The sequence below is a fragment of the Triticum urartu genome, chromosome 5A, assembly GCF_056163025.1.
Source record: "Triticum urartu cultivar PI428250 chromosome 5A, HENAU_Tu73, whole genome shotgun sequence".
In the NCBI taxonomy this organism is placed as follows: domain Eukaryota; kingdom Viridiplantae; phylum Streptophyta; class Magnoliopsida; order Poales; family Poaceae; genus Triticum; species Triticum urartu.
The window spans coordinates 370,937,716-371,009,804 of NC_141877.1; the positions used below are offsets into that span (position 1 = coordinate 370,937,716).

Consider the following 72,089-nt stretch of genomic DNA (forward strand, 5'->3'; position numbering starts at 1 on the left):
TCCATCACATCATTCTCCTAATGATGTGATCCTATTATCAAATGACAACTCATGTCCATGGTTAGGAAACCTTAACCATCTTTGATCAACGAGCTAGTCAAGTAGAGGCTCACTAGGGACACAATGTTTGTCTATGTATTCACACATGTATTTGGGTTTCCGATCAATACAATTCTAGCATGAATAATAAATTTTTATCATGAATAAGAAAATATAAAACAACAACTTACCGAAGAAGCACGAGGGGTGGTGGCAACTGATCGTTTGCATGAAGAAGCATGAGGGACACTTACCGAACAGGAGGTAAGGAGCCCTGGTCGGTCAAGAAGGAGCGCCTCTTGATAAAAGATCCCATCCATGAGAATTAGGGATAGTTTGGGGTCCTCGCTAAAGCTTGGGTCGTCATCGCAGGCGTAAGTTGTCGGTTGTGGAGGCGGGAAACTTACCATTTCGACCCAATGTTTCCATCTCTGCTCGAATATGTTGAACAACTGGTCAGAAGTATAAGAACCCTGCTCGGATTGACCAAGCTATCAGATGAAGTGGCTTACGCTTGGACAGGTTTATGGCAGCAAAAGCCATCGAACTTTTGTCAGCTAGTAAAATCCTCTTTCCCCCCTTGTAGATCGCTTCCAACGCTGCCGCTATTGTCGCCTGGTTTTAAAACCCTTTCTTATGGCCCGGGTGGCATCGTCGGATCCATTATATTGCCATAATGGATGTGTGCGTTGTTGAAGCTGTTGGGTTTCGTAGTAATTTCAAAAAATTTCCTACGCACACGCAAGATCATGTGATGCACAGCAACGAGGGGGAGAGTGTTGTCTACGTACCCAACGCAGACCGACTGCGGAAGCGATGACACGACGTAGAGGAAGTAGTCATACGTCTTCACGATCCAACCGATCAAGCACCGAAACTACGACACCTCCGAGTTCGAGCACACGTTCAGCTCGATGACGATCCCCGGACTCCGATCCAGCAAAGTGTCGGGGAAGAGTTCCGTCAGCACGACGGCGTGGTGACGATCTTGATGTACTACAGCAGCAGGGCTTCTCCTAAACTCCGCTACAGTATTATCGAGGAATATGGTGGCAGGGGGCACCGCACACGGCTAAGGAATAGATCACGTGGATCAACTTGTGTGTTCTAGGGTGCCTCTACCTCAGTATATAAAGGAGCCAAGGGGGGAGGGGGGCGCCGGCCAGGGAGAGAGGCGCAGGAGGAGTCCTACTCCTTTCGGGAGTAGGACTCCCCCCCCCAATCCTATTCCAACTAGGATTCCCAAGGGGGGAAAGAGAGAGAGGGGGGCCGGCCACCTTCTCCTAGTCCTAATAGGACTAGGGGAGGGGGAAGTGGCGCAGCCACCTTGGGCTGCCCCTTTCTCCTTTCCACTAAGGCCCATGAAGGCCCATATGGCTCCCGGGGGGTTCCGGTAACCTCCCGGTAACCCGGTAAAATCCCGATTTCACCCGGAACACTTCCGATGTACAAACATAGGCTTCCAATATATCAATATTTACGTCTCGCCATTTCGAGACTCCTCGTCATGTCCGTGATCACATCCGGGACTACGAACAACCTTCGGTACATCAAAATGCATAAACTCATAATGTAACTGTCATCGTAACCTTAAGCGTGCGGACCCTACGGGTTCGAGAACAATGTAGACATGACCGAGACACGTCTCCGGTCAATAACCAATAGCGGGACCTGGATGCCCATATTGGCTCCTACATATTCTACGAAGATCTTTATCGGTCAGACCGCATAACAACATACGTTGTTCCCTTTGTCATCGGTATGTTACTTGCCCGAGATTCGATCATCGGTATCCAATACCTAGTTCAATCTCGTTACCGGCAAGTCTCTTTACTCGTTCCGTAATACATCATCTCACAACTAACATATTAGTTGTAATGCTTGCAAGGCTTATGTGATGTGTATTACCGAGAGGGCCCAGAGATACCTCTCCGACAATCGGAGTGACAAATCCTAATCTCGAAATACGCCAACCCAACATCTACCTTTGGAGACACCTGTAATGCTCCTTTATAATCACCCAGTTACGTTGTGACGTTTGGTAGCACCCAAAGTGTTCCTCCGGTAAACGGGAGTTGCATAATCTCATAGTCATAGGAACATGTATAAGTCATGAAGAAAGCAATAGCAACATACTAAATGATCGGGTGCTAAGCTAATGGAATGGGTCATGTCAATCAGATCATTCAACTAATGATGTGACCTCGTTAATCAAATAACAACTCATTGTTCATGGTCAGGAAACATAACCATCTTTGATTAACGAGCTAGTCAAGTAGAGGCATACTAGTGACACTTTGTTTGTCTATGTATTCACACATGTATTATGTTTCCGGTTAATACAATTCTAGCATGAATAATAAACATTTATCATGATTATAAGGAAATAAATAATAACTTTATTATTGCCTCTAGGGCATATTTCCTTCAGTCTCCCACTTGCACTAGAGTCAATAATCTAGATTACATTGTAATGATTCTAACACCCATTGAGCCTTGGTGCTGATCATGTTTTGCTCGTGGAAGAGGCTTAGTCAACGGGTCTGCAACATTCAGATCCGTATGTATCTTGCAAATCTCTATGTCTCCCACCTGGACTAGATCCCGGATGGAGTTGAAGCGTCTCTTGATGTGTTTGGTCCTTTTGTGAAATCTGGATTCCTTTGCCAAGGCAATTGCACCAGTATTTTCACAAAAGATTTTCATTGGACCCGATGCATTAGGTATGACACCTAGATCGGATATGAACTCCTTCATCTAGACTCCTTCGTCTGCTGCTTCCGAAGCAGCTATGTACTCCGCTTCACATGTAGATCCCGCTACGACGCTTTGTTTAGAACTGCACCAACTGACAGCTCCACCGTTTAATGTAAACACGTATCCGGTTTGCGATTTAGAATCGTCCGGATCAGTGTCAAAGCTTGCATCAACGTAACCTTTTACGGTGAGCTCTTTGTCACCTCCATATATGAGAAACATATCCTTAGTCCTTTTCAGGTATTTTAGGATGTTCTTGACCGCTGTCCAGTGATCCATTCCTGGATTACTTTGGTACCTCCCTGCTAAACTTATAGCAAGGCACACATCAGGTCTGGTACACAGCATTGCATACATGATAGATCCTATGGCTGATGCATAGGGAACATCTTTCATATTCTCTCTACCTTCTGCAGTGGTCGGGCATTGAGTCTTACTCAATTTCACACCTTGTAACACAGGCAAGAACCCTTTCTTTGCTTGATCCATTTTGAACTTCTTCAAAATTTTGTCAAGGTATGTGCTTTGTGAAAGTCCAATTAAGCGTCTTGATCTATCTCTATAGATCTTAATGCCTAATATGTAAGCAGCTTCACCGAGGTCTTTCATTGAAAAACTTTTATTCAAGTATCCCTTTATGCTATCCAGAAATTCTATATCATTTCCAATTAGCAATATGTCATCCACATATAATATCAGAAATGCTACAGAGCTCCCACTCACTTTCTTGTAAATACAGGCTTCTCCGAAAGTCTGTATAAAACCAAATGCTTTGATCACACTATCAAAACGTTTATTCCAACTCCGAGAGGCTTGCACCAGTCCATAAATGGATCACTGGAGCTTGCACACTTTGTTAGCTCCCTTTGGATCGACAAAACCTTCCGGTTGCATCATATACAACTCTTCTTCCAGAAATCCATTCAGGAATGCAGTTTTGACATCCATCTGCCAAATTTCATAATCATAAAATGCGGCAATTGCTAACATGATTCGGACGGACTTAAGCATCGCTACGGGTGAGAAGGTCTCATCGTAGTCAATCCCTTGAACTTGCCGAAAACCTTTTGCGACAAGTCGAGCTTTGTAGACAGTAACATTACCATCAGCGTCTGTCTTCTTCTTAAAGATCCATTTATTTTCAATTGCTTGCCGATCATCGGGCAAGTCAACCAAAGTCCATACTTTGTTTTCATACATGGATCCCATCTCAGATTTCATGGCTTCAAGCCACTTTGCGGAATCTGGGCTTACCATCGCTTCTTCATAGTTCGTAGGTTCATCATGATCTAGTAGCATGACTTGCAGAACAGGATTACCGAACCACTCTGGTGCGGATCTTACTCTGGTTGATCTACGAGGTTCAGTAGTATCTTGATCTGAAGTTTCATGATCATTATCATTGGCTTCCTCACTAACTGGTGTAGGTGTCACTGAAACAGTTTTCTGTGATGTACTACTTTCCAGTAATGGAGCAGGTACAGTTACCTCATCAAGTTCTACTTTCCTCCCACTCACTTCTTTCGAGAGAAACTCCTTCTCTAGAAAGGATCCATTCTTAGCAACGAATGTCTTGCCTTCGGATCTGTGATAGAAGGTGTACCCAACAGTCTCCTTTGCGTATCCTATGAAGACACATTTCTCTGATTTGGGTTCGAGCTTATCAGGTTGAAGCTTTTTCACATAAGCATCGCAGCCCCAAACATTAAGAAACGACAACTTTGGTTTCTTGCCAAACAACAGTTCATAAGGCGTCGTCTCAACGGATTTTGATGGTGCCCTATTTAACGTGAATGCGGCCGTCTCTAAAGCATAACCCCAAAACGATAGCGGTAAATCAGTAAGAGACATCATAGATCGCACCATATCCAGTAAAGTACGATTACGATGTTCGGACACACCATTACGCTGTGGTGTTCCGGGTGGCGTGAGTTGCGAAACTATTCCACAATTTTTCAAATGTACACCAAACTCGTAACTCAAATATTCTCCTCCACGATCAGATCGTAGAAACTTTATTTTCTTGTTACGATGATTTTCAACTTCACTCTGAAATTCTTTGAACTTTTCAAATGTTTCAGATTTATGTTTCATTAAGTAGATATACCCATATCTGCTTAAATCATCTGTGAAGGTGAGAAAATAACGATATCCGCCACGAGCCTCAATATTCATCGGACCACATACATCGGTATGTATGATTTCCAACAAATCTGCTGCTCTCTCCATAGTACCGGAGAACGGTGTTTTAGTCATCTTGCCCATGAGGCATGGTTCGCAAGTACCAAGTGATTCATAATCAAGTGGTTCCAAAAGTCCATCAGTATGGAGTTTCTTCATGCGCTTTACACCGATATGACCTAAACGACAGTGCCACAAATAAGCTGCACTTTCATTATCAACTCTGCATCTTTTGGCTTCAACATTATGAATATGTGTATTACTACTATCGAGATTCAATAAGAATAGACCACTCTTCAAGGGTGCATGACCATAAAAGATATTACTCATATAAATAGAACAACCATTATTCTCTGATTTAAATGAATAACCGTCTCGCATTAAACAAGATCCAGATATAATGTTCATGCTCAACACTGGCACCAAATAACAATTATTTAGGTCTAATATTAATCCCGAAGGTAGATGTAGAGGTAGCGTGCCGACCGCGATCACATCGACTTTGGAACCGTTTCCCACGCGCATCGTCACCTCGTCCTTTGCCAGTGCTCGCTTATTCCGTAGTCCCTGTTTTGAGTTGCAAATATTAGCAACAGAACCAGTATCAAATACCCAGGTGCTACTGCGAGCTCTAGTAAGGTACACATCAATAACATGTATATCACATATACCTTTGTTCACCTTGCCATCCTTCTTATCCGCCAAATACTTGGGGCAGTTCCGCTTCCAGTGACCAGTCTGCTTGCAGTAGAAGCACTCAGTTTTAGGCTTAGGTCCAGACTTGGGTTTCTTCTCCTGAGCAGCAACTTGCTTGCCGTTCTTCTTGAAGTTCCCCTTCTTCTTCCCTTTGCCCTTTTTCTTGAAACTAGTGGTTTTGTTAACCATCAACACTTGATGCTCCTTTTTGATTTCTACCTCCGCAGCTTACAGCATTGCGAAGAGCTCGGGAATAGTCTTGTTCATCCCTTGCATATTATAGTTCATCACGAAGCTCTTGTAGCTTGGTGGCAGTGATTGGAGAATTCTGTCAATGACGCAATCATCCGGAAGATTAACTCCCAATTGAATCAAGTGATTATTATACCCAGACATTTTGAGTATATGCTCACTGACAAAACTGTTCTCCTCCATCTTGCAGCTATATAACTTATTGGAGACTTCATATCTCTCAATTCGGGCATTTGCTTGAAATATTAACTTCAACTCCTGGAACATCTCATATGCTCCATGACGTTCAAAACGTCGTTGAAGTCCCGATTCTAAGCTGTAAAGCATGGCACACTGAACTATCGAGTAGTCATCAGCTTTGCTCTGCCAGACGTTCATAACATCTGGTGTTGCTCCAGCAGCAGGCCTGGCACCCAGCGGTGCTTCCAGGACGTAATTATTCTGTGCAGCAATGAGGATAATCCTCAAGTTACGGACCCAGTCCGTGTAATTGCTACCATCATCTTTCAACTTTGCTTTCTCAAGGAACGCATTAAAATTCAACGGAACAATAGCACGAGCCATCTATCTACAATCAACATAAACAAGCAAGATACTATCAGGTACTAAGTTCATGATAAATTTAAGTTCAATTAATCATATTACTTAAGAACTCCCACTTAGATAGACATCCCTCTAATCTTCTAAGTGATTACGTGATCCAAATCAACTAAACCATAACCGATCATCACGTGAGATGGAGTAGTTTTCAATGGTGAACATCGTTTATGTTGATCATATCTACTATATGATTCACGCTCGACCTTTCGGTCTCCGTGTTCCGAGGCCATATCTGCATATGCTAGGCTCGTCAAGTTTAACCTGAGTATTCTGCGTGTGCAAAACTGGCTTGCACCCGTTGTAGATGGACGTAGAGCTTATCACACCCGATCATCACGTGGTGTCTGGGCACGACGAACTTTGGCAACGATGCATACTCAGGGAGAACACTTCTTGATAATTTAGTGAGAGATCATCTTATAATGCTACCGTCAATCAAAGCAAGATAAGATGCATAAAAAGATAAACATCACATGCAATCAATATAAGTGATATGATATGACCATCATCATCTTGTGCTTGTGATCTCCATCTCCGAAGCACCATCATGATCACCATCGTCACCGGCGCGCCACCTTGATCTCCATCGTAGCATCGTTGTCGTCTCGCCAATCTTATGCTTCCACGACTATCACTACCGTTTAGTAATAAAGTAAAGCATTACATCGCGATTGCATTGCATACAATAAAGCGACAACCATATGGCTCCTGCCAGTTGCCGATAACTCGGTTACAAAACTTGATCATCTCATACAATAAAATTCAGCATCATGCCTTGACCATATCACATCACAACATGCCCTGCAAAAACAAGTTAGACATCCTCTACTTTGTTGTTGCAAGTTTTACGTGGCTGCTACGGGCTTAAGTAAGAACCAATCTCACCTACGCATCAAAACCACAACGATAGTTTGTCAAATAGACTCCGTTTTAACCTTCTCAAGGACCGGGCGTAGCCATACTCGGTTCAACTAAAGTTGGAGAGACAGTCGCCCGCAAGCCATCTATGTGCAAAGCACGTCGAGGGAACCGGTCTCGCGTAAGCGGACGCGTAAGGTTGGTCCGGGTCGTCTCGTCCAACAATACCGCTGAACCAAAGTATGACATGCTGGTAGGCAGTATGACTTGTATCGTCCACAACTCACTTGTGTTCTACTCGTGCATATAACATCAACATAAATAACCTGGCTCGGATGCCACTGTTGGGTTTCGTAGTAATTTCAAAAAATTTCCTACGCACACGCAAGATCATGTGATGCACAGCAACGAGGGGGAGAGTGTTGTCTACGTACCCAACGCAGACCGACTGCGGAAGCGATGACACGACGTAGAGGAAGTAGTCATACGTCTTCACGATCCAACCGATCAAGCACCGAAACTACGGCACCTCCGAGTTCGAGCACACGTTCAGCTCGATGACGATCCCTGGACTCCGATCCAGCAAAGTGTCGGGGAAGAGTTCCGTCAGCACGACGGCGTGGTGACGATCTTGATGTACTACAGCAGCAGGGCTTCGCCTAAACTCCGCTACAGTATTATCGAGGAATATGGTGGCAGGGGGCACCGCACACGGCTAAGGAATAGATCACGTGGATCAACTTGTGTGTTCTAGGGTGCCTCTACCTCAGTATATAAAGGAGCCAAGGGGGGAGGGGGGCGCCGGCCAGGGAGAGAGGCGCAGGAGGAGTCCTACTCCTTTCGGGAGTAGGACTCCCCCCCCAATCCTATTCCAACTAGGATTCCCAAGGGGGGAAAGAGAGAGAGGGGGGCCGGCCACCTTCTCCTAGTCCTAATAGGACTAGGGGAGGGGGAAGTGGCGCAGCCACCTTGGGCTGCCCCTTTCTCCTTTCCACTAAGGCCCATGAAGGCCCATATGGCTCCCGGGGGGTTCCGGTAACCTCCCGGTAACCCGGTAAAATCCCGATTTCACCCGGAACACTTCCGATGTACAAACATAGGCTTCCAATATATCAATCTTTACGTATCGACCATTTCGAGACTCCTCGTCATGTCCGTGATCACATCCAGGACTCCGAACAACCTTCGGTACATCAAAATGCATAAACTCATAATGTAACTGTCATCGTAACCTTAAGCGTGCGGACCCTACGGGTTCGAGAACAATGTAGACATGACCGAGACACGTCTCCGGTCAATAACCAATAGCGGGACCTGGATGCCCATATTGGCTCCTACATATTCTACGAAGATCTTTATCGGTCAGACCGCATAACAACATACGTTGTTCCCTTTGTCATCGGTATGTTACTTGCCCGAGATTCGATCGTCGGTATCCAATACCTAGTTCAATCTCGTTACCGGCAAGTCTCTTTACTCGTTCCGTAATACATCATCTCACAACTAACATATTAGTTGTAATGCTTGCAAGGCTTATGTGATGTGTATTACCGAGAGGGCCCAGAGATACCTCTCCGACAATCGGAGTGACAAATCCTAATCTCGAAATACGCCAACCCAACATCTACCTTTGAGACACCTGTAATGCTCCTTTATAATCACCCAGTTACGTTGTGACGTTTGGTAGCACCCAAAGTGTTCCTCCGGTAAACGGGAGTTGCATAATCTCATAGTCATAGGAACATGTATAAGTCATGAAGAAAGCAATAGCAACATACTAAACGATCGGGTGCTAAGCTAATGGAATGGGTCATGTCAATCAGATCATTCAACTAATGATGTGACCTCGTTAATCAAATAACAACTCATTGTTCATGGTCAGGAAACATAACCATCTTTGATTAACGAGCTAGTCAAGTAGAGGCATACTAGTGACACTTTGTTTGTCTATGTATTCACACATGTATTATGTTTCCGGTTAATACAATTCTAGCATGAATAATAAACATTTATCATGATTATAAGGAAATAAATAATAACTTTATTATTGCCTCTAGGGCATATTTCCTTCAGAAGCGGCTTAACTACTCGGCCTATGGCCACCGCCATCACATTGATGATGGTAAGCTTGTGGTGGCCAAGGCAGGCGACTTGGGCGGCCAACCGAGCTACCTCGACACCTTCTTCATGGGGGCAGCTCCTCAGTCGTCAGGTGAACTGCTTCTTAGGCGGTGTATGAGAGAAAGGCGGGAGGCCTTGTCGCACGGGATCATCAAGCAGTACATCGGTGATGTAGAACCATTCGGTCTCCCAGGTTCCAACATTCTCTTTAGGAGTGCCGGGCAGATAACCTACCCCGACAATCCTGCACACTTCGGCATCTCTGACCTCGAAGACAGGGCCATCGCAAGAATGAGGGTCAAGGCATAAATATTTTCGCCATAACCCAAAGTGTGCCTTGCAACCAAGGAAGGCATCACAGAGAGCAATGAAGCCCAATATGTGGAGAACAGAGTTGGGAGGAAGATGATGGAGCTAGATCCCGTAAAACTCCATAAGCACCCTAAGGAATGGGTGAATAGGGAATCTAAGGCCTCTTAGAAGGAAGGGAATGAAACAAATTCTCTCCTCCCCATGAGGCATGGGGTAATTATCATTGATGACCCCTATGTCTGTGGCCTGTAGCCCAAGACAGAATGATGTGAAATCTGGATCAGGTTGATACCCCTCGGTGGAGAGTCGATTGAGCTGCGGACTAGTAACCTAACAACTTCTCCAATCCCCCTCGAGAGGACCATTAGGGCGCCTTGAAGAGCCAGGAGTGTTCGCCATTGTTGGAGCTGTAGAGGTGGCGTTGGAAGGAAGAGTTGCGTAAAGGCAAGGATGGAGCGAGCAGGGTGAAAGGTGTTACTTCCCCTGCCGCCTTTTATTTACCGCAATAATACTGGTCAAGGGGGACGCTTGAGTCCCCCAACAGTTACTCTGCGTGTTCCCTAGGCATAACATCTAGTTTGGGATGCAAATCGAGGAGAGGATTAAAAGCACCGTCAAAGGAGGATTTTTGGAACCACCATGCCTCCGTTTAAGCGAAAATACCGAGGTGTGGGGCCACTAGACCATTAAAGGTCATCGAGGAGAATGAAACTACCCTTATAAGGAATCAACCTCGGATGGTTATCCTCGGTTACAACTGAAGCATACTGTTAAAAGACTCATCAACATCCGAAGTATATCGTTGCTCGGATTTTAGCATGGCATCAAGGGTCGAACATCAAACAAAAGATTGACGGATGACATAAAGAATCGAACTCGCCTGCAAAGCCGAAGACCCGTACAATAAAACCACCCAGGAGCCTGTTTCCTTGGTTTGAAGACAAGTTAACGGGCTACTGGCGGTGTCTTGAAATAAGGGGTGCAAATCACGTCGGTCCAGTGCTCTTGGGTCGGGCTCGTATGCTGGCACTCGGTGTAATCAAGATGGAAACCACCAAAGACCTGGCGTACACTTCAAGGCGTGTTTTGAATGATAGGGATGTTTATCGCTAGATTGTAACCCAGGCACCTATAAGCTATGGGGATTTAGTTCATAGGGGAGGTTTTTGGAGATTTAGAGGTTAGAGCCCATTCATACGATCTGGAGGTAGATCATACCGTACCATGTTCCCCATCCACAATCAATTTAACAAAAGCAAGACATAGGGTTTTACCTCTTCGAGAGGGTCCGAACCTGGATAAATATCGTGCCCCTACTCTTATCATCAGTTTGGGACCTCCAACCCGAAATTCGCCAGTTTTAGCACCGACACTAATGAGGTTGAAATCGCCCCCTGTGACGGTCGACTGAAGAATCACTACAATATCTAAGCTCCCTTGAATTCAAGGGTTGTGAGAGCTCTGGGGCTGGGAGGTTCAAGTGACCACGTCACTTATTTCTTTAGAAGAATCACTCAGGTTTTTCAGGAGAACCACGATCTCTTACTAGGTGAGTAGATTTTTTAATACAGTACAATCGAAACCACTCATATACACAAACATACACTCATCCTATGAATGCATGCACGCACACCCTACCCATATGAGCTCCGCCAGGAGATTAAGCCGACACATCATCTTGAGATTGACGAAACCGCCATAGACGCCTTCATAGTCGATGGGAATGTCTCCTCCCACTGAACGCATATCGCCAAAAGAATGTGAGGACCAATGTCAAGTCCGGGACTTAAACTCTGGTGAGCATGGGATACCTATGTCCTCCTAATCATCCAACAGAGGTATTGTTTACTGTTTGGGTCAACCATCCAACTATGTGTGTCCACCACTTGATGGGTTACGTGTCACTTAATCCTTGAACTAAAACCACGACATTTATTTTGGATCAGAGGGGCAACTTTTTTGCGAGAAAAAAAGGGTTACATGTCGCTCATGCACATCTGGTAGATTGGTACGAGGGAAATTAATGGCGCGGCCAACTATATCCATGCCTATCAAAGTGATGTATCATCGCACAACGCACGGTTACCGCCAGCTTGGCCCATCATCGCCTCCTCTGCCTCACATGGCTGCATGGGCGCCGTAAGTCATCACCACGCCTCATGGCCCACCCATGTCTCCATATTCTCCCCTTCCCTCATTTCGGCACGCCCGAGCCATCACCATCTCCACCACACCACACGGTTACACATGCACTCGACCCATCACCTACTCCTCCGTGTCGTATGGTTGCACGGGCGCCGGCAGATCATCACTGCCTCCTCCGCACCACACGGTTGCACAGGCACCTGACCCATCACCTCCTCCTCCCTGTCATATGGTTGCACAGGCGCCGCCAGTCCATCACGGCCTCCTCCATACCACACAGTTGCGCGGGCACCCGGCCCACACCGCCTCCTCTGCACCACAAGGCTGCACGGGCTTTGCATGTCCACCACCACGCCGCACACCCCTCCTAGCACCTCATCTTTCTCCTCTTTTTTGTGTGTGGTAATTTACGTCCAACGACGACGACGCTCGGGGCCTAGAGGAGCAGGTGACAAGGTAGACCGCCACGGCTAGCAACAGTGTTGTACATGGACGACTGTCATCTTCGGAACTTGGTCGCCTTCATCGACACACCATGGTCCACAAGGTCTGCAGTACAACTCTCGATACGTCCTTCCTCTTTCTCTGTCATCCTTTTTTTGGTAGCCTGATTCAAATTCAATCTCGCTCGCTTCAAGGCTAAACAAGCAGCAGATTATCTCACAGTGTAAGGTTTCAATCTGAAAGCCTCATCCTGCACTGCTTGAGTACCATGTCCGTGCTTGTGGATTAACAACCTCAGGTTTTTTATACATGGCAGTGCATATTAGTTTTTTCAAAAGTCAAAAGATGTCCATGTTTGACCAAGTTTCTAGAATAAACTATCAGTATCTGAAGTACTAGATAAATAAACTATAAAAGTACATATGGATGTTGATTTTTAAAACTTGATCAAATATTGATAGGCTTGACTTTTCAAAACAAAGTATGTACTATATTTTAGAACGGAGAGAGTATTAATTAGCATATGGTTCCACGCCTAAGGAGCATAGTCTCTCATTGAACTTAATTAGCACTAAAACAATATAACAAGATGATAACTAGGTTATTTTGTGAAGATAATTTGGTTAATTATCACCGGGTCACTTATGTACACAGCTGATCAGGCCTTATTAATGCATTGATAGTGTTGCATTCAAATGAAAGCTGAGATCAATCACTTGTACTATTATGTCTTGATCCTCCCATTTCCGTCTCTTCCTCTTAGAGGCCGCTATAAATATGCTTCATTCCCTTTCCTATCGTTAGTCAGTGCAAAGCATTGCTTTTATTTCAAATATGTTCTTTCTATTTTGATTTTAACTACGCATCTAAATGATCAATACTGAAAACCAGAAGCCATATACTTTGGTGCAGTGTTGCAACTTCCAAATATTTCTCACTCCTACTATCCTTTTACTGTTATTGGAGACCATTATTGTTGGTGTTTTGTATTATTTGTATCTGACCAAGGTAAGTTATGAAATACCGGTTGGTCAAATCGTAGAGCTGTATGATTGTTGTAGATGTATACTATAATCAGAATCCTCAATTACACATATCATAATCTCTACTCCTAATGGAGCAGTTGGTACTCTCCACCGATCAATTTTTGTCCCACTAGAGATGGTTAGTTTTCGTCCTCGATCGCTATACTACCATGATACCAGTTGTAAAACACTACGGTTCATGGACAGAAAATCGTCTTACAAAATCTACAACGGTTAACCTAAAAAAAAATAGCCAGAAGCTCGCACCCGAATCCTCGTGCCCTCGACGCGGCCTCGGAGACCCGCCATTGCGGAACCCCTCCATCTTTCAGACCACATCGCCGCCGCCGCCGACCTCTCCCAGTCCCTCTCGTACCACGCCGCCGGCCCCCCTCCCCTCCCCTCCCCTCATCATAAAGAAGGAGAGACAGGGATGCTCTTCCTCAGACGGCGGCGGCGGCCAGATCGAGCAGGGCAGGGCACCACACGGCGCTCTCTGATCCGCCACGGTCGCAAGAGGAATCGCGCCGGATGGGAGAGGACCGTCTGCTACGACTGCTTCATGCGTCGTTGTTGGAGATGCTCGCGCGCCGGGAGCTTCCTCCGCTCTCCCCCTGCCCCGACCGTAGGTACTCGATCTCTCGCCCCCCCCCCCCCCCCCCCCCCCCCCCCCCCCCCTTCCCTTCTCCTCTTTGATCTTCTCTTCTATTCTCCCCACCTGATGCGCCATCCCTTTTCCCTTCCACGCACACACGCAGACGCAGCAGCAGCGCACACCGCCATTGGTTGTGGCTGGTTGTACCTCGGAGCTCCTTCCTTCCTGCTTCCTCTGATTGCGCCTCCGGGGACTAGGTAAGCCTGTCCCACCTGCTCTCTCAACATATACACGTTTGGTACTACTTGACTAGCATGAGAAATCTTAACTTTTCCTAGCGATGAACTTGTTTTCTGGATCCCAAATGGAGGATGAAGTTGAATATATATACTACAGCCGGATGATCAAGTCCAAGTATTCGTATGTTGCTATATTGTTAGTCACTAGCATGTGCCCATGGCACCCAAGCTGGCGTAGGCGCTGCAGATTGCCCTCTCGCCAAAGCCTCAACCAGGTGTGAATCCCTCCTCCACTTCTTCTGGTTTGGTTTATCTCTGCATCTGATGCGGGCGGTTGTGTGCAGTTTGCTATGATATATGTAGAAAGGACCACAACTTTTAATTTTCCCTTGTTATAATTTGTACATGAAGTCATGAAGACTTCCTCTGTGTATGAATTTGTTTTCAGTCTCATTCGACACTCTCTATTATGGTTGAATTTGGTACTTTTATTTCTGTGCAAAATGAGGGCAATATAATGTTTCTTTCATACATGATACAGCTGGTGAAATAGCTGCAGAATTACAGTGTACCTCAAATTTCATAATTGGGAACTGCAGTCATGGGTATCTTGTGGCTTCATCAGTTCATCACTATCTTATAAGGCGGGAATTACTCAGGTATGACTCACTAAACTATGGTTGAGGTTTTGAACTTTTTTTCTTTACTGATTATGTTAGAATATTCATTGCAGCACAATATTACTCATGCACTGGAAAAGACCAAATATCCAGATCGAGACATACTGGAGGAAATTTGATGAGAAGTATCATTTTTCTTGTCAGTTTACTTCTGATATAATCGCTATGAACACTGTTGATTTCATAATCAATGCACTTGATGTTTCACGATCTGTACTGCAGATTTTCAGAACACTAAGGGCATATCTTGGCTTGGAATGCTGATGGTTGGGCGAACGTCATGGATCATGGCAAGTGCGATTTTCAGAACACTAAGGGCATATCTTGGCTTGGAATGCTCATGGTTCGACGAACGTCATGGATCATGGCAAGTGCTCCTCTCCACTTCCCCTCCCTGCTAAAAATCAGTTCCAATTGTTGTACAAGTTTCCCGATATGGCTTTCTGAATTTTAATTTGTCGCTTGTTCTGTCGTACTCGGTGGTTATTGTTTGGCCTACATATAGAGGTAAATGTTTTGTATGAGATTATTTATCCGGACCTCACCGATGATTACTTGAACTCAGGTTGGACAACATATGAAATGTTAAATTTAGCAAGATATTGCGATTCGATTTCTCTTTCAATGTCATCATCCTGCAATGGATGTGTATGTCTATTTTGTCATCTAGTTGCGATGCATGGGCACTTTCATTTGATTATACAGTTCTACTGCGGGAAGGGAAATATGGACTCTGGATGTCCATTTCTGAGGTGTCAATCTGGTGCTCGGCTATATAGTACAGGGAAGAGTTCTTCTAGATCCTAATACAGGTAATCTGATTCATAGCTTAGGCGCATTTTTCTTTATTCATAGTTAGCTAATAGCAATAACATCTGCACTTTCCCTACAACCTATATTGAAGGTAAAGTAATGATTTCACATAGGCACTTTCCCTACAACCTATATCGAAGGTACTAACTGCAATATTTTCCATATGAACCTGATAAAGATAGTACTAATACCTTGAATTTCTACAAAGAATAGGTGACACCAAGTTGCCAACCATCTTTGGACCTGTCATCTTTTTCCCCACTAGGGCGCTTCCTTCAAATTTATCAATTTGGAGACATGGGTGCCCTCAAGTTGACACGCTTGTTCTTATTGTTGCTTACGTATGAATTTCCTGAGAGCTGCTTACGTATTTTTTATTCATGAATTACATGACCAATGAGTCAGGTGTGAAAATGCTTTATAAATCAAGACAACCAACATGCTGAAATTTTGGAGCAATTGCTGAAGGAAAGTACCACTTACTCTTGTTTCAAGTAGATTTCATCATTTTATTCTTAGAGTCAGCTACATAGTTAATATTGCAAAACTTATAGTTCATGGTGAAGGAAAGTACCTATTGCAAGTAGACTTCATCATCTTATTCTTAGAGACAGCTACATATGGTTAATATTGCAAAACTTAAAGTTCCGGTTTGTGATATGTACGTCCCCCTCTGCAGAAATGCTTAATACTACTATGAGAAAAGTAGGGAAATGCTCACCCTCTGCAAAATGTATTGGTTCGTCTCGCGGTCTCACCCCCAAAAATAGAGGAGAGGAGCAAGGAGCTCCTCCATCACACTCGTAGGCTCCAAGGAGCCCGTCGCCATGCATGGAGGAGAGGAGCAGGGAGCTCCGCCGCCGCATAAGGTTATATCCATTGTTGCATCTTGTAATTATTAATTTGGAATAAATCATGCAATTGGCATTTATATAAGTTTGTAGGCAAACCAAGTCTGCAACGTTTGAATATTATACTCGGTGAGTTGCTCAACTACTTACAGTCCTATTACTTGAGACTTATACTTGATCAGTTGCCGTGTACATTATTATGACATAGATGAAACCATGTCTATGTTGAAGCCAGATGGAACTGACCATCTAAACATATGTCAAATTATTGTAGTACATGCTTCAGTACTGCAAGTTGGAGTAGCAAGTAAGTATAAATCAAAAGAAAGTATTGCTTCAGTACTGACCATCTAAAAAGTTCAGTTGTTTACTGACATGTGCATCTTGTTCATCCTTTTGTTATTGAATTTGGAAACGCGTGTAAGGTTTCCGTATCTTGAAGTTATGAATACTGAGAAGTGCAAGCCTTTCTCTTCTAGAAAATTACGGAATTGGCTCACACACTATCAAATAATTTGATGCACTCTTTTTTTATTTTAAATGGTTAGGAGGAACAAGTGAAGGCTTCTATTTTGGATCAGTTCTTTTATTGCATAGTTGGATAACAATTTCTTAATGATTATTAGAATGATACTCAAACATATGAACGTTCTCCATAATCAGATTAAATCACTCCTGCAGCCTGCAACTGTAGTAAATAAAATTATTTAGATTCAAGCTAAAAAAGAATTATTCAGATTCTACCATGTATCTACTTACAAACTAAAAGAGAATGTAACCATATAATGATTATTTAGATTCAAGCTAGAAAAGAATTATCCACACGCCAACAATTTAGGTAAGAGATTTACGCCCCGCTTGGAATCGGTGTATCTATATCCTGTATTTATTTTACAAGTGTATTTTACCGGCCACGCTTGATAATCCACCTGGATAAAAAAAGATGGATGGAGGCGTGTAAATTTTACAGGTGTATAGCGCTCTGAAACGAGAATCCAATCAGGCCCTTAGATTATTTGTGTAGGTTATTATAATATATAATGCAGAGATCTCAGGGTATAAGGTGCAGCAATAAGTCTTGGTTTTATTTTGCATTTTGAGTACTGAATTACAAAAGATATGATGCTTGCACGTAATTTCAGTGTCATGATAATTTTCACTTCACAAAAAGATTGAAACATTGCTCCTACAACTGTGGTACCTGTTTGCTGTGATGGAAGGTTACGGGTAAGCTCACTTATCACAGGAAAGAAATGATTGGTTCAGTGTGCTTCACGAAATTAACTTGCCACTGCAACACAATTTACAGTTCATCAGTTTTGAGCCTAAGTTCCATTTTATTGATGCTTCCTTTATACATAGATTTATTGGCTTGCCTCTTCCTCTGCCATTTGATTTCCTTCAGATTACTTGCATCATAAATTTCAAGGTTACAGATCTGGCACTGAATGAGACAATCATTATTAGGATTGAAGGATGCTTCAATGATGCTGTCAGCAGTAAGAAACACTTGCAAATGTATGTCTCGTCTGTTTAAACGTGCGCTCTGTAAATAAATGTAGACAACTGTCACAATATTGATTAGTGCAATATTTGAATAAGTAGTAGTTTTAGATTTTGTGTAGTTGTATAGTATCTCAGTTATGAAATAAATAATAGCCTTCCACGAAATAGTTTTTTTTGCGTTGCTTTTTATAACTCAATTCATTTTCTTATTTTATAGTATTAAAACAAAATGGCCTGCCGAGATCAATATCGGTGACATAGATAGCTTTAATGGGATGATGAAGCATTTGACCTGAGACGAGTGTCGGGAGGGGCTAAGCATGATTGCGACGAGGGCGAGACGTTGCTGCGACCGTGACCGCAACCGGTGGAGCGAGGCGCCGGTGATCGTGTTTTCCGCTGGTGTTTCTGATCTGCCGTGCTCGGTTTTTGGCAGCTTCGATCCAATTGATCCCCTCCAGAAGCATTCAGGTGAGTGAGCAACTTACGCTCCACCAATGCAGGCAGTGGCGGAGCTTAGTGTAGACCAACAGGGGCCATGGCCCCCCCTTATTTTTTGCATCCATTGAAGAATAGGCTACATTATGAGCCTAATTAGTGTTTAAACTACAAATTAGCCCCTCCTTCCCTATTAACTTGGTTCCTTTTCACTAATGGCCCCCTCTTGAATTACTCTCAAGCTCCGCCACTGAATGCAGGCGTCTAGAGGTTCAACTGCGTGGGCAGGAGCTCGGTTGGTTTGCTTATATGCATTTTTTTTCTTCAACATTGGATTATTTTGGTAGTTCATGCATGTCCGTCCTCTTTATATGGTTTTTCTCATAATTCACGCCCCAAAGATAGGTTCTTTTAGTTACTACATATTTTAGTTTTTTCTGCTTACTGTCATGTCCACTTTCTTGTCTGATTAAGCAACTAATATATGAATATCTGTGCACAGTTCTACCATTTTTGCACTCACTTATGGGGCCATCTATGTTGAGTTTGTTCTGCTATTCTCCAACTTAAATCAAGAATGCAGTCTCATGTTATTGTCTTTGCTAATACAGATTGTAATGCAATCCAATTGTAGTGTCATGTTTCAGCTCCTTTTATTTTAATCGTGATGTGCATGGTTGTTCATGTTCTCTTCTTGCCATGCACTAATCGAAGTGTACATGTAGATGCTCAAAATTGCTTATCATCAAATTACTTGACTTATGTACTGCTTGGACTTGTTTAATTAAAGAGACGTCTCTTTAAATTGACTATATTTACTTGTCACACATCATTTGGGTCTTTTGCATTGCCGAGAGTTGTTACCCGAAAGTTCATACATTGTATAATTTCTTGTTATCCTTCTGTGCATGGAGTCATCTTCTGGGTAGTACAATCCAGGTCGACCATGCTGAGATAATCATCATTTTAATTATGACAGCTTACCAAGTTTAATATTTCAGTTCTCCGAAACATAATCTGATTATGACAGCTTATCAAATTTAATATTCTGCACATGGTGAACTTCATCAAATTAGGATACGGATACCTACTTGTTTTATCATTCTATCAGCAACCTAAGCTCTTACTATAAGATATTAAACCCATTTGTATTTCAGACCTTGCACGCTTCTGATGGGGAAGAAAAAAGTGACTTGTCCCTATGGAGACAATGGATCTCTGTATCAAGGTGATGTTGGTTCGACAAATGGATATCTCTACCTTTTGTTTTCTAAAGAGTTGTGTCTGAAACATGGTGGAACGACGGGGAAATAGAATAGAGGGTCTATAATGAAAAGATGTTTTATTTTGAGCACCATGTAGAACTTGTTCTCAGTATACTATGCCATTTTTCATATGTTAACATGTGCTTCCAAATAAGTTCTATTAGTTTAGAAAAATGTAATCCTGCAAAAAACAATTCCACATTTAAATTTTAAATTTTAATATATATTGTATACGAGCTTATTTTAATTTTTTTAATTTAATATATGTTTATATGTTTACTTTTGAAGATCAATATAAAAACCATTGGCTTTGTATGTTGCTTTAAAAATGTCGATTGACTAAGTTACTGACATAACTATGATGGACTGAAATTAATCGAGTTTTATACAAGGAAAATGATTCCTTTCAGGCTGCCGGCGGAAGCTTACGCCAGTCGCCCGTGATTCGTTCAATCGCGTCTCATCTACCGGTTCTCCCTAATGCACACATCCAGGCGATTCAATCCCCTCCTTCATCCTTACCTCATGAGGAAACCGCCAGCCACTCGTTCTGTCTCATTCCTCTCATCTCTCAAGCTCGTTTTGTCCCTCTCTCACAGCACCTTTTTTCTCCTTTTCATCTAGCGTCACTACCGGACGTAGTTGCGAGGGTGAATGTGGGGGGCAGGTGGCGAGCCGAATGCAAGTGCGAGTGAGGCGTCTGGCGACGGGCAGCAAGGACGAACGCGTGCACGAGCCGTGCTGCTGCAGGAGGCGCCGCAACGTGATGCAACTGAGGAGCTACAACCGCCGGTTAGTGAAGCTGCAACTGTCAGATGGTGCCTACATTCAGACGGCCGGCAACGATGACTGCCCGACTGCCGGCTGCGTGTGGAGACAAGCATGGCGAGATGGAAAGCTGCGACAGGCAAAGATTTTTGCTGGAACCGGTGACATGTTTTGTTGGGACTGACAGGGCGATGTGCTACGACGGTGACGCAGGGGCGGCGACGGTATGTTGGGACCGGGAAGACGAATAACTTCAACCGACAATGATATTTGCTGGAACCAGTGGCATGTTTTGTTGGGACCGGAGGAGCGACGTGCTTGCATCGGTGACGGTGTGCGGGGACCAGCAAGACGAAAAGCTACAACCGCCAATGATTTTTGCTGGAACCATTCATGATGGCACCGCGACACGTGACGGGGGGGGGGGGGGGGGTCGCGTTTTTGCTGCACCTATTATCATTTTTGCTACGCCCGATGTTGAAGATGCTATGGTGACGGGGCTCGTCGCTGCAACCATTGGAAGGCCAGACAAGTGCTTCCTGCTTCCTAGGAAGGCAAGGAATCAAGTACTGCAACGTCCGCCACTTTTTGCTGCGACAACCTTTGGATGGGCGCAGCGAGCCACGGCGCTGCAAGCGGTCGATGAGGGGGTCATGCGCTATCTTTCCTACGACGAGGGACGGAACGAGCACCGAGGTGCCTCGAGCTGGTGGGCGCGAGATGAATTTTAGGCGGCTGTTCCATGTCTATTTTTGCTTGTTATGACAGAGATGGAGATAGATTATGTCGATATTCAGCAACGATCTATCACAAGGGTCCTAAGACGATGTTTCTGGAAGAGGCTAAAAATTCATTGAATTTTATACAACAACACAAATATATATATGTGTAAATGAAAAAATAATTAAAATGCCCGTGGCAACGCATGGGCATGCAACTGGAGGTCGTCACTCATCAGGTTGCAACTACACTTTCCCCTGATTTCTTCTCAGTAGTTTATAACATGCACTTTTATCTTCTAAAAATATTAGGGTTGTGTAAATATTACTCGAATTTAGTCTATTTTGGACAGCCCAATAACTATTTCAGAAATTCCTAATAAATTCTAGAGGCCCACTTAGCCCATTTGTGCAAGGCAAGGGATACTACTAAAGTTTAGTCCCATATTGCTAGTTTAGTGGGAGTTGGACCTCCTTATAAGGGAGGTTCTTTCCCCACTTGTACGAGCATGAGAACAAGAGGGATATCCACGCGCGCTCCTCAGCCGCTCGCCTCGCCACGCCACGCCTCGCCGCGCCGCGCCGCGGGTTGCGGGAATGAGCCGAGCCGATAAGAGAGGTCGCTCCTCTCCAGAGAGACACAACAGAAGCTCCTCTTCCTCTCGCCACAAAGTTCCGACCACTGCGCTGCTGCTACGTTCTTCCCCAGCCCGTCTTGCGGCCGAAACCGCACCTTTTGAGTCCTGTACGGGAGAAGGGTGATAAGGTTTTTGGGGAGCGCTCAGCGCGACTACTGGCTGCTTCATCACGGACGATCCGGTCGCCGACGACTACTTCCCCGACGTCCACGACCTCCTCGACGACATGGCAGGCGAGGACACCGACCCCAAGTCCAGCGCTTCTGCTGCTGCTGTCCCGTACGTATTCTTGTCTTTCCTGTTAAAGGTTCTGCCGCAGTTCCTTGTTCTAGTCCTTGTCCTACACATGATAGGTTCTACTTCATATATGCTACTTGCTATACTGTCTGCTTTAGATATGATAGGCTACGGTTCATATATGCAGAAGCTATTTACCTTCTCTCTGTCAGAACGCATGACTTGTTTTATCTCTACTATATTAGTCATGCGTTATCTAGTATTTCTATTAATAAAATTATTTGGTAAATTGCTCATATTTCCAACAATCCAAAAACCTTATTATAGGCAATTTACCCCAAGTGGTTTTGCTGCTTCCATGAGACCTCCTATGTTTGAGGGTATCCACTATAAGAGGTGGCGAGTGAGAGCAGTCTTATGGTTTCAAACCATGATTTGCTATGACGCCACTCTCGGCAAACCTGAAGGAGAGCTTGATGCTCAACAGGCACAAGCTTTTCAGAAAATGGATACTCTGTTTAAGGCTGCTCTCTTGAGTGTTCTTGGTGAGAACATAGTTGATGCTTATGCGTCAATTGATAATGGAAAAGATATGTGGGATGCACTCGAGGCCAAGTTTGGGGTCTTGGATGCTGGCACTGAGCTGTACATCATGGAGCAATTCTATGATTACAGGATGACTGAAGAGCGCTCCGTGGTTGAGCAAGTTCATGAGATACAGTCATTTGCTAGAGAACTTGAGCACTTCAGTTGTATGCTACCGGACAAGTTTGTTGCCGGAGATATCATCACTAAGCTTCCTCCTTCATGGAGGAACTTTGCTACCTTGCTGAAGCATAAGAGGCAGGAGTTTTCCGTCCCGGATCTCATTGGCACTCTTGATGTGGAAAAAAAGGCGAGAGCAAAGGACACACGTGCTCGAGGTATTGAGGGAGGATCTAGTGCCAATGTGGTACAGAAGCAGAACTTCCAGCCCCACAAGTTCAAGAACAAGGGCAAGTTTGATGGAAAAGCAAAGTTTGATGGGAAGAACAAGGCTGTGCAACACACAAACTTCAAGAAGAAGAATGGTAAGAAGAAAGGTGCTTGTCATGTGTGTGGGATCCTGATCATTGGGCTCCTAGTTGCCCTAATCGCCATGACAAGCGTCATCCTGGGAAAGGCGGCAAGACCGCTAATGTTGTCATTGGAGACACTAACATGAAGGATGCTGGGTATGGTATATTTCCCACTATTCTTTCAGTATGTCATTCTCCTGACTGGTTGATTGACACGGGTGCTAATGTGCATGTATGCGATGATATTTCCATGTTTTCGTCTTATAAGACCGCAGGGACTTCAACCGTGCTGATGGGCAACGGTTCAAGTGCTTCTGTTCGTGGTGTTGCCACGGTCGATCTAAAGTTTACTTCCGGAAAGATCGTGCGGCTGAAGAATGTGCATTATGTCCCCTCCGTCAATAAAAATCTTGTTAGCGGATCTCTTCTGTGTAGAGATGGCTACAAGCTTGTCTTTGAGTCGAATAAATTTGTAATATCCAAGTATGGAACCTTTGTTGGTAAAGGCTATGAGTCAGGAGGCTTGTTTCGTTTATCCTTATCAGACGTTTGCAATAAAGTTGTTAATCATATTTGCAACAATATTGAATCCAATGTGTGGCATTCACGTCTTTGTCATGTTAACTTTGGTTGCATGTCGCGACTAGCGAAGTTGAACTTAATCCCTAGTTTCACCACCGTTAAGGGATCTAAGTGTCAAGTGTGTGTGCAAGCTAAGCAACCTCGTAAGTCTCACACGACTGCGGAAATAAGAAATCTTGCACCACTAGAGCTCATACATTCAGATCTATGTGAAATGAATGGTGTGTTGACAAAAGGTGGAAAGAAATATTTCATGACGTTAATTGATGACTCCACTAGATACTGCCGTGTGTATTTTCTGAAATCTAAGGATGAGGCTTTGAACTTTTTCAAGATCTATAAAGCTGAAGTGGAAAACCAACTTGATCGAAAAATCAAGAGGCTTAGGTCCGACCGTGGTGGAGAGTATTTTTCCAATGAGTTTGATGCTTTTTGTGCGGAACATGGTATAATCCATGAGAGGACTCCTCCCTACTCACCTCAGTCAAATTGGGTGGCCGAAAGAAAGAACCGTACTCTAACTGATTTGGTTAACGCCATGTTAGATACATCGGGTCTCTCCAAGGCATGGTGAGGGGAGACGATATTGACAGCATGTCATGTCCTGAACCAAGTCCCCACAAAGAACAAAGAGATAACTCCATTCAAGGAATGGGAGAAGAAAATGTTAAAACTCTCTTATCTGCGAACATGGGGTTGTTTGGCGAAAGTCAATGCTCCAATTTCAAAGAAGCGGAAGCTTGGACCAAAGACTGTGGATTGTGTTTTCCTGGGATATGCTTTTCATAGCATTGGCTATTGATTCTTGGTTGTAAAATCTGAGGTACCTGACATGCATGTCGGTACGATCATGGAGTCGAATGATGCGACTTTCTTTGAAGATATCTTTCCCATGAAGGATATGGCTACCTCATCTAATCAGGAGATGCCTAATTCATCGAATCAGGAACCAGTTACAATTACCGAACCTACAATTTCGATGGAACACTTTGAAAGTCCTATGGAGGAGAACAATGAAGTTCCTATTAGGAGTAAGAGACAGAGGATTGCAAAGTCCTTTGGTGATGATTTTCTTGTATACCTCATAGATGACACTCCCAGTTCTATTTCAGAGGCCTATGCATCTGAAGATGCTGACTACTGAAAGGAAGCGGTTTGTAGCGAGATGGATTCCATCTTGGCAAATGAAACTTGGGAGATAACTGATCATCTTTATGGGTGCAAACCTATAGGATGCAAATGGGTATTCAAGAAGAAGCTTAGGCCTGATGGTACTATTGAAAAGTACAAGGCTCGGCTCGTGGCTAAGGGTTATACCCAAAAGGAAGGTGAAGACTTCTTTGATACTTACTCACCTGTGGCTCGACTGACTACTATTCGAGTTCTACTTTCACTAGCTGCCTCGCATGGTCTTCTTGTTCATCAAATGGATGTTAAGACTGCTTTCCTAAATGGAGAGTTGGACGAGGAAATTTATATGGAACAACCAAATGAGTTTGTACTAGATGGTCAGGAAGGGAAAGTGTGCAAGTTACTGAAGTCTTTGTACGAACTTAAGCAAGCACCCAAACAGTGGCATGAGAAGTTTGAAAGAACTTTAACAGCTGCCGACTTTGTTGTGAACGAAGCTGACAAATGTGTGTACTATCGCCATGGTGGGGGCGAGGGAGTTATCTTGTGCTTGTATGTTGATGACATACTGATTTTCGGAACCAATCTGAATGTTATTAAGGAGGTCAAGGATTTCCTATCTCGTTGTTTTGAGATGAAGGATTTAGGAGTGGCTGATGTCATTCTGAACATCAAGTTGTTGAGAGACGATGATGGTGGGATTACATTGCTTCAATCTCACTATGTGGAAAAGATCTTGAGTCGCTTTGGCTATAGTGACTGCAAGCCCTCTCCAACACCATATGATGCTAGTGTGTTGCTTCGAAAGAATCAAAGAATTGCTAAAGACCAATTGAAGTATTCTCAGATTATTGGCTCGCTTATGTACTTAGCCAGTGCTACAAGACCTGACATCTCTTTTGCTGTTAGCAAACTGAGTCGGTTTGTTTCAAAACCAGGAGATATGCATTGGAAAGCTCTAGAAAGAGTTTTGCGTTATTTGAAAGGCACTGCAAATTATGGAATTCACTACACCAGGCATCCAAAGGTGCTTGAAGGGTATAGTGACTCAAACTGGATCTCAGATGCTGATGAGATAAAGGCCACGAGCGGTTATGTATTCACTCATGGAGGTGGCGCTGTTTCTTGGAAGTCTTGCAAGCAGACCATCTTAACGAGGTCAACAATGGAAGCAGAACTCACATCACTAGATACAGTTACGGTCGAAGCAGATTGGCTTCGCCGGCTCTTGAATGACTTGCCGGTTGTTGAGAAACCTGTACCGGGTGTCCTTATGAACTGCGACAATCAAACTGTGATCACGAAAGTGAGCAGTTCAAAGGATAACATGAAGTCATCAAGACATGTTCAGAGAAGGTTAAAGTCTGTCAGGAAAATGAAAAACTTCGGAGTTATTGCGTTGGATTATATCCAAACGTCTAAAAATCTGGCAGATCCTTTTACCAAGGGTCTATCACGTAATGTGATAGATAATGCATCGAGGGAGATGGGTATGAGACCCACAATATGAGTTGTTCATAGTGGTAACCTATTCTTTGTGATCGGAGATCCCGTGAATTAGATGTGGAATACAAGCTGTTGGTCAACTAAGAGGAGAGTATCCTTACTATTCACAATACCACTCCATGAAGATGCAATACTCTCCTAATCTGCATGGCAGGTTGATGTATATCTTAATGTGTTGTAAGTGGCTTATTTAAGCAGAGATGTTATCCTGCAGAATATCTTTTGAAGAACACACCTATACGAGTCTGATTGTCAAACGTCGCAATCTATGAGAGTAGGGTTCTCTCTAGTAAACTCATGAAAGGTCACGGAGTATGACGCATAAGCTCCACCCGCGGGGAAGATCCACGGTAGCCACGTATCGGTCAAGGCTTTATGTGAAGCTAGATTCGCAGAAAACTTGCAGTTCAAGGCCCAGTCCACTGTTCAAGTTGCTTACTAGTGTAGCATAGAGTTCTAGGTGGAAATTCAACTTAACAGTCTCCATTGCAGTACCGGTATATAAAACAGTGTTTTGGAACCAAAGGCAAATTTTTGTGTGCCTCTGAGATCTGGTGGGGGATTGCTGGAATTTAGTCTATTTTGGGCAGCCCAATAACTATTTCAGAAATTCCTAATAAATCCTAGAGACCCACTTAGCCCATTTGTGCAAGGCAAGGGATACTACTAAAGTTTAGTCCCACATTGCTAGTTTAGTGGGAGTTGGACCTCCTTATAAGGGAGGTTCTTTCCCCACTTGTACGAGCATGAGAACAAGAGGGATATCCACGCGCGCTCCTCCTCCGCCGCCCGCCTCGCCACGCCACGCCTCGCCTCGCCTCGTCACGACACGCCACGGGTTACGGGAATGAGCCGAGCCTATATCTAAATTTTTGCCATGCACGACGGGTATACGAAAGGTCACGTGGGAGTTGAAAGGTTTTCTGTAATGGACACTGAATTCGGCCGCTGCCTGTTCGCTTCGTCTCCCTTCGTTGCTTCACCTCCTGCCGCAGCCTCTTCGCGTCCTTCTCCTGTGCCTATATAAGAGAGGTCGCTCCTCTCCAGAGAGACACAACAGAAGCTCCTCTTCCTCTCGCCACAAAGTTCCGACCACTGCGCTGCTGCTACGTTCTTCCCCAGCCCGTCTTGCGGCGTGCACCGCAGGTCGGGACAGTAGGCCTCCGAAACCGCACCTTTTGAGTCCTGTACGGGAGAAGGGTGATAAGGTTTTTGGGGAGCGCTCAGCGTGACTACTGGCTGCTTCATCACGGACGATCCGGTCGCCGACGACTACTTCCCCGACGTCCACGACCTCCTCGACGACATGGCAGGCGAGGACACCGACCCCAAGTCCAGCGCTTCTGCTGCTGCTGTCCCGTACGTATTCTTGTCTTTCCTGTTAAAGGTTCTGCCGCAATTCCTTGTTCTAGTCCTTGTCCTACACATGATAGGTTCTACTTCATATATGCTACTTGCTATACTGTCTGCTTTAGATATGATAGGCTACGGTTCATATATGCAGAAGCTATTTACCTTCTCTCTGTCAGAACACATGACTTGTTTTATCTCTACTATATTAGTCATGCGTTATCTAGTATCTCTGTTAATAAAATTATTTGGTAAATTGCTCATATTTCCAACAAATATACTCCTCGAGACAAAGCATAGAGTCGCTTAGTTGTTGTTTCTCTCTTTTAGGCCCAGATAAGCAACTATATATTATATACACTGCTGTACTGCATGAAACCATATGCAACTATATATTATGATTCTTTATTTTACTCATTCGTGTAGATGGACTTTTGTATGGCACTATTCAAACTTGTCATACTTTTGCAAAGCCTTACTTTTTATATTCGTGCATGTTACAATGGTATCTCAAACTTGTCATACATGAGTGTTAGATTTTGTAGTCTGAAAATATGATAATGATGCCGAGAGAAGAGAGCATGCGTACGATCCATGAACATGATGTGCAACAAGAGATGGTATGACTTCTTCGGAGAACCATCTTGATGCTTCTTTTTTTCTTCATAATATTGCCAACCATTGAGATTGTGGTGCGGAAGGTCGTGGGCGCTAGAGATTGTGGCACGGTTTAGAGGGTTGGCCGGCGGCGGAGGCGGCGATGAGCAAAATATTTCAAAAGCCCGTGGCAACGCACGGGCATTATACTAGTTTTGAATTAGTTTTGCAAATAAATATTATCATGTCCATTCAGTACTATGTGTTTAACCATGCATGTCCGGGACATACGTGGTACAACCATTACTTTGGATATGTTTTGGACAGTGCTGCTAACACATCAGTAACAAACAAATAAATGGTAGAAAAGTAGAACGACGTGGCAAGGCGCGTGTATGCTTAGTTTTTGTTCTATCTCTCCGAGGAAGGTCTTGGAGAGGGAGAGAGAGAGAATGATCCACCTGGCCAACATCTCACTGATGCAAATCAAATCTGCTTTGTGGTCGATATATATATCTCCTCTCGCTCATGGAAGCTGCATGTGAGGGCATGTCACCAGCGTCGCGTATGGCTCGCGTGCATCGTGCATGCATGACTGGCCCGCAAGAGTAATATCATCATCAGAGCACAAAGAGTGGAAAGCTCATCAGGTAAGTAAGCGGACAGGGACATGCGGTTTACTAATTCAGACTACACAATTCAGTGATTCGTTTCCCTCTGCTCCTAATAATTACACAGGGTGCAGTTCTTTCTCTGGTATACAGCTGTAGCCACAGGCCAAATGTCCGGAAAAAGCATGCCATGCCATGTGGTGGCATTTGTTTCTACATTTGCACCGTGTGTATGTACTCGTGCAAGAGAAAGATCATGGCACCAGCTGGGGCCGGCTCTAGTTGTGTACACTACACATGAGCTGGGCCTGGGGTTGCCATTTGCCAGATTTGAGAGCAGGAGCCACTATGGGCTCGTAGCATGCAGCCATGATGCCCTTCCTCCTCCACGGGCGCTGCTCTCCTTGTCTGCCAGACAGACAGAGAAACGGAAAACCAAAGGCACAACGCAAGAAACAAAACTGAACAAGTCGCGCATGCACACGCACCATGCGTCCAAATCAACTCGCATTATCATCATCATTCATCTCACGCTCTGAAGCTTGATCGACTGATTGACTGATTCATCCATGGCCCCCGATTTTACAACGCACACGTGTGGACGTTACGTACGCGCGCGCGCACGCACGCACGCATGTCTCAATTGTTATCCTGCTGGTTAGCTCAGCTGCCTAACACCAAATCCCTTTGAAAACAAATGCGCTGAGCGGGCAGGAAAGCGATGCTCGCCCTGCTTGCTGGCTTGCTCATCTGTTCCCGTCTGGGTGGATAAAGGTGCATGATTACTGTCTTTAGAGCTTATTAAACAAAACAAAATTCGACATGCCATGCCCTACTTGACTTTGTCGCAAAAAAAATGCCCGCCCTACTTGACAATTCTGTAATACTACTCCTGCAGCTTTGGTCCTAATCCTCCGTCTAAGGGTCAGCAAGCAACCCGTGCGTTCAAAGTCCAAAAGTATGTGCTGGATCAGAACAGAAGCCGTAACCACCTTTGACAGCAGAAAAGCCAACAAACGAAACGAAACCTGCTGGTGGAAAGCAAAGGAAAGGAGAGTGTTTCAGGTATGAACGAACACACACACCAGGCCCCCCCTTTTGACATAATAGATCCTCGCAAGACTTCAACATGCATCAGGTCTTTGAAAGAGGAGGAATATAGTCTTACAAAACAATAGGAAGGTTCCATGTAGAATATCGAATGCCAAGCTCTACACAAGAGATGAGATGCCATCCTACCTCACGCAGCCATAGAATAGATTGGATCTATCCAGCTGCACTTTGTAATATTTTTTAGTATTTTTTGGATAAATAAGAAAAGGGTGCACGATCTCGACGAGTTACTTTTGAATAAATTCAGAAATCATATGGTAGAACCATAGCATTTCGTGACTCGTTGGTAAATCAACTTTGATTCTCCATAAACCAAGAATGTGAGACCATTAACATGGTTAAACCTAAACTACTTGAAGTCCAGGCAAAAGGAGGTACTCTTTCAACAACTATATTAGTATTAGTACGGAATTTAAAAAACAGAAATGCTAAAAACCTGTCATCAGGTTTTTAGACATGACAAATCAAACGTTTTTCATGGTAACTTGCATTGGCGTGAGGATGACAACTTTAGTTTACACACAAGGCAATTTTACTGACACAAAATAAACTCGGGAGGATTTGCAATACTCGCCAACTAAACTTGTCATACCCAGCAAGCATAATTCGTCAGGAAAATCGTACAATTTGCCATGCCTAAAACTGTCGGGATCCCGATCCTAAGTCACACCGATCTAGCATGTAACACATCATATCACTTTGCGGCCTCACGCACGGTATTTTCACGGGTGCCACCTTACCTGGCCCGGGACCGTTTGCGCCTTTTGACTCACGTATATGATAGTGTCGCTAGCATCCATATGACAAAGAACCCGGGCCGACATGGCTAGTCGTGAAACCGAAGCGGCACTAACCCATGAGGACATGCATACATGAACCACATCGAGCATGTCGGTCATCAACGTGTGAATCCGGGCTGTAGCACTGGGCTAACAGGACTCCGGTAACCCGGGCTGTAGCAGGCTTGGCAGGAATCCGGATGTCACCGCGTGACATTTCCCCGAAGGGACAGACACAGGAACAAAGTGAAACACATGCCGGCCAGTCAAGTGTTCCGAGCAGTAGTGCTAGGCTAGCAGGACTCCGGTGAACCGGGCTGTAGCGGACTACTATCGCTCAGAAAGCACTAGACTACATTTCCCCATACGATAGGCTGCCAAGGGTAAACAACTAGATTGTCGGATCCCACACATAGCAATACACGTTACACGTACGCATAACATGCAAGTATGTGTTGTACAACATGGCATCACAACATAACACAAACTCATATAGATAAAGGCTCAAAAGAGCCACATAGCATCAATACAAACAGGGGTCACATGACCCATCATTCAGAGCATACAAGCAACGGAAGCATTACATGTCTGAGTACAGACAACTACAAAAGAAAAGGGTTGAGAAGCCTGACTATCTACAAGACCCTCCCAAGGGTACAAGATCGTAGCTAAGGTAACAAGCTACTCGTCGAAGTCCAAGCGGAACTACTAGTAAGACAGATGTCTCATCTGCAAAACATAAATAAAGCAAACATGAGTACAAAGGTATTCAGCAAGACTTACATCAGATCCTATCATATATGCATTTGTATCAAGAAGGTAATGTGGGGTTTAGTTGCAGCAAGCCAGCTTTGACTCAGTGGCTATCCTGTTCTACGACAACGAGAAACTTCTTTGAGATGAGGCAGCGCACACGAGTCCATTAATCACCACATCAATACACTACTATGGATTCATCCTCGTCTCCCTACGAGAAGGCCATCCATAGCACTCACACTTGTCTTGAGCATTTTAGAGTATCCACTTTAAGTTGTCTATGTACCACGTAAGCATCCAAGAAGTCCATAACCGAGGACACGGCTATTCGAATAGATCATGATAACCCTGCAGGGGTGTACTTCATCACACACGCTCTCACCACTTATCACCATGTACACGTCATGTATCTCGGCAACCTTCAAGCGGAAGCCTGGCGAGGGTGATGGCCACGACCTGACTAACCACGCAAGACTCTAGTCCAGGTTTATCGCCTATTCGGGTTCCATCCGCAAGGAGATCCGGCCGAGGTTTCGCTCACGGCCCCAAACGATGTGTACAGGGTTCCCGAGCCCACCATCTGGGTGCCACTCGGTACACCGGGCCACGTGTGCCTAGTCTGTCCCAAGTCCACCCTGCCAGGTGCCACTCGGTAGAAAAATAGCACTACCTACAAACACCAGAAACTATTTGCAACTCCTGGACAGAGTTCAAGGCGGTTAATAAGTCGAGAGAGCTTGGAGCACCCGGAGCCCAATGTGTGGTAGTAGCTAGTCATTGGACAACTTACACAGAACTCAGTTCTTAAGGACGGTCCCAATGAGACAACCCACCATGTACTCCTACATGGCCTCTCACTGCTACCTTTACCAAGTCATGTTCACACGCTTAATTCTCAGCACCAGAACATAGCATAACACTCCAATCCATTTCCAATGAATCAGACCTGACATAACTCTAAGCAATAACAGGCAAGGCATGGCAAGAACACAACATGGCTCAAGCAACTCCTACACATGCTAGTGGGTTTCAACTATTTACTGTGGCAATGACAGGTCATGCAGAGGAATGGGTTCAACTACCGTAGCATAAAGTAGCAGTTGAATCGTTGTTGCCCTAATGCAATAAATGAGAGCAGGAGCGAGAGAGTAGAATATTATCGGAATGAACAAGGGGGGGTTGCTTGCCTGGTAGATCAACAGGGGGGCACTACTCCTCAGACAGGTACTCTCGAACACTTTCCGGAGCAGGACCTATCGAGAAGGAACGGTGTCGACAATCAATACACAAGCATATGCAATAATATGATGCATGAACATGGCATGAAGATGTGATGTTGTTTGAGCTAATGCAACTAGCATTCATTTGGTTAAAGTCCATTTGAACTAAAGATTCAAATGCAACTCCAAAATAAGCTCTTAAATATGCCATAAGTGTGTTTTCACATATACAGCATGTATAGGTTGGTTTGTCATGCATGAAAATGGTACATATGGATAGATTGAATTTTTCTGATAATTTTTCATATATAAATTATGTCAATCTGAGCTACGATTGAATTGATATGAATTTTTAAAGTTTTGAATATTTTCTGGAATTTCCTGTTTAAAAATAATTCCAGAAAATGAATAATTGCGTCAGCATGACGTCAGCACTGCGTCAGCGGTCAACGGCGCTGACCAGGTCAAACCTGACGTGTGGGGTCCACACGTCAGTGACATAGTGTTAAGAGGGGGGTTATTTCTAATCTAATTTAGGTTAGTGGCGCTGGGCCCATTGTCAGTGTCACAGAGGGGGGTAATTAACGCCTAACTACAAGCCACGTCAGCCCGCCGGAGTTTGGCCGGCGGCGACCAATACCGCGGCGGCAACTCGCCGGACTTGCGCTACGAGCGGCGGATGGACGCGCGGAGACCACCGGGGCGTAGCCCGTCGTCGTCCGCATCCAGCAGAGCTGGTGGGAGGCTACGGGGGCACCGGAGCTCGGGCTCAAGCGGCTGCGGGCTACAGAGCACGGGGAGGCAGGGAAGAAGGGGGAATCGATGCAGGGGCTCACGGCGGACTCGATGGCGTCGACGGCGAGCTCGGGGACAGCCGGACGGCGACGTGCGGGCGGTGGAGATCTGCGGCGGCCGACGATGAAGAAGATGACGGTGGCGACGATGGAGGCCGTCCGGAGGTGCGTGGCTCGACGAGGAGGGAGAGGGGATTGCGGAGGAGCTGTGGAGCGCGTCGGGGAGGCGAGGCCGTGGCTGTGGGCGCGGCAGAAGTGGCCGGTGGCAGCGGTGGCGCTCGGCCGTGAGAGAGAGAGCGAGCGAGAGGAGAGGAGAGGACTGGGGAGAGTGAGAGGGGTACGGGGCGGCGCGTGGCGATGTCCGGGCGTTCCAGGGCGACGAGGAGGACGCCAGGCAGGCAGCTGCGTGCCGGCGCGCACGGCGTCGGGCACAGCTTCCCCTCTGCCTACTGGCAAGAGGAGGAAGACGGCCATGCCCCTGGTGGGCTGGGCCAGAACAGAGATGGGCCGGCCAGAGGCGCCAGGTAAGAAGCCCAGGTAAGGTTTTTTTTTCTATTTTTGTTCTGTTTTCTATTTATCTGACATTTGTTCTGATTTAGTAATAATACTAAATCAATTTATTTTCTTCTAAAAATTAATGTAGGAACTTAATTGGATTATTCCAAAGCCCCACAGTAAAAATCAGAATTATTGGACAATATTTCATATATAATAAAATATTTCCCCAACGCAAATAATTACTGGATTAACTCAAATGGCCAAAAATAAATACTTCTGAGCTCCCAAAAATATTGGTTGGGATTTTACCTCTAGCCAATATTTTTAGAGAAAATCAGGAACATTTTCTTGGGCCAAATTGAAACAATTTTTATCTGGGTCATTTCCAGAAATGATTTCTGAGGGTTTCACAAATCCCCATTTCAAATTTAAATGAAATTTAAACATGATGCACAACTGACTAGCTGGTCTAGGTCATACCAGAACTAGGGATGTGACAAAAACCTCGTTCGCTAGATATTCAGGTCCAAGAAAAATATACAGTATACTGTATGGTTCAGACCTTAGAGCAACTACAACGCACGGACCCAAACTATCCGCTCGTGTTTGTTTGGGTCAATACGGAAAGAAAAATCGGCCCAACGTGACGATCCAGACGAATATGTATCCGCTTTTTGTCTGCCGCGCAACCCATTTGGGCCTCATTTGCGTTGGTGCAGACATGAAACAGACGTGTGCAACGCCCGCCTACTCCCCCCTCCCCACTAGCCCGCCAGTCGGTGGCACATTGGCCATTCCATCTTCCTCCCATCGATAGCCAGCACACCCGGCCGCCCCACCTCGCGCCGCCACCAGCCAATTCTGGTGCCACATGCCAGCTGTCCGCACCCACGTACCCCCCACCGCACGCCTCCCGTCGCCGCAGCACCCCGATGGTGCCGCCACTGCCCCACCCCCTGCCTGCAGCACCCAAGCGCGACAACCTCGCTCGCCGAACGCTCGCACGCTCGCCGGACACCGATAGGCCTGCTACCTGGTGCAAGGAAGGTGTGAGGCTCTTCATCGGCCAGCTTCTTCCATGACGCCCGCAAGCTGTTTGACAGTTTGCCCGCAAGGTACAAATGGACTCCGTCGATGAGTTATTTTTCCAAAATTTCATTTCTGACTTGGATGAATCTTGATCTGACGATGAGGAGCTTGTGGCTGATGTGTTGGTCGTCCATGACCACTATGAGATATTTATTTGGTTGTGAAACTATAAGATATTTGTATTTTGTTTGAATTATGTGAACTAGGGCCAAATTTCCATATGTTTGCAAAAAAACACGGCAGACCCGGTGCAAGGACGAATATTCGTCCGCGCATTGGGCGCATGACCGACCCAAACGCAGAAGGGGGCAGACGACGAGCAAGGCAAAGCTCACCCCCTCCGCCAGCTCGTCCTTCGCCCTTCCACCTCCGCCGGTGCCGGCGCCTGCCCGTCCCGTGAGGCAGTGACTGCACATTCCGATGCACCAGGCGCGGTGGCACTGGCAGTACCAGGAGCCGCTGCCGTACCCAGATATCAACCTGCCGCACGACTGGCATCTGGATCCATAGCGGATCCTGGTGTCAGCGTTGCTGCGGTCGCAGTGGGCTCACACCGAGGAGGTGCGCATGAACTGGGAGCTCCTCACACCGGAGCAGCGCCGGACTCTCCCGATTGGGAGCCCTGGTTTTCCCTCGAGCATGACGATCAACGCCGCCGCGGCGTCCAGCAACCCCACACCAACACTCCGCCACCTCCCAGTGGTCAAGCCGGAGGAGGAGGCTTCCTACAAGGCCTCGTTGGTGGCGGCCATGCAGACCTCCATCAACGAGGACTGACGCAAGGAGGAGGAGGCTGCCTAGCAGGCGAAGCTGGCCTCGCCCTCTCTGCGACCGGCGACTGTGTGGTTCCCCATCGCCGCCGAGCCTCCCCGAGCCCAAGGCTGAGCCGCTGTCGATGGAGCCTATGGCGGAACGCCATGTCTGAACCGGTGGGCTGTGTGAGTGGGTCAGCCCCCCCTCCCGTGTGGCTCGACGGGATGCCGACACAGGAGGCAGCATACCTCGAGTAGTAGAGGCAGCACCCACTGGCGGATGAGCGCGCCGACTGCGAGCGGCTCATGCAGATTGAGCACATGGAGGAGGAGAAGTGCCATGAGAAGGAGAAGGAGGAGCATCATGCCCGTGGCGGAGCAGCCGGTGCAGCAAGGCAATGTGGTCCGAAGCTGGGAGGCGACATTCCCCCGGGCTGGCCCGGCGCTGGAGCTGGTCGACCTCACCGGCCCTGGGTAGGACGACGAGGACACCTAGGGCAGCATGTGCGGCGGCACGAACTATTTTTTATGTTTAATATTTATGTGGACTTTGGTCGACGGTTGACCGGCTTTTAATGTTTAATTATGTTTAATTTTGAATGTGATTGCTCTTTTTCTTTTTTAAGCCCGTGTTTAAAAAATGTGCCAGGCTAGCGTTGGGTGCACACACGGACCCAAATGAAAAATGGACACGGGCTTCCGCGCGGCCGACCCAGACGGTCAAAAGGCGGACAAATCGATCGTTCGTTTGGATCGGCCGATTGGAGCAACTCCAACGTGCCGACCCATTTCGTTCACGTGTGTCTGTTTGGGTCAAAATGGACACAAAATTGGCCCAACGCGCCGACCCAAACGGACGCGCGTCCGCTTTTCGTTCGCCGGACGACCCATTCTAGGCCCAAATTTGGGCCTTGCGTCGACATGGACACGAGGCGGACGCGCGCGACGCCCGCCTATTCCTTCCCATGGACCACCAGTCGGTGGCACATAGGCCATTCTCTTTCTTCCATCGACAGCAAGCACCCGGCCGCCCCATCCCGTCGCCGCCACCGCCACCGCCAGTTTCTGTGCCCTCGCCAGCCGTCCGCTCCCACATACCTTCCTCGCAGCACGCCACCTTCCAACATTGCCGCCACCACCACCTCGTCGCCGGGCCACCGCAGCTTCCCCTGGCGTAGCCGCGAGCACCACCTCACCCCCCGCCCGCGCCCCCGCCCAACTCCTTCGAAGACACCACCATGCTCGCGGGACGCCGCCACGCCAACTACCTGGTCCAGGGGAGGTGCGTGCTCTTCGTCGGCCTGCTTCTTCGACGACGCCCACAAGTTGTTCGACGGTATGCCCGCAAGGTACAAATGGACTCTGCCGACGAGTTCTTTTTCCATAATTTCATTAGTGTCTTGGATGACTCCTCATTCGACGATGAGGAGATGGTGGTTGTTGTGTTGGTCTTCCATGACTACCTTAGCAGGCAGCGGGCGTTGTTCTAGGGCTCGATCATGGGGCACACTCTAGCGTTAAATCGCAACCGAGAGAGCGGCCATTTCCTTCTCTAGAAGGACTACTTCGAGACACCCAACCCGCTCTTTAAACATCACCTATTCCGACGATGTTTCCTTATGTCTAGGCATGTTTTCAACCATATCCTGGAGGGGGTGGTGGCATATGATAAGTATTTCGAGTGCAAGGAGGATGCCCTTGGAAAGGTTGGCTTCTCCTCTTATCAAAAATGCACTGCGGCTATCCGGATGCTTGCATACGGAGTCCCCGGAGATCTTGTTGATGAGTATGTCCATACGAGTGAGTCCACGTGCCTAAACTCCGTGTACAAGTTCTGCAAGGCTGTGATTGCAGCGTTTGGCCTTGAGTACTTAAGAGAGTCAAATGTTGCAGATACAACCCGCTTGATGGCGATGAATGCCAGCAGGGGGTTTCCTGGGGATGCTTGGTACTATAGATTGTATGCACAAGGAGTGGAAGAACTGCCCTTCTGCTTGGCAGGGGCAGTATAGAGGCCATGTCAAATCTTACACGTCATACTCGAGGCCGTGGCTTCACAAGATCTCTGGATTTGGCACTCTTTCTTCGGCATGGCCGGATCTCACAATGACATCAACGTGCTTCAACGCTCTCCGATATTTGCAAGGCTTGCCGAAGGCAACTGCCTGGAGGTGAATGTTAACATCAATGGCCACAACTACAACAAAGGATACTACTTAGCTGACGGTATCAATCCTCAGTGGACTACTCTTGTGAAGACAATCTCCACCCCTGTATGAGAGAAGAGGAAGAGATTTGCACAAGAGCAAGAGAGTGCTAGGAAGGATGTGGATCGTGCCTTTGATGTTCTGCAATCTTGATTGGGCATCGTTCGGTATCCTGTTAGAACTTGGAGCACCAAGAAGTTGTTGGAGGCGATGACTACTTGTGTGATCATGCACAATATGATCGTAGAGGATGAGCGCCCGGAACGTATCTATGACCAAGGGTTTTAGTTTCAGGTTGACAATGTTGTGCTTGAGCATGAAGGAGCGGCAAGGTTTGCATAGTTTAACGAAATTTATAATCAAATAAGTAATTGGGAAACTCACATTCAGCCGCAAAATGATTTGGTTGAGCATATATGGGCTCACGTTCGCAACCAATAGATGTATAATCTTTTAAAATGTATTTGAAACAATTTAATTTTTATTTGACTTGTAAACTATAATATATTTATTTGGCTTGTGAACTATGATATATTTGTTTGGTTTGGAACTATATAAAATGTGTGTTTTATTTGAATTATGTTTGAAAAACCACGGCACGCCGAACGCGAGAGCGAAAATGGGACGCGTTGAGTGCACGATCGATCCAAACACAAAAAAAGACGAATGACGAGCAGTCGGCCGATTCAAACGTACAAAAAATGGACAAAGCCTGTTTTAGTTGGCGCGTTGAAGTTGGCCTTATCTTCTCTGCTCTTCAGCTTGTCCACAAACTACCCGCTGCAAAAGCAGTCGGGCCATGTCCGCTACATCCATCCGTCTGAACAACTCATTTTATTTCTGTTGCTCAGCTTGGTCACCACAGCAATCATTCAGCAAGCAGACAAATCAAAACCTGGCAAAGTACATCCATGATTCAGGTGGTGCTACTGTCCACGAAATCTAGGGAGTGGATTTTTCAACGCCCTGAGCCGGCATTCCTGTGCTCACTGATATCACCACCATCGGCTATAGATTTTGTTTTGTCAAGGAAAGACGACAATGCCGCCCGGTCAAGCACATTCACAATAGAAAATGAGATAATGACTTGCATGGCCTGCCATCTGCTGGATCTCTCTCTCTTTTTGTTCATTACCGCCTGCAAAGTGTCAATCATAAACTGACAGCAACAAGACAGTCAAGAACAACAGTGTCAATTCTTCTTCCAAATAACTGATTCTAGCAGGTAAAAGCACAAATGAGAATCTGAGACATGCAACTGAAAAAAACTTGAGCAAGATTGATGCTGAAACACGAGCAATAAGATTGATCCTTTTCTTGCAAAAAAAGCTACTACCTTCATGTCCCTCTTCATACTTTTGACGCTTATATATACAGAGAGTGGAACCACAAAACTACAACCTCCCCCGGTGAATTGGAGGACACTACGGCCTTTTTTTTGTAACCTAAAATGATTGAGCTATCTCGCTGTTCTATCCTTCCATTCCAGAGCACGAAAAAAGAAACAAGAAACAAGAAACAGAAAACATTACGACGATGATTTCTCTGCCGATTCGTCTATGGTGGAGGAGTTGATCGAGAAGCCGTCGAGGAAGTCGCTGTCGGAGTCGAGCTGCAGCTCCTTGAACATGGCCATGACCTGGATCATGGTAGGCCTTCTGGCCGGCCGGTCATCCAGGCACTCGGAGGCGATCTTGAGGTACTGATCGAGCTCGGCCTCCCCGGACTTGGTGTCGGTCAGCGTGGGATCAAAGATCTCGCCGCTCTTGTTCTCCTTGACCATCTGCTTCACCCAGCCGACGAGGTTGTTGTCGCCGAACTCGGTCGGGTCGATCGGCTTCTTCCCGGTGAGGAGCTCCAGGAGCACGACGCCATAGCTGTAGACGTCGCCCTTGGTCGTGCACCGGAAGCTCTGGTAGTACTCCGGCGGGACGTACCCGGGCGTGCCCGCGAGCGTGCTCACGCTCAGGTGCGTGTCCAGCGCGTTCATCAGCCTCGCCATCCCGAAGTCCGACACCCGGGCGTCGAGGTTGTTGTCCAGGAGCACGTTGCTCGACTTCATGTCCCGGTGGATGATGTGGGGGATGCAGCTGTGGTGGAGGAAGGCGAGGCCCCTCGCCGACCCGATGGCGATCTTCTTCCTCGCCGCCCAGTCGAGCTTCACCATGGCCTTGTCGTCGTTGTCGTGGAGCACCATGTCCAAGCTGCCGTGCTTCATGTACTCGTACACGAGGAGCCGCTCGTCGCCGACCTTGCAGTACCCGAGCAGCGGGACGAGGTTGCGGTGCTTGATCTTGCCGATGGTCTCCATCTCCGCCGTGAACTCCCGGTCGCCCTGGCCCGTGTAATGGATGAGCTTCTTGATGGCCACCACGCTGCCGTCCTTGAGCCTGGCCTTGTAAACCTCGCCGAACCCCCCGGAGCCGACGAGGGTCTCGGCGCTGAAGCCATTGGTGGCCTCGAGGAGGTGCGCGAAGGTGAGCTTCCTCAGCGGCTTCTCGAATGCTGCCACGTTGATGCTCAGTGGCTCCTCGACGCCGGACAGCTTCCAGCTCGTGGCGCCGGACATCGGGAGGCTCTCGATGTACCCCGTTCTGATCTCCTCGGTCCTCTGGCTCTTCCAGAGCTTGCAGAGCGTGACCAAGAGCAGCAGGAGTATGAGCACCGAGAGCGCCACTCCGACGAGAATGCTCGCCCCGATCACCTTCCTCCTCCCATCATGTGAGCTTCCTCCCCCGCTCACCCCTCCCGGAGTGTGCCCGCATGGCGGCAGAGGAATGCCACAGAGACCAGAGTTGTTCCCGTACCGGGCCGGCTGGAAGGTGGTGAGCTGGCCGGACGACGGGATCGGACCGGTGAGGTTGTTGTTGGAGACGTCGAAGTCGACGAGGAAATGCAGGCTACCAAAACCTGAGGGTATGCCGCCGACGAGGTGATTGTTTGACAGGTCCATGGCGCCCATCAGTTCCAGCCCTGAAAATGCCTCCGGTATCTTGCCGCTGAGCTCATTGTGCCCCAAGTTGAGGACGACGAGGTACGCCATGCTCCCGAGGCTCTCCGGTATCTCGCCGGTGAGGCCGTTGTACGAGAGGTCGAGGAAGATCATGCTGCCATTGCTGCTGAATGAGTACACCGTGGTGCCCATGTAGATCCTGGTGACCGGGCACATGCGCACGGCGGGGGTGAACCCGGCCAAGCGCTCTGGCCGGATGCCGAAGAACTCGAAGAGCAGTCCGGCGCCGGGGCAGATGTTGCCGGCCTCGTTGCGGAGGAAGACGAACTCCTTCCCTGACACGATCCCCTCCGGAACGAGCCCCGCCTGGGCTGCCAGCTCCGAGGGTATCGTGCCGGTGAAGCCGTTGCTGTTGAGGTCCAGCCATATGAGGTTGTTGCACCTGCCGAGCTCCGCCGGCACGCGGCCGGAGAGCTGGTTCTTGTTGAGCTGCAGGATGGCCAGCTTCTGGAGCTTGGAGAAGCCCGGCGGCACGACCCCGGTGAGACGGTTGGCCGACAGCGACACCCAGACGAGGTTCACGCAGCTTGTGATGGACGGCGGGATGCCTCCGGTGAAGTTGTTGTAGCTTATCACCAGCATCGCCAGTGCGGTGCCATTGGAGCATAGGATGTCCGGTATCACGCCGGACAGGCCATTCGCCCACATGACCAGATCGGCCAACTTCGGCAGAGTGATTACTTCCGGCGGGATCTCGCCAACCAGGAAGTTGAAGCTCAGATCAATGGACTCCAGGTTAGCGCAGTTGCCGAGCGACGTCGGTATGGTGCCGTTGAGGTAGTTGTTTGGGAGGAACAGCTTCTTCAGAGAAGGCAGTGACGTGCACAGGTCCGGCATGATTTCTCCGTCGAGCTCGTTGGCCCCGAGGTCGATCTCCTCCAGCAATGGGCACCCCGCCGCGAGCGCCGGCAGCGGGTTCGCGCCGGTGATGTTGTTGAATGCCAGCCGCAGCACGCGGAGCGAGGAGATGGTGCTGACGACGCTGGCCACAAAGTCACCGGAGAACTGGTTCGCTCTGAGGTCGAGCACCTCGAGGGAGCTGCACTTTGCAAAGCTCGCCGGCAAGCCGCCGACCAGCCGGTTGCTCGACAGGTCAAAATGGACGATTCTGCCGCACAGCTGGCCCAGCTCCTCCGGTATCGGCCCGGCGAACTCGTTGCCGGCCAATGCCAGTCTCTTCAGAGAAGGTAGTTCGGTAAAGAAGGTCGGTATTGAGCCGGAGAGAAGCTTGTTCCCTGACATGTCGAGCGTCTCAAGGCGGTGGCAGTTGGCGAGACCCGGCGGTAGTCCGGTGCTGCTTAGGCCGTTGTTGGACCAGTCGAGCACCGTCAGGTTGCCGCACACGCCGAAGTTGTACCCAGAGACATCGCCGGTGAGGTTGTTACGGGCGATGCTCAGGTACGTCAGGTTGGCCGGCGCGGTCGCCATGAACCCGGCGGGGAGCGCGCCTGAGATCTGGTTCCACGACACGTCGAGCGTGGTGATCACGCTGCACGATGCCAGCTCCGGCAGCCGGCTCGTGAAGAGGTTGGCGGAGAGGTTGAGGTACCGCAGGCCATGGCAGCCGGCGAAGGAGTAGTTGAGCAGGCCGGCGTCCTCCAGGTGGTTGCGCGACAGGTCGATCGACCGCAGCGACGGCGCGAACGGGAACCCGCCGGCGGCGAGGGCGTTCCTCGACAGGTTCAGGGACCGCAGCGCGCCGCAGGACGCCAGGAACGCCGGGGGCAGCGTCCCGTTGAAGGCGTTGGACGATATGTCCACCTCCACGAGCGCGCACGACGACGATGACGGCGGCGCGTGCGAGAGGTTGCCGTAGAAGGCATTGCGGCGCAAGTCGAGACGCTGCAGCGCCGGGAGCGCGAGGAGCGCGCCGAGCCGAAGGTCGCCAGCGAGGTCCTTGCCGCTGAGGTTGAGGGCGACGACCCGGCCGTCGAGCGGCGGCGCGCACGTGACGCCGGCCCACGAGCAGGGCGCGGTGGAGTTGGCGGCGGCGCCGGATACCCAGGTCGTGAGCGCACCGCGCGGGTCGTCCACCACGGACGCGCGCCTGAAGGCGAGCAGCGCCGCCGCCTCGCCGGCGTCGGCAATGGCGGGCGCCAGCAGCCAGAGCAGCACGAGCAAGAAGGAGAAGGCTGCCGTGAAGGCCGCCATGTCTTCGGGTCCTGTGCGTCAATTCGCAGCCGTCGGTTCTTGCAAGGAGGGAAAACGGAGATGCCGGCGGCGGCGGTGGGCGTTGCGTGCTGCCGTGTTCTTGGGTGGGTTCACATATCGACGGAGAAGATTTGGGTCGCAATTTCCCTGCAAATTCGTTGAAATTTCAGCTCATCTTCACTAGGGAAACAAGCTCAGCCCCCCGAACAATTTGCTCGTGTGCAAAGAACAAAAAAAGAGAGCGTAAGGAATCTTGGCAGGGGAAAGCACGCAAGAACAACGGGAGCAAATGCAAAATTCCTCGTCCAAATTCAACACACTAAACCCCCAAAACCCAAAACGTCTCGGAAGAGATAGAACCCACGGAACGAATCCTGGTAAGAAACAAGCTCCAAGTCGGACGCAAATCACAAACATGTCCCAGGTAATTCAGCCAAAAAAGGCCATGAAACCAAGTCCAGTTGCAACCTTCAAACCACCAAAAGGCCAGCCAAACATTGGCCGCAACGAAACCAAGAAGCAACATGATACAGAGAAGGGGAGCCCGGAAAGATTAGGAAAGGGGTCCCGCACCTTGGCGAGGAGGAGAAGTAGGGTGCCTGAAGCTGAAACCTCATCAAGAAAGAAATGGAGGAAGCAATCCCACAGGTGGAGAATCTAGGTGCTCCAAGAATCGCAGGCGAGGACAAGGGAAGGGAAGGGAGATGCTGCTGGACGAGGAAGAAGCAGAAGCAGAAGCAGAGGCAGAGGAAGCACACACAGGCCTACACCTGACTATTTATTAAGTAGCAGGGGAGGGACAGAGCTCCGGCGCGCTACTAGCCTGCTACTCAACCGCCATTAGTTTAGCGAGCAGCCTCCCCTCCACGGGGCTTGTTTGCTTGCGACGGCAATTTAGCCCGAAAAGAAGGGGGGCGCCGGGTTGTTTATTCGCGGGAGGCTGCGCGGGTTTCCAGGGGTAATTACTCGCCCTCGCCGAGGGGCTGGATGCAAATGGTTGAGCTGGTTTGGGTGCTCGAAATGCTCGCTTTTATTTTCTTTCTTTCCTTGGCATGCATGTGTGTGGGGGCCTCTTCAGCCCAGCGTCCGAGTGAGGCTGAGGCCGGTCAAAGCTGGGATTTGATTCCCCCGAGCGAGCGAGCGAGCCCGGCTTTTGGGCATCGTCTCCTGCTCCCAGGCACACGGACCACACGCTGGGGCACCGGGGATTTCCTTCGCGTTGATTCCATTTCTCTGACGTTTTGGACGGGGGAAATTCTGCATTTTTTTGTAGGATTGGAGTTCCTAGGAACTTTTTGCTATGGTTGTCCCTTTATTTTGACAGGGATCCCTCGATATAATTTCTATTACTTCTGGGATGCTTTGTACTTTCTGTGAACTTTTATAGTAGATCTGGACCATATCATAAAAAACAAAATCTTATAGGGATTTTTTGTACGAATTCTTGGCACTACATTTTATAGGGAAAAAAATCATCTCCTCAAATCCATTAGGGTTGGATTGGGTAAAACATTGCAATCTTGTCTTTCCTAAAAAAAAAAATCATGTTTTATAAATCCAGCGGATCAAAGTGGCTAGATGTCCTTCAGATCAAACGAATGGTACGGCCTAAATTCTTCTGCCTCAATTTGATAGGAATATCTATGCCCCCCAAAATGGCTCCTACATCTAGTTGGATGGCTCAGCGGCTGCGAAAATGGTCCCTCGAGGACATCTAAGTGACATCGTGTTCTCCTTCCGTCGTTTGTCAGTTTATGCGTTGATGCTCTACATTCTGAATTAGTCGAGCTCATCGAGGGCCTTGCCCAAGCATTACAATGGTGACCGCTTCCCATTATCCCGGAGTCGGACTGCCTCCAGGCGGCGAAGGCCATTTTTTCTCTGAGTGTTGATAGGTTTTGTCATGCAATGTTGGTCGAACAGGTGAAGTTTCTATTTCAAGAGGGAGATACATGTTGCTCATATCAGTCGAACTCAGAACATTGTTACTCATTTCCTTGCTACTTATGGTAGGGTTGAGGCGTGTACGGCAGGTTTTATCTGGTTGGGGCCTTCTCTGGTCCCCATATTTGTAAGGAGGATTATCACATGATGGAGTAATACACCTTCTCTTGTCCCCATCTTTGTAAGGATGATTCCCACATGACGGAGTAACACAAACCCTTTTCCACGCAAAATGAATGATAAGACTTTCAGCATTCACTCCAACCTATTATTTATGCTCATTCGAATCAAGTAGTTTCCCAGTGAATAGAAATTTCCTTATCCTAGGATCATATACTCATGATCTAGTACTTATAAGTTTTCAAAAAAATGTAAATGATATATAGATACATGTGAAATTTGGTAGCAAAATATGATATTATCTAACCCGGGGAAGAATATCAAATTAAGTTATTGTACAACGAGCTATATTGTGCTGCAGTATTGCGACGTAATAATGGTTTTTAAGTTAAAGTAAGTACATCCACAAATGATCATATCACTTTACTGAAATCCACAAGTGCATGTTCCTCTCCATATTGTAAATTAGATAATACCCCGCGCGTTACCACGTGAATCTGTTGCAATGTATTGTTTGATGCCATTTGATTGTCTAGAATTTGAATACGAGAATGAATACTAAAAATCATTGTTGAGGAAATCGTTACCTGGTAGCTCCTCGGTTGGCCGGTGAGTAAGGGGTTAATAGGCTAATCAGTAAGTTAATCCATTAATCAAATGATTTATCAGTTTATCGGCTACCCGGTGACCCCGCGAGTAGGGATTAATCGGCATGTTAACTGATTAACCGGACGAATTCTTGAATAGAGCTAAAAAATACATATGACTTATATGTAAGTAGTATTTGTCATGCATGTTGAGAGAAATAAAAGGAGTGGGGTTGATGAATTGGGATGTGTGCATGTTGGTAAATATAGTGGAAAACAAAAAACAACTGCTCTACGATCACCCAGGAACAATATGAAGATGCATTAACGGATTGGATAAGATTGTTACCGACTCTGAGTTGCAGCGGAAGAAAACGAGCTAGTGTAGATCGTAATTTGAGTCCCTCGAACCGAAGATGAACGATCCCGCGAACCGTCCACGAACATTCCCTCGAACGGGAGACTGAATGCATGACCTCCCTAGAGTTGCAAGCGTACGGTCTTCATGATCTGGTAGCGCTTTGCCGTCCAAAGCTAATCATCATCGAAGAATTAGAGGGAGGAGATTAGTACTCCACTGGGATTCTAATTATTTGGATTAGAAGATCTAAGTCTAGCTCTAATTAGATCTATTAGGACTAACTAGAACTAGAACTAGAAGGGACTAGAGGAGGCTCCAAAACATGTATATAAAAAGCACCAAATCCTCTAGTATATATAGGTTGGAGGAGAGGAGAGGGGCGCCACAATGGGGAACGGAACTGCGCCCTCCAAGGAGAAGGAAACCACCTCCAATTTGGCCTCCCTTCGCTTCTTTCCATGGGAGGGGGGGGGGGCACCACTCATATTGGGCCCTTGTGGCCCAATACTCCTTCCACCGTTTGGCCTTTTACGGCCCGTTGATATTAAATTAAATACAAAAGTCTCTTAACAATTACTAGAGCCTTTTATAATTAATTTAACATCACCGGAAATATTTTCCACCTATATATTATTTATCAGTAATACCCAGTATTACCCGATATACTCTGAAACCCTTCTGGTAACCCTGAAATGATTCCAGTTCCTCTCGACTATTTTGAATATTAACAAAACTATTTCACAAATAAATCCTCGTTACTCCCGTCCTACTAACACTCAGTAGATCATGATTACCTTTGTGACCTTGTTGGTTCGGCAAAACATATACATGAACAAAACCCCTTTGTTCAATGACCAATAGCGTAACCATGGACGTCCATATCGATCCATATGAGTACATGAATGACATTCAAGTGAACATTTGGTTATCATGTGATGTTTCCTTTGCTTCTTGATACTTCCACAAAACCCGTGGTGAGATGTACCGGTATCCTCTTAAGTCATTAGCATGCTCATTATACCGTTCTCCTCGTTACCAGTTTTGTTCTTCTTTCTCGTTGACATGTTCCGGCATCTCCGTGACATAGTCACCTGTGTCTGGCCAAACGATGATGAATGTCGTCACACCGAGAGGGCCCTAAGATTATCTCTCCATCATCGGAGGAGCAAATTCCACTCTCGAGCTATCTAGTCCCTTGTCAAAATTTTCAATGAACCTGTAAGTTATCATTGTGATCACCATGTTACAGATGAGGTTTGAGGAACCCCAAAGTCCATCATACGGTAAGAAGTGACTACGATACTCTCATGGTCAAAGGAACTAAAACACATGTTAACACTCTGTGTTATAACAATTGACTTCTGACGATATTATCTCAAAGTATAACAAACAAGTTTGGGTCAATTCAATATGATTTTTCTTCTAACGTCATACTCTCAATATTGTTTTAGGACTATCGTTACACTTAATGATATCTTAAGATCCGAAAAATGTGATCACCAACAACACTTGAGCTAGTCTTAGAGGCGAGACTAGGAATCGGTTTTCACCGTTTATCATTCTACACGTGCATATGCATTTTCCACTGAATCGCATATTCTAGGATCATACAGTAATAGCATAGGATATACACTCTTAATTCCACAATATCGGGCCTATAAATTCCACAATATTCCAAAAACCCTAGAGCGAGACCCAAAACAATTCCTCCGCTGCCACAAGCCTCTATTCTTCCGTGACCCCATCTGGAGGCCTTTTGCGGTACTCTGCTGGAGGGGGAAACCATTGGGGAGGCTATCTTCATCAACCTTGATTTCCTCCATGATGATGTGTGAGTAGTTCCTACAGGACCTACGGGTCCATATCGGTAGTTAGATGGCCTTCTCTCTCTATTTCGATCTTCAATACAATGATCTCCTCAAAGATCAATCCATTGTAATATTTTGCGATGTGTTTTTTGGGATCCCATGAATTGTGGATTACGATCACATTATTCATTGATCTATTTTGAGTTCTTGATCCTTCACTATTGTGTAATTTTATAGCTTTGTATTTCTCTCCGATCTATCAATCTACTTTGGACAAGTTTGATTGATTTATCTTCAATGAGAGAGGTGCTTTGTAATAGGTTCATTCTTGCGGTGATCCTGTCACTTGATAGAAAGGAGAAGGTCACATATTTATACTGTTGCTACTAACAATAAAACGACAGGGTTTGAACATATTGCTCGATCTTATTCTATCTACAATATATCATCTTGCTTAATGTGTTACTCTGTTTTTCATGAACTTCAACTTTGAGATGCATGTTGGATAGTGTTCTTGGGGTGGAGTAATAGTAGTAGATGCTAGTAAGTTTAACGGTCTACTTGTCCTAGACGTAATGCCTATATAATGATTATGCATTGGATGGTCTTCATAACTATGCGCAATTTTGTTAGTTGCCCAACAGTAATTTGTTTACCCATCACTACCATGCTTTCAGGAGGGATGCCTCTAGTGAATCTATGGCCCCGGGTCCATTCTCCATATATTTACTGTTTCCTACAATTGCTATCAATTTGCTATCATTATTCTAGTTACTATTATCCTTTGCTATCATTACTACTATTTGCTTTTAACCTTGTGGCTAGCAAGAACAAGGGGAGTGATGATCCCCTTGCCTTTGTTGGGTGCAAGCAATTTTTTGTTTGTGTGCAGGTGCTGCTACTGTTGTACGTGTCTCACCTCCTACTGGTTTAATAAACCTTGATTCTGAACTGAGGAAAATACTTTCTATTGCTAACTGATACGTCTCCAATGTATCTATAATTTTTGATTGTTCCATGCTATTATATTATTTGTTTTGGATGTTTAATGGGCTTTAATATACCTTTTTATATTATTTTTGGGACTAACCTACTAACCAAAGGCCCAGTGCAAATTGCTGTTTTTTTGCCTATTTCAGTGTTTTGCAGAAAAGGAATATCAAACGGAATGAAACCTCCGGGAGAGTTATTTTTGGAACAAACGTGATCCAGGAGACTTGGAGTGGACGCCAAGAAAGAATCAAGGAGGCCACGAGGCAGGAGGGCGCGCCCCCATCCTCATGGGCCCATCGCAGCTCCACTGACGTACTTCTTCCTCCTATATATACCCATATACCTCGAAAACATCCAGGAGCACCACGAAACCCTATTTCCACCGCCGCAACCTTCTGTACCCATGAGATCCCATCTTGGGGCCTTTTTAGGCGCTCAGCCGAAGGGGGAATCGATCACGGAGGGTTTCTACATCAACACCATAGCCTCTCCGGTGATGTGTGAATAGTTTACCACAGACCTTCGGGTCTATAGTTATTAGCTAGATGTCTTCTTCTCTCTCTTTGGATCTCATTACAAAGTTCTCCTCGATTCTCTTGGAGATCTATTTGATGTAATTCTTTTTGCAGTGTGTTTGTCGAGATCCGATGAATTGTGGGTTTATGATCAAGATTATCTATGAATAATATTTGATTCTTCTCTGAAATCTTTTATGCATGATTTAATATCTTTGTAAGTCTCTTCGAATTATCAGTTTGGTTTGGCCTGCTAGATTGATCTTTCTTGCAATGGAAGAAGTGCTTAGCTTTGGGTTCAATCTTGCGGTGTCCTTTCCCAGTGACAGCAGGGGCAGCAAGGTACGTATTGTATTGTTGCCATCGAGGATAAAAAGATGGGATTTATATCATATTGCTTGAGTTTATCCCTCTACATCATGTCATCTTGCCTAATGCATTACTCTGTTTTTATGAACATAATACTCTAGATGCATGCTAGATAGCGGTTGATGTGTGGAGTAATAGTACTAGATGCAGAATCGTTTCGGTCTACTTGTCGCGGACGTGATGCCTATATACATGATCATGCCTAGATATTCTCATAATTATTCGTTTTTCTATCAATTGCTCGACAGTAATTTGTTCACCCATCATAGAATTTGTTATCTTGAGAGAAGCCACTAGTGAAACCTATGGCCCTCGGGTCTATTCTCCATTATATTAATCTCCCGTCAACTTGCTATTTCTATTACCGTTTATTTTGCAATCTTTATTTTCCAATCTATACCATAAAAATACCAAAAATATTTATCTTATTATCTCTATCATATCTTACTTTCGTAAGTGACCGTGAAGGGATTGACAACCCATTTATCGCGTTGGTTGCGAGGTTCTTGTTTGTTTGTGCAGGTACTAGGCGACTTGCGTGTTACCTCATATTGGATTGATACCTTGGTTCTAAAAAACTGAGGGAAATACTTACGCTACTTTGCCGCATCACCCTTTCCTCTTCAAGGGAAAACCAACGCATGCTCAAGAAGAAGTAAGAAGGATTTCTGGCGCCGTTGCCGGGGAGGTTGCACCAAGTCAAGTCAAGATTTGATCTACCAACAACTAGCCATTTTTGGTGACGCCTACGCACAAGTCAAGACATACCAAGTACCCATCACAAACTCTTATCCCTCGCATTACATTATTTGCCATTTGCCTCTCGTTTTCCTCCCCCCACTTCACCCTTGCCGTTTTATTCGTCCTATTTTCCACTCGCCTCTTTTTCATTCGCCTCTTTTTGCTTGCCTCTTGTTTGCTTGTGTGTTGGATTGTTTGTCACGATGGCTCAAGATAATACGTGACTTTTCCAATACCAACAATAATGATTTGATTAGCACTCCGATTGCTCCTCTTACTGATGCTGAATCTTGTGAAATTAATACTGCTTTGCTGAATTTTGTCATGAAAGATCCGTTTTCTGGCCTTCCTAGTGAATATGCCGCTATCCATCTAAACAACTTTGTTGATTTGTGTGGTATACAAAAGAATAAAGATGTGTATAATGATATTGTTAAATTGAAGCTATTTCCGTTTTCGCTTAGAGATCGTGCTAAAACTTGGTTTTCCTCTTTGCCAAAAATAGTATTGATTCATGGAATAAGTGCAAAGATGATTTTATCTCTAAGTATTTTCCTCTTGCTAAGATCAACTCTCTCAGAAACGATATTATGATTTTTAAACAACTTGATCATGAGCATGTTGCACAAGCTTGGGAGATGATAAAATTAATGATACGTAATTGCCCTACACATGGTTTGAATTTATGGATGATCATACAAAATTTTTATGCTGGATTGAATTTTGCTTCTAGAAATCTTTTAGATTCGGTCGTGGGAGGCACTTTTATGGAAATCACATTAGGAGAAGCTACTAAACCCCTAGATAATATTATGGTTAATTATTCTCAGTGGCACACCGAAAGATCTACTAGTAAAAAGGTTCATGCTATAGAAGAAATTAATGTTTTGAGTGGAAAGATGGATGAACTTATGAAATTGTTTGCTAATAAGAGTGTTTCTTCTGATCCCAATGATATGCCTTTGTCTACTTTGATTGAGAATAATAATGAAACTATGTGAATTTTGTTGGTAGGAACAATTTTGGTAACAATGCGTATAGAGGAAACTTTAATCCTAGGTTGTTTCCTAGTAATTCCTCTAATAATTATGGTAATTCCTACAACAACTCTTATGGAAATTTTAATAAGATGCCCTCTGATTTTGAGACTATTGTAAAGAATTTATGATTTCGCAAATTTTTTTAATGCTTTGCTTGAAGAAAAATTGCCTAAGATTGATGAGTTGGCTAGGAACGTGGATAGAATTTTTCTTGATGTTGATTCTTTGAAACTTAGATCTATTTCACCTAAGCATGATATCAATGAGTCTCTCAAAGCCATGAGAATTTTCATTGATGAGTGCAAAGAAAGAACCGCTAGGATGCATGCTAAAAAAGATTGCTTTATAAAAGTGTGTTCTTCTAGTTTTCACGATAATAAGGATGAAGATCTAAAATTGATTTATGTGTCTCCTATTAAATCTTTGTTTTGCAATATGAATCTTGATAATGATGGGACTAGATATGAGTCAACTTTAGTTAAAAGGCGTCCCAATGATTCGGAGTTTTTAGATCTTGATGCAAAAATTGGTAAAAGTGGGATTGAAGAGGTCAAAACTTTACATAGAAATGAACCCACTATTTTGGATTTCAAGGAATTTAATTATGATAATTGTTCTTTAATATATTGTATTTCCTTGTTGCAATCCATGTTAAATTCTCCTCATGCTTATAGTCAAAATAAAACTTTTACCAAACATATTGTTGATGCTTTAATGCAATCTTATGAAGAAAAGATTGAATTAGAAGTTTCTATCCCTAGAAAAATTTATGATGAGTGGGAACCTACTATTAAAATTAAAGATCATGAATGCTTTGCTTTATGTGATTTGGGTGCTAGTGTTTCCATGATTTCAAAAACTTTGTGTGATGTGTTAGGTTTTCGTGAATTTTATGATTGTTCTTTAAATTTGCATCTTGCGGATTCCACTATTAAGAAACCTATGGGAAGGATTAATGATGTTCTTATTGTTGTAAATAGGAATTATGTGCCCGTAGATTTCATTGTTCTTGATATAGATTGCAATCCTACATGTCCTATTATTCTTGGTAGACCTTTCCTTAGAACGATTGGTGCAATTATTGATATGAAAGAAGGAAATATTAGATTCCAATTTCCGTTAAGGAAAGGCATGGAACACTTTACTAGGAAGAAAATTAAATTACCTTATGAATCTATTATGAGGGCCACTTATGGATTGCATACCAAAGATGATAGCACCTACATCTATTCTTGTTTTTATGCCTAGCTAGGGGCGTTAAACGATAGCGCTTGTTGGGAGGCAACCCAATTTTATTTCTGTTTCTTGCTTTTTGTTCCTATTTAGTAATAAATAATTCATCTAGTTTCTGTTTACATGTGGTTTTATACTTTTAATTAGTGTTTGTGCCAAGTAGAACCTTTGGGAAGATTTGGGGGAAGTTTTTGCGATCTTGCTGTAAAAAATAGAAACTTCACGAGATTTGCTGCCATTTTTTACTGGAGAGTGCGATTAGGTTGATTATTTTTGAAGATGATTAATAGACAAATTACTCATGTCCAACAATTTATTTAAGAATTTTTGGGGTTACAGAAGTATTCGAAACCTACAGATTACTACAGACTGTTCTGTTTTTGACAGATTCTGTTTTTCGTGTGTTGTTTGCTTATTTTGATGAATCTATGGCTAGTATCGGGGGGTATGAACCATAGAGAAGTTGGAATACAGTAGTTTTAACACCAATATAAATAAATAATGAGTTCATTATAGTACCTTGAAGTGGTGGTTTGTTTTCTTATACTAACGGAGCTCATGAGATTTTCTGTTGAGTTTTGTGTTGTGAAGTTTTCAAGTTTTGGGTAAAGATTTGATGGATTTTGGAATAAGGAGTGGCAAGAGCCTAAGCTTGGGGATGCCCAAGGCATCCCAAGGTAAAATTCAAGGACAACCAAAAGCCTATGCTTGGGGATGCCCCGGAAGGCATCCCCTCTTTCGTCTTCGTCTATCGGTAACTTTACTTGAGGCTATATTTTTATTCACCACATGATATGTGTTTTCCTTGGAGCGTGTTGTATGATTTGAGTCTTTGATTTTTAGTTTACCACAATCATCTTTTCTGTACACACCTTTTGGAGAGACACACATGAATCGGAATTTATTAGAATACTTTGTGTGCTTCACTTATATCTTTTGAGCCAGATAATTTTGCTCTAGTGCTTCACCTATATCTTTTTAGAGCACGGTGGCAGTTTTATTTTATAGAAATCATTGATCTCTCATGCTTCACTTATATTATTTTGAGAGTCTTTTAGAACATCATGGTAATTTTCTTTGGCTATAAAATTAGTCCTAATATGATAGGCATCCAAGATGGGTATAATAAAAACTATCATAAAAAGTGCATTGAATACTATGAGAAGTTTGATACTTGATGAATGTTTTGAGATATGAAGATGGTGATATTAGAGTCATGATAGTTGAGTAGTTGTGAATTTGAGAAATACTTGTTCTAAAGTTTGTGATTCCCGTAGCATGCAATATGGTGAACCGTTATGTGATAAAGTCGGAGCATGATTTATTTATTGATTGTCTTCCTTATGAGTGGCGGTCAGGGGCGAGCGATGGTCTTTTCCTACCAATCCCCCTATGAGCATGCTACTTTTTTGATAAATAATAGATTTTTGCAATAAGTATGTTAGTTCTTATGACTAATGTTGAGTCCATGGATTATATGCACTCTCACCCTTCCACCATTGCTAGCCTCTCTAGTACCGCGCAACTTTCGCCGGTACCATACACCCACCATATACCTTCCTCAAACAGCCACGATACCTACCTATTATGGCATTTCCATAGCCATTCCGAGATATATTGCCATGCAATTTACCACCGTTCCGTTCGTTATGACACGTTACATCATTGTCATATTGCTTTGCATGATCATGTAGTTGACATCGTATTTGTGGCAAAGCCACCATTCATAATTCTTTCATACATGTCACTCTTGATTCATTGCACATCCCGGTATACCACCGGAGGCATTCACATAGAGTCATATTTTGTTCTAGTATCGAGTTGTAACTTTTGAGTTGTAAGTAAATAAAAGTGTGATGATCATCATTATTAGAGCATTGTCCCAAGTGAGGAAAGGATGATGGAGACTATGATTCCCCACAAGTCGGGATGAGACTCCAGACGAAAAAAGAGAGAAAAAAGGAGGCCATAAAAAAAGAGAAGGCCCAAATACAAAAAAGAGAGAGAAAAAAAGAAATTAGAGAAAAAGAGAGAAGGGGAAATGCTACTATCCTTTCACCACACTTATGCTTCAAAATAGCACCATGATCTTCATGATAGAGAGTCTTCTATGTTGTCACTTTCATATACTAGTGGGAATTTTTTATTGTAGAACTTGGCTTGTATATTCCAATGACGGGCTTCCTCAAAATGCCCTAGGTCTTCATGAGCAAGCAAGTTGGATGCACACCCACTTAGTTTCTTTTTGAGCTTTCATACACTTATAGCTCTAGTGCATCCGTTGCATGGCAATCCCTACTCACTCACATTGATATCTATTGATGGACATCTCCATAGCCCGTTGATACGCCTAGTTGATGTGAGACTATCTTCTCCCTGTTGTCTTCTCCACAACCACCATTCTATTCCACCTATAGTGCTATGTCCATGGTTCACGCTCATATATTGCGTGAAGATTGAAAAAGTTTGAGAACATCAAAAGTATGAAACAATTGCTTGGCTTGTCATCGTGGTTGTGCATGATTTAAGTACTTTGTGTGGTGAAGATAGAGCATAGCCAGACTATATGATTTTGTAGGGATAACTTTCTTTGGCCATGCTATTTTGAGAAGACATGATTGCTTTGTTAGTATGCTTGAAGTATTATTATTTTTATGTCAATATTAAACTTTTGCCTTGAATCTTTCGGATCTGAACATTCATGCCACAATAAAGAAAATTATATTGAGAATTATGCTAGGTAGCATTCCACATCAAAAATTCTGTTTTTATCATTTACCTACTCGAGGACGAGCAGGAATTAAGCTTGGTGATGCTTGATACGTCTCCAAAGTATCTATAATTTTTGATTGTTCCATGCTATTATATTATCGGTTTTGGATATTTAATGGGCTTTAATATACCTTTTTATATTATTTTTGGGACTAACCTACTAACCAAAGGCCCAGTGCAAATTGCTGTTTTTTTAACCTATTTCGGTGTTTCACAGAAAAGGAATATCAAACGGAATCCAAACGGAATGAAACCTTCGGGAGAGTTATTTTTGGAACAAAGGTGGTCCAGGAGACTTGGAGTGGACGTCAAGAAAGAAGCGAGGATGCCACGAGGCAGGAGGGCGCGCCCAGGGGGTAGGCGCGCCCCCCACCCTCGTGGGCCCCTCGCAGCTCCACCGACATACTTCTTCCTCCTATATATACCCATATACCCCGAAAACATCTAGGAGCACCAAAAACCCCTATTTCCACCGCCGTAACCTTTTGTACCCGTGAGATCCCATCTTGGGGCCTTTTCCGGCGCTTCGCCGGAGAGGGAATCGATCACGGAGGGCTTCTACATCAACACCATAGCCTCTCCGATGATGTGTGAGTAGTTTACCACAGACCTTCGGGTCTATAGTTATTAGCTAGATGGCTTCTTTTCTCTCTTTGGATCTCAATACAAAGTTCTCCTTGATTCTCTTGGAGATCTATTTGATGTAATTCTTTTTGCGGTGTGTTTGTTGAGATCCGATGAATTGTGGGTTTATGATCAAGATTATCTATGAACAATATTTGATTCTTCTCTGAAATATTTTATGCATGATTTAATATCTTTGCAAGTCTCTTCGAAATATCAGTTTGGTTTGTCCTACTAGATTGATCTTTCTTGCAATGGGAGAAGTGCTTAGCTTTGTGTTCAATCTTGCGGTGTCCTTTCCCAGTGACAGCAGGGGAAGCAAGGCACGTATTGTATTGTTGCCATCGAGGATAAAAAGATGGGGTTTATATCATATGCTTGAGTTTATCCCTCTACATCATGTCATCTTGTCTAATGCGTTACTCTGTTCTTATGAACTTAATACTCTAGATGCATGCTGGATAGCAGTCGATGTGTGGAGTAATAGTAGTAGATGCAGAATCATTTCAGTCTACTTGTCGCGGACGTGATGCCTATATACATGATCATGCCTAGATATTCTTATAATTATTCGCTTTTCTATCAATTGCTCGACAGTAATTTGTTCAGCCACCGTAGAATTTGCTATCTTGAGAGAAGCCACTAGTGAAACCTATGGCCCCCGGGTCTATTCTCCATTATATTAATCTCCCGTCAACTTGCTATTTCTATTACCATTTATTTTGCAATATTTATTTTCCAATCTATACCATAAAAATACCAAAAATATTTATCTTATTATCTCTATCAGATCTCACTTTCGTAAGTGACCGTGAAGGGATTGACAACCCATTTATCGCGTTGGTTGCGAGGTTCTTGTTTGTTTGTGCAGGTACTAGGCGACTTGCGTGTTACCTCCTACTGGATTGATACCTTGGTTCTCAAAAACTGAGGGAAATACTCACGCTGCTTTGCTGCATCACCCTTTCCTCTTCAAGGGAAAACCAACGCATGCTCAAGAAGAAGCACTAACCTACATCACCCTTCCTCTTCAGGGAAATTCAACAACTCCTATGGGAGTAGCACAGTGCCAGAACGAGTCACAATGCAAGATGCTACCTAACGACTACCAGAAGCATTGTGCACCCTTGAAGGCCACCGAGCAAATGAGAGTTGCACATCATCCAACCACTAGTGTGACGTGCACCATCGAAGGGAGTAAGGAGTTGCAACGTAGGAGCAAGAGGAACACCTACGCTCATCGGGAACGCCGATCACATGTCTTCTCGTGTGCAGTGGAACCATGACCGTCGATTGACGATGTTGTTGTTGTCTCCGTGCTCTAAAGACCACCCGCCATCCCAATCCCCCCCTCCCGCACACACACGCAACCGGCCCACTCAGGTCCAGATTGAGCTTCCCCCGAGCATAGCCGTCACCCTAGTGTCGAGATCCTCCTACACCATTGGGTGAGGAGTAGCGACCTCCGCCCAGCACATCTTCCCACCACCCTTGCCACACAGAGAAGGGCTAGGGCCGTTGTCGTGACACCCACACATCCGACCACCATCGCCCCCACATGAGGCAACCTCCACCCGGGGAGATCCGCTGCCGCCGTGGCGCGGGCTGGCGGCAGTGACAGGGAGGAGAAACCTCGGCTGGGAGTGCTAGAGGCGGCCCTAGGGTTAGCTGGGACATCGCCTAGGTAGCGACACATAGGGTACGCGATTGCTAAATCTCAGTCGATTGAGACTTAATGAAGTTTTAGTCGATGCTATATTCGTGAGATCGTACATGGAGATCCGTGCAAAAATTTCTTTTAATTTCTTTTTGTTTTTTGTACTTTATGTCACTTGATTGAGACATGGTTAAGTCTCAGTCGACTGATATTGAGCCACACCCATAGGGTATCAGTTCGTGTGTGTGTGTGTAAGAGAGAGAGAGAGATAGATAGATAGAGAGAGAGAGAGAGAAAGAGAGAGTGGGGAGGTAGGGAGGGAGAGAGAGTTCCGAAGCCTCAAGAACCTTCAATGTTTGTAAGATGGAATAAAATTTTACATGGGTCAAACCAAAAAGGAACCTTCGAATCAATTTTCAATGCAACACCTGTTTCCTATTAAAACTAAAGAACAAGAAAAAGATCTAAGCTAGGAAGCTACAAATAAACTAGTATATTTCATTTAAAAGTTACCATTGAGCCACGAAAGCTGCTTGGACGCTTCAAGTTACTGCTACAACCTAAATTACTCACTCACAAATCAAATGTTACACAAAGGATCCAAAGCATCTAATGCATGGTCATATGTTCATGTCTTAGTGTAGTTTGTATATAGTGCTGGAGTATAAAGGCAATGGATAAGTTAATTATCGGGACTCCCGGATGTAGGGAGCTTTCAAAGTTTTTTAACACAGTATAGACGCAAGCGCTGATATATACACACATACACTCACCTCTGTAAACGCACACACGCACACCCTATCCCTATGAACACCTTCGAAAGACTGAACCGGCATGTTAACTTGAGATTACAAAGTCACTGTAGGCACCTCATAGTCGACATGAACGTCTCCTCCTATTGAAAGCATATCACCGGAAATCCTGAAATAAATTTAGGATAAATGCGAGCACCAGGATTTAAGAGTACATAGTTGTTCTTTCTTTCTTTATGTTTTTATTGCGGGTATTTATTTCTTTATGTTTTCTTTCCTTTTATTTTTCACACCAAGTGAAGCAAGCGAGAGGGGAAAATGCCCTTATTCTCAACATCCTTCTTCATCTCTCGTGACATCATAAACCAATGATATTGTATAAAAAAATCCTTAGCATAAAAACCGGTAAGAAATTAAAACTCCAAACCATCTGTCTCAATTGGGAGAACATTGACATCACCAGACACAACCATGATGCCCCCTTTCGACGAGAGCGAAATTAAGGATGCAGTATTCTCGTTGCCCTCGGTCAAGGCCCCAAGGCTGATGGTTTTATAGAGGCTTTTTTTCAACATATGTTGGATATCTTCAATGTAAAACTCGTGGCCGGGATTCTTCAGCTGGCTTCTCTCATAGGGGACTATGCAAAGTTGCCAAATCGGCGAACATCCTCCTCCTCCCCAGGAAGAAGGACACAACCATGGTCGATGACTATAGGCCGATTAGCCTTATCATCCACAACATCTAGATATTTTCTCCAAGCGGTTCACCGGTTGGTTGGCTCCATGGCTGCCAATGCTTTGCTTGAAGTGTCAGGGTGCTTTCATGCAAAAGGGTAGCATCCACGATAATTTCATATACATGTAGAAATTTATAAAAGGCCTCCACAAATCAAGCACATCGGGGCTTTTCCTCAAGCTGGTTATCTCCAAGGCTTTCGGCTCCTTCAATTGGGCTCACCTGATTGAGGTTCTCCACCACGTAGGTTTTGGACAATGTTGCTGCAACTGGATTTGCATGTCCCTTGCAACGTTGACCTCATATGTGTTGCTGAATAGTGAACCTGCCCCCCCTTCAACCACGTGCACGGTCTACGTCAGGAGACCCCCTTTCTCCCATGCTCTTCATCCTTGCCATCAACCTTCTTTGAAAAATTCTCAAGATGGCTTGCGACATCCAAATCCTCTCGGGACTATAAAGGCACACGCGACTACCTATCCGGTATCCCTGTTTGTTGATGATTGTGGCATGTTCGCCAACCCAAACAAAGAGGAGTTGGAGGCCCTCTATTTGATTATGCACAATGGCTCAACTTCATGACTTTGTTAAATTATGGATGTTGCTACCAAACACTACCATGTACACGGACTTGGAGGACTCTTCTACTAGAAGTGGACTAGCAATATTTGGCCGCCTCCGCCAACGCCGCCCAATTCCAAGGACCTTACGTGAAGTTCTTTCCCACAAAGATTATACATATTTGCAACCTTCTTCGATGCCATGGGGAACCATGTCAAAATTTGGACTAGCTAGAACAAATCGGAGGATCCGCCTCAGCCCCATTAGGGATCTCCGATTCATGGGACGCCATGCTAGCCTGGGCGCCCAAATAAACTAAGTGGCGGCGGAGTGGAATGCTTATGTAAACCCTTTGGAATGTCTGGAAGGAGTTGAACCGCCATATTTTTAGAGGTACATGCATAATCTACATCGGAATGGCGACCCTTGCATCCAAGGATGTCAACAGAAGGGTGATGCCTTTTTCTACTGAGGGTATTAATTAATAGAGATTTATGGGTATTGGGTATTAAGGGTTTGAACAATTCCCTCCAAAACCTTGTCACCTTTGTCCGCAAACAGTATATTTCCTTTTTATATATGAAACGACAATGCTCCTACAGGTTTTTCAAAAAATATATATTACATACATACATCCATTTGAGCGACACTTAATAGAAAGGAGGTAGTCAAAATTGAAATTTGAAAGTATCCTATGTGCCTTACTCGTTAGAACAGAAAGGAATACTAGAAAGTGTCATCCTAGTCTCGAGCTCAAAGGCTCCTAGTATGAACAGTAAAATCCAAAAAACATAAACTAATTAAAAATGGCAACAAATATTGCTTAATTTTTCCCTACATGCAAATTTTTGTAATGAAATGACATTTGTGCATGTGTCAGCAAAAATAACAAAATTAGTGTTCCAAAATGCTTTCAGAAATAGTCTATTTGGAGCATCAATTTTTTATTCAGACCTCCAGAAATATCATGCAACCACGACAATTTGCACACATATGAAACACTTTCTCACAAATTTACATTTTTACTGTTCATCTAGATGAATATGCACCCGTGATCAGAAACTTCGGTCTCTGGCAATTGTACTCCTATATGTGCCAGGATATCCACGCTCCTCATCCTCTCTGTTACTGACCTGCAGTTTCCTTGCAAGTTGAAAATAAATGTGCACACGCCTACGGCTCCCTGCCATTTATTCCCCTAGCTCGTGTGTGTCTGCTCGAGAGCATGGTCGTTGGTCTTTAATGCATCATGGGATAGACTCCTCTAGCAACCTACTGGGGTAGCTCCACTGTGATATTCCTTTTTTTTCTCTCGAATACGCTAAGGAAGCATATCATTGCATTGATAGACGGAGAGAAAAAAGAGAAGGTACAGGGATGGGAATCATAGCCTCGTGCGCATGGATGGCGAGCCTATGAACCCGGGGGAGCAGAGGTAGGGGGGGTGCTCAGCCCCAATAATTACAATGTCAGGTTACAAAACGGTTCGAGGCTTGCCCTCGAGCTCCAGCAGCAGCCCATGAACGAGCTTCGTCCTTGATGGCGGCGATCAGGGAAGAGGAAGAAGGGGTAACCTTGTCGAAGATGATCGCGTTCCGGTGTTGCCACAGGGACCAGGCAACGAGGGAGGCGATAGTGGCCAGGCCACGCCTGCGCGCAGCCGGGAGGGGAATCATGGCTGCGGAGAGCCAGGCAAAGTAGCCGGTGGTGCCATCGGGCGCAACCGTCATTGGGGAACACCACGAGAGGATCTCGTGCCATGTGATGCGCGCGAACACGCACCCCACCAAGATGTGATGGAGTGTTTCGGGCTCCTGACAGCAAAAGACACACACGGGCTCGTGTGGCAGACCTCGCCGAGCCAGGCGATCAGCAGACCAACACCGGTTAAGGGATGCGAGTCAGATGAAGAATTTGACCGAGGTGGGGGCACTAGTTTCCTAGGTGAGGCGCCAAAACTCGGAGGCCGTGGATCCATGAAATAGGGCGATGTAGCATGAGGAAGCAGAGTAGACGCCATTGGCAGTCCAGCGCCAGCGAAGCAGGTCCGGGCGCGGGACAAGCTCGACAGTCTGGAGGCGGCGCCAGAGCTCCACATATTCAACCGCGGCCGCGGGACCGAGGGGGCCTCGGATGTCAGAGATCCAGCAACGGTCGGAAAGCGCCTGGGCCACCGTACGCGAGCGCCGAACACGGCGAGGAACCAGCGCCACCAAGGAAGGGGCGCTGTCGAGGGGGGAAAGACCGTCCAACCACGGGTCCAACCAGAAGCGGCAGGTGTTACCATCACCAAGGATCCACGACGTGGATGCCCGAAAAAACTGAGTCACCTCAGGGTCGCGCGGGAGCTGTAAGTGTGCCCACGGCCGAGAGTGGTCAGTAGCCTGGAGCCAAAGCCAACGCGTCCGAAGCGAGATGCCAGTGCGGTGAAAGTCGCGGATGCCCAGACCCCCCAGCTCGATCGGGCGACAAACCCGTGCCCAGCTAACTAGGCAAGAACCAGCGCGCGCGTCCTTCCTCCCATGCCAGAGGAAATCACGAAGGATACGATTGGCCTGCTTCAGGATGGCAGGGGAGAGGGCCATGGCGAGGAGCATGTGGACAGGCATAGCGCTCAGAACTTGACGAACCAAGTTGAGCCGCTCGCCGCGGATGAGCAGAGCAGCTTTCCAAGTAGCAAGCTTGCGACCAAGCTTCTCGATCAGGGGAAGCAGGTGGGCGGTAGGAACTTTCCTGAGCGAGAGAGGGAGGCCTAGGTAGCGAATGGGGAAGGGCACCACCGGGCAGGCGAGGGCGGTGGTGACGTTGCTCGCAAAGCCGTCCGGGCACTGGATGAGGGCGGCCTGGCACTTCGCGAAGTTAGTGCGCAAGCCCGAGGCAGTGCCGAAGCGCTCAAGCAGAGAGTTGATAGCAGAGAGCTCAGATTCGTCGGGGTGGCAAAAGATGATCACATCGTCAGCAAAGAGAGAGACGCTAGACGGGGCATGCCTGCGCGTCAGCCGCTTGATGATGCCGGACTGAACGGCGAACTGGAGCAGCGTGTTGAGCGTGTCGATGACCAGCACGAATAGCATCGAGGAGACCGGATCCCCTTGGCGAAGGCCCTGGCCGTGCGGAATCGGGGGGCCCGGCGTGCCATTGATCAGGACGCGCGTCGAGGCTGTCGAGATCAGAATGGAAATCCACTCACGCCACCGCGGGCCAAATTCCATGTGTTGGAGCACCCGAAGTAGGAAGGGCCAGGAGACAGAGTCGAACGCTCGCGCGATATCCAGCTTGAGTAGTACACGGGGTTGCTTTAGTTGGTGCAGCTGCCTCGCGGTCTGCTGGACGAGGAGGAAGTTATGTACTGACAACGGTAGTATACGCGAGATTTTATGAGATTTTATAGATGTTTTGATCCATGCCAATCATCTAGGGCCTTTCTTATGATTGCATATATCCATATCACAAGATCATCTGGGCCTTGTTTCAAAATCTATCTACTTCTGTTCTAGTACTTGTAGTAACAAATACTGCACCCCGCAAAAAAGAGAGTAACAAATACTGTAAAATCATGGCGCCTCACGCAAAAAAGAAAAAAAAAACATTTGTGCATTGTCGTTCGCACGCGAGAGGCCGGAGCGGGGGTCAGCTCGCCCGCACGGGTGCGATGCGTATCACGACGGGTCACCTTGCTTGGCCCCAGCAGAATACGGGGAGATCCTTAAAATTCTCATAGCAGATGGGTCCGTGGCAAACTGGCAGTGGAGCACCTTTGCTTGCCCCACCAGAATACAGGACAAGTTGCCGATGCCGGGTCGGGGCCATGCGCTCGGCGCTTCCACGTCTGGCTCCTCCCACGTATGATGGCACTCGCTCTCCCAACTACTCCAAGCATCCGTAGTGGACAAGTCCAACAAGTAGTTTTTTTTTCCGGGTGAAACTCCAACAACTTGTTCTTAGAGCATTGCTATGACCGGACGCCTCAAACCCTCGTATATGCCCGGGCGGATGGCCCGAGTCACTGACCGGTCAAAAAAATAATCTAGATAGACGCCTCATATTAGACTTATACGTTTGGGCTGACCCATCCATTATATCCACCCCAAATTTGAATGGATAAACAGATAGAATTTCATTTCGAGACATGCACTTTTAATCCATAGTTTGCGACAGGGTTCTGATATCTTTCATGCTAAACACGTTAATGACGGTTCCCATGCAACAAATTTTACTCCTCCCCCTTCATCATACTAATACAAACCATGGCTAGCTGAATCCACGGGTGCCTACCAACAATCAATTGTCTGGGGGGGCTTTTTTTATAAAATAATTCAAGACTGTGCATCCATATTACCAGCCTCCCTCAAGATTGATGAGTGAATAAGCTCTCGTTGTGACTTAAACACACTTACAATGGAATATATTGACTATCCTATCACTCCATGAGCTTTGGGGGCACAAAACAGATATTCATTTGAAGATTTAGAGATAACGCATGCAAATTTACTTGAAACGGCAGAGTAAAACCGCATATAGGTATATATGGTGGGCTCTTATGGCAAAGCTTTGTTTTAGGGATTTGGATGTACAATCAGCATTTCCACTTAGTACAGGCAAATGCTAGAAAAAGGGAAAGCGACCAACTAAAGAGCCACAACGGTCGTAATTATGCATTTTCAATAATTAAAATTGAATACGAGCACATGAGAATATAAATAATCCGAACATAAATATCATGGAGGCAATATTGGGTTTGAAATTACATGCGTGAGCATGTGCCAAGTACAGCCATTTGAAACTTTCAGAGGAGGATACCATCGTAACATACCCCATCATAATCAATTTAATGCATGTTAACACCCAAGATAACATATTATCCACTCCTAGCCAATTAAGCATGGCATGAGCAACTACTGAATTGAATCATATGATAATCAGTGCAATCTCTCAACGTTACTAACATAATTGAATCATATCATAATCCCTCAAAGTGTAGCGCATAATCACTCCAAAGTTTCCATTCCTATCAGGGGGGGGGGGGAGTAGGATGAAATAATGTAGGTAGTGCAGTCTCTCTGTTGGCCCAATGAAGGATAGGATACCCAGGGCGGCGGACCAGGGCCGTGACGATGGCATCCGGCCAGGGGATCGCCTGTCCCAGGGGCCATGAGCGATGTGTTAGGTGGAGCAACGCGAAGAGGATGCACCCGAGAGAGCTTCTCGGAATTGTCCCGGGAAGGCTAGATGGATAGGAGTTCCTAAAGCAAGTCACGCGGTGCCCGAGCGGGACATTGAGGCGACAACGTTTGACTTTGGTTGGAATGATGGCCTGCCATGACTGGGGTCATCCACAGTGTTCTTAGAAGACCCACGCGCGCGCCATGGTGCTGCAGGGCCGTCCTATAGCACCGCGTACGGGATGGCCAAAAGGCGCCCACGCGATTATTCATCGGGACATAGTGAGCATCTCGTTCTCTCTCTCTCTCTCTCTACGATGACCAGGGCAGGCAGTTGGTCGACTACCCTAGAGGCAATAACAATTATATTATTATATTTCCATATTCATAGTTAAGAGTTTATATTCTATGTTATAACTGCTATGATCCTAGAATATGCAATTCAGTGGAAAACTCATATACATGTTCATACGTCTCCAACGTATCTATAATTTATGAAATATTCATGCCATGTTTACAACAATTTTATATCATTTCAGTATGATTTGAATGGAACTAACCCGGACTGGCGCTATTTTCAGCAGAACTACCGTGGTGTTGTTTTTTGTGCAGAAATAAAAGTTCTCCGAATGCAACGAAACTTTTTGATGATTTTTTTGGAACAAAAGAGGTACTAGAAGCTTCATTGGAGGACCAGAAGGTGAAGGAGGTGGCCACTACCTACCAGAGCGGGCCCGGGGCCTTGGGCGTAGGCTGGTGGGTAGTGGGCACCCTGTGGCCCATCTTAGCGTGAGACCGACGCCAAAAAAATCATATAAATAGAGAAACCACCCGAAATAACCATAGAACTTTGAATCCTCCACTTCATGCCTCTATACCTTCGAAATACCATCTGGAGCCCTATTCTGGCACCCCGCCAGAGGGGGAAATCATCACCGAAGGCCATCTTCATCATCCCGGCGGCCACCATGATGAGGAGGGAGTAGTTCACCCTCGAGGCTAGGGGTATGTACAAGTAGCTATGTGTTTGATCTCTCTCTCTCCTCTCCTCTCTCTCTTGTGCTTGATTTTGCACGATCTTGATGTACTGCGGGCTTTGTTAATATAGTTGGATCATATGGTGTTTTCCTCTCTCTATCTTGTTGTGATGAATTGAGTTTTTACCTTTGAGGTTTCACTATTATCAGATGGAATACTTGTTGGATTTGAGAACACTTGATGTATGTCTTGCATATGAATACCCGTGGTGACAATGGGGTATTATGTTGATTCACTTTATGTATGTTTTGGCACTCAACTCGCGGATTCCCGAGGTGACATTGGGATAATCTATGTATAGGGGTTGATGCACGTTTTCGTCCTACTTTCACCGATAGAAATCTTGGGGCACTCTTTGAAGTTCTTTGTGTTGGACTGAATATTATCAATCTGAAGTTGTTTGATGCATATTGTATAATTGACTCACGGATACTTGTGGTGACATTGGAGTATCTAGGTGACATTAGAGTAGGTTGACGCGTATCATATGGTGTTATTTCAGTACGAACTCTAGGGCTGTTCGTGACACTTTGAAAGTGCGTTATATCGACTAGAGGGGGGGGTGAATAGGCGATTTTTATGAAAGTCTTCAAAACGTGGAAGTTATGAAGACAAACAGCAGAGATATGCCTATTACTATGCAGCGGAAGGTAGACTACACTAGGCAAGCCATGGTCAAGTATCAACAGAGTGAAAGCACAGTGACAAATAGCTGCAGTGTAATAAGGATCAGGTAGGAAGATGTTATGAAGCCAAACAGATCATACACTCATGTTGTGAAGACAAAAGATAGAATAGACATGCAATGACTTCACAATGAGTAATCAGTAAGAAAAAGAAGTGAAGATGAAACCAGTGACTCGTTGAAGACAATGATGTGTTGGACCAGTTCCAGTTGCTGTGACAACTGTACGTCTGGTTGGAGCGGCTAGGTATTTAAACCTTAGGACACACAGTCCCGGACACCCAGTCCTGAACACGCAGCTTAGGACACCAAGTCCTCACCGTATTCTCCTTGAGCCGAGGTCACATAGTCCTCGCCCAATCACTCTGGTAAGTCTTCAAGGTAGACTCCCAAACCTTCACAGACTTCGTTCACTGGCAATCCACAATGTCTCTTGGATGCTCTGAACGCGACGCCTAACCGTCTGGAGGATGCACAGTCCTCAAGTGTAATAAGTCTTCAGATCACACAGACAAGAAGACTTAAGTGATGCCCAATTCTCTCTGGCTCTGGTGGTTAGGGCTTTATCCTCGCAGGGAATTCTCTCTCAAAGGCTTCGAGGTGGGTTGCTCTCAAACGACAAAAGCCGTACTCTCAATCTGAGCAGCCAACCGTTTATGGTTGTAGGGGGTGGGCTATTTATAGCCACTTGGCAACCCGACCTGATTTGTCCGAAATGACCCTGGGTCACTAAGGAACTGACACGTGTCTCAACGGTCAGATTTCAAACTCACATGGCAACTTTACTTGGGCTACAAGCAAAGCTGACTTGTCCGGCTCTGGACAAGATTCGCTCTCATTGTCTTCACTCGAAGACATAGGTTTTTGGTTTAGGCATCACTTCAGTCATTCTGACTGGTTCTCCTGGACCCCACTTAACAGTACGGTGGTTCCTATGACTCAACACAACAGAAAAAGAACTACGAAAGATCTAAGTCTTCGAGCTCCATAGGCTTCATATCGTGTCTTCTCTTGTCATAGTCTTCAATGTGAATATCTTCATGTACCACCTTTGACTTTAATGTCTTCATACATTTTTAGGGGTCATCTCTGGTAGTAAAACCGAATCAATGAGGGACTTCTACCTGTGTTATCCTGCAATTCTCACAAACACATTAGTCCCTCAACTAGGTTTGTCGTTGAAAGTGCAACTATCCCTAGGTGGTTTTGGTAATTCATAACAACATATAGCTCATTGAGCTAATGCTATTCCAAGACGATTATTTCAGGAAAGCTCAATGATTGGCATGGCATGGATGTGAAAGTGGAACCCTCAAAATGCTAAGGACAAAGGATTGGCTCAAGCTCAAAAGCTCAAGACTCTTCATTTTATATTTTGGTGATCCAAGATCACATTGAGTCTTTAGGAAAAGCCAATACTATCAAGGAGGGATGAGGTGTTGCTTAATGAGCCTCTTGCTTCATATGCTTAGTGATATGCTTCAAAACCCTCAACTACTTTCCCATATCCACATATGACCTAAACCCTAAGCCAAACTCGGTCCCACCAATTCTTCCTATCCGGCGCCACCGAGTTTCACTTGTCATAAGCCACTGCCAAACCCTAGCAATTCGGTTCTACCGATAAGGATCTCGGTCTCACCGAGATGGGGTTGCAAACTCTCTGTTTCCCTTTCGTAACTTTTCGGTCTCAACGAAAGAGCGAATCGGTCCCACCGAGATTGCAATGTAAACTCAGTGTTTCCCCTTTGTAACTTTTCGGTCTCACAGAGTTCCACTCGGTCTCACCGAAAGAGCAAATCGGTCCCACCGAGTTTGCCTGACCAACTCTCTGGTTAGCTAATTACCAAATTCGCTCTCACCGAGTTTGTGTAATCGGTCTCACCGAGATTACGTTATGCCCAAACCCTAACCATATCGGTCCTACCGAGTTGCATGTCAGTCCCACCGAAAATCACTAACGGTCACTAGGTTTACATTTTCGGTCCGACCGAGTTCATTGATTCGGTCCCACCAAGATTGGAAAACTGTGTAACGGTTGGATTTTGTGTGGAGGCTATATATACCCCTCCACCTCCTCTTCATTCGAAGAGAGAGCTATCAGAACACACACACCACTCCAACGCATATGTTCTGAGAGAGAACCACCTACTCATGTGTTGAGACCAAGATATTCCATTCCTACCATATGAATCTTGATCTCTAGCCTTCCCAAGTTGCTTTCCACTCAAACCTTCTTTCCACCAAATCCAAATCCTATGAGAGAGAGTTGAGTGTTGGGGAGACTATCATTTGAAGCACAAGAACAAGGAGTTCATTACCTACACACCATTTGTTACTTCTTGGAGAGTGGTGTCTCCTAGATTGGCTAGGTGTCACTTGGGAGCCTCCGACAAGATTGTGGAGTTGAACCAAGGAGTTTGTAAGGGCAAGGAGATCGCCTACTTCGTGAAGATCTACCCCTAGTGAGGCAAGTCCTGTGTGGGCGATGGCCATGGTGGGATAGACAAGGTTGCTTCTTCGTGGACCCTTTGTGGGTGGTTGCTTCTTCGTGGACCCTTCGTGGGTGGAGCCCTGTGTGGACTCGCGCAACCGTTACCCTTGGGTGGATCCCTGTGTGGACTCGCGCAACCGTTACCCTTCGTGGGTTGAAGTCTCCATCAACGTGGATGTAGGATAGCACCACCTATCCGAACCATGGGAAAAACATCCGTGTCTCCAATTGCGTTTGAATTCTCCAAACCCTTCCCTTTACATTCTTGCAAGTTGCATGCTTTACTTTCCGCTGCCTATATACTCTTTGCATGCTTGCTTGAATCATGTGATGATTACTTGACTTGTCTTAAATTAGCTAAAATCTGCCAAGAACTAAAATTGGGAAAAGGTTAAGTTTTTATTTGGTCAAGTAGTCTAATCACCCCCCCTCTAGACATACTTTCGATCCTACAAGTGGTATCAGAGCTTTGGTCTCCATTTGCTTGATCTCCATAGCTTTTGGTGGTCATAGCCTTGGTTTCACAACCTAGGAGAGTATGGCGTCTAGCGAGGGAAATTATCACCGTAGAGGTCCTTACTTTGATGGTACTAATTTTGCTAGTTGGAAGCATAAAATGAAAATGCATATTCTTGGACATAACCCCGCCGTTTGGGCTATTTTGTGTGTTGGTTTGCGAGGTGACTTCTTTGACGGGAGAGAACCAAACCGTGAAGCTACCGTGGATGAGTTGAAGATGTTGCAATACAATGCTCAAGCTTGTGATATTCTCTTCAACGGATTGTGCCCCGAAGAATTCAACAAAATCAGCCGTCTTGAGAATGCAAAGGAAATTTGGGACACTTTGATTGATATGCACGAAGGTACCGACTCCGTCAAGGAATCCAAGTTGGATGTGCTTCAAAGCCAACTTGACAAGTTCAATATGAAGGATGGTGAAGGTGTCGCTGAAATGTACTCTAGGCTTGCTCTCATCACAAATGAGATTGCCGGCTTAGGAAGTGAAGAGATGACCGACAGATTCATCATCAAGAAGATTCTAAGAGCCTTGGATGGAAAATATGATACCGTGTGCACATTGATCCAAATGATGCCCAATTACAAAGATCTCAAGCCAACGGAGGTGATTGGAAGAATTGTTGCTCATGAGATGTCACTTAAGGATAAAGAGGAACTTCACAACAAATCAAGTGGTGCCTATAAAGCCTCATGTGAAGCCCCTACATCATCAAGTGAGAAACAAGACTCAATGAAGAATTGAGCTTAATGGTGAAGAACTTCAACAAGTTCTACAAGAGTAGAAGCAAAGATAGAAGCTTCAAGTCAAGGTCCTACAATGACAAAAGATCTTCTAGTCGAGAGAAAAACTGCTACAATTGTGGAAGACCCGGACACTATTCCAATGAGTGTACGACTCCCTACAAGAGAAGAGAAGATTCTCCAAAAAGAAGAAGCAAAGGATCACCACCAAGAGAGAGAAGGAGTAGAGATTATCGTTATGAACAAAGATACTCACGGAGAAGCAAGGATTCGGAAAGGATGGAAAAATCATCGAGGAGCTATACAAGACGAAGACATCAAGCTCATGTTGGTGAATGGGTATCCGGCTCCGACTCCGACAGCCACTCCGAGAGAAGTTATCACTCCGACTCCGAAGATACTCAAGATGAAGGTGTTGCCGGTCTAGCACTTGTGTCAACCAACTCCTATGACATATTTAACTCACCAAATGAAGGAATTGGAAGATGCTTCATGGCCAAAGGTCCTAAGGTAACACACCCCGAGTATGTTGATTTCAATAGTGATGAAGATGACTTGTTAGGTGATGATTTGCTTGTTGACAACTCTAGTGATGAATACTATGATGAAAGACCAATTAATCATGCTAATCAAGATAAAACGAATGACAATGATAAGGAGAAGATTGAGGCTCTAACTAAAGAACTAAAAACTCTTAAGTTAGCTCATTACACTATCTTCGAAATCATCGAGAACTTTTAAGAGCTCATGAGAAATTACGCTTTGAAAAGCTCAATCTTGAGCAAGAGCATGAGTTCTTAAAGGCAATCAATGATGATCTCCGCAAGAAAAGTTCTTCTTACATTGCCAAGCATTTACTCTTATCTACTTACATGCCTCAAGTCAAGTCTAGTAACAAGAAAGATTCTTCCTCTAGCAGTAACAATGATCATGTTAAATCCAATATTGTTGCTTCTAGTAGTTCTCTTGATTCCACTAATGATTCTCTTAGCCAAGTTACACTTGAGCAAGAAAATAGTTTATTGAAGGGAATTATAGAGAAAGGAGTGTACAAAAGCCTTGTCGGGAGTAAGCAATTCGAGGAAATTGTGCGCAAGCAAGGAATGCACCGGAAGAATCAAGGTGTTGGTTTTGAACGAAAGTTCAATGCCAATGGAGTTGAGTGGGAAGAAGATCAATACCCCAAGACAAAGTTTGTCCCTCAACAAGAGAGGTATGCTTCTTTCAAGGGGACACAAGCTCAAGATGA

The 72,089-nt window shown here is 45.6% G+C and overlaps 1 protein-coding gene and 1 long non-coding RNA gene across 13 annotated transcripts; one reads left to right on the forward strand and one right to left on the reverse strand.

Annotated features, from left to right (window-relative positions):
- The first annotated feature begins 13,655 nt into the window (after positions 1-13,655).
- LOC125508977 (uncharacterized) lies at positions 13,656-21,392 on the forward strand. 12 transcript variants are annotated; one of them, XR_015604674.1, is made up of 9 exons: positions 13,661-14,059; positions 14,189-14,282; positions 14,364-14,539; positions 14,806-14,923; positions 14,998-18,126; positions 18,332-18,585; positions 18,813-18,847; positions 19,710-19,780; positions 20,228-21,392. It is a non-coding gene; the product is annotated as an uncharacterized LOC125508977 (long non-coding RNA). The 12 variants fall into 12 exon arrangements; XR_015604675.1 differs by having other exon boundaries at positions 13,656-14,059; positions 14,998-16,915; positions 18,076-18,126; positions 18,332-19,780; XR_007283889.2 differs by having other exon boundaries at positions 13,658-14,059; positions 18,332-19,780; positions 20,228-20,609; positions 20,773-21,392.
- An 18,109-nt stretch (positions 21,393-39,501) lies between these two features.
- Positions 39,502-44,285, reverse strand: LOC125508978 (brassinosteroid LRR receptor kinase BRL1). The gene is made up of 2 exons (XM_048673801.2): positions 43,960-44,285; positions 39,502-43,533 (listed from the first exon to the last, which is right to left on the reverse strand). The coding sequence occupies exon 2, from the start codon at positions 43,384-43,386 to the stop codon at positions 39,751-39,753; it is 3,636 nt and encodes a 1,211-aa protein (XP_048529758.1). The 5' UTR covers positions 43,387-43,533; positions 43,960-44,285; the 3' UTR covers positions 39,502-39,750.
- Between the last annotated feature and the right edge of the window lie 27,804 nt (positions 44,286-72,089).

Bases quoted from the DNA above. Each gene is read 5' to 3' on its own strand.
- LOC125508978 (XM_048673801.2), bottom strand. From the start codon at position 43,386: ATGGCGGCCTTCACGGCAGCCTTCTCCTTCTTGCTCGTGCTGCTCTGG.